At 44.2% G+C, this 72,089-nt stretch overlaps 2 protein-coding genes and 1 pseudogene across 2 annotated transcripts in view; 2 read left to right on the top strand and 1 right to left on the bottom strand.

Annotated features, from left to right (window-relative positions):
- NUFIP2 (nuclear FMR1 interacting protein 2) overlaps positions 1-10,446 on the bottom strand; it is a 25,584-nt gene extending 15,138 nt beyond the window's left edge. The window contains exons 1-2 of the mRNA XM_056127995.1: positions 9,896-10,446; positions 3,116-4,834 (exon numbers count right to left, since the gene is read on the bottom strand). Of these exons, the coding sequence (XP_055983970.1) occupies positions 3,116-4,834; positions 9,896-10,178 (2,002 nt within the window). The 5' untranslated portion in view covers positions 10,179-10,446. The remainder of the gene's footprint in view (positions 1-3,115; positions 4,835-9,895) is intronic.
- Positions 10,447-49,161: 38,715 nt separating this feature from the next.
- On the top strand, positions 49,162-50,542 carry LOC130035021 (ras GTPase-activating protein-binding protein 1-like; annotated as a pseudogene).
- A 7,030-nt stretch (positions 50,543-57,572) lies between these two features.
- LOC130035020 (ras GTPase-activating protein-binding protein 1-like) lies at positions 57,573-58,934 on the top strand. The gene is made up of 2 exons (XM_056126508.1): positions 57,573-58,262; positions 58,296-58,934. The coding sequence occupies exons 1-2, from the start codon at positions 57,573-57,575 to the stop codon at positions 58,932-58,934; spliced, it is 1,329 nt and encodes a 442-aa protein (XP_055982483.1).
- The last annotated feature ends 13,155 nt before the right edge of the window (positions 58,935-72,089 follow it).

Below are 72,089 nucleotides of genomic sequence, written 5' to 3'. Positions count from 1 at the left end.
CATGTGTATAAATAGTATATTATATTGCATGAGGGAATGGATTGTTAGAAGAGTGGCAGGAAAGGTAGAATAACTGGAAACTACTGTTCTCAAAGTTTATGAATATCACCAAACTTCATTATATGCTATCGAGCAAATTTTCTATATAATGCAAACCACGGTCACAGTCCTCCCGTTGTTCATCAATTTGCTCGACCGGGCCCAGTAACGTCTCCATCATGAGACTTGTTGTTACTGTGTTTGGCATATCGAGTATATCACGGGTAGCTTGCCAGGCTCTGCTGTGCGGGCAAGATACTCTCAGTAGCTTGCCGGGCTCTCCGAGAGGGGCGGAGGAATCGAACTCGAGTCGGCCATGTTGGCTGCGTGCAAGGCTAACGCCCTACCGCTGTGCTATCGCTCCTCACAATGCACATTCTAAGAAAATTCAAAGTTTCTGGGACTGAGTGATAGTACTGTGGGTGGAGCATTTGCCTTGCATGTGGCCAATCCAGGTTAAATCCTTGGAATCCTATATGGTCTCTGGTATCACCCAGACTAACCTCTAAGCATCACCAGATGTAGCCAAAAAGTCCGTGCTCCTCGCCCCCCCCACCCCAACAAGAAGGAGGTGAGGGGAAGGGGGGAAGGAGGGAGGCAGGGAGAAAGGTTTCTAATGAAACTTGAAAGCTATTTGGCAGGACTGGTTGTCTTGCACACAGCTGACCCAGGTTTGATCCCTGGCATCCCATATGGTCCCCTGGGCACTAACAAGAATAATTCCGAGTGCAGAGTCAGGAGTAACCACTGAGCACTGCTGGGAGTGATCCAAATAAGCCAGAAAAAGTTATCTGGGGGGCTGGAGCTATAGCACAGCGGGCAGGGCATTTGCCTTGCATGCGGCCAATCTGTGTTCAATTCCCAGCATCCCAGATGGTTTCCTGAGCACCACCAGGAATAATTTCTGAGTGCAGAGCCAGGAGTAGCCCCCGAGCATTGCTGGGTGTGACCCAAAAAGAAAAAAAAAGTTATCTGGGTTTTGAGGTAATTAAAGTACAGACTCTTAAAAACTGGTTCCTACAATGCTAACTGTACTTGCCATTACAGTTTGTATTATTTTCTAGGTATCATTTGGCATCCATTATTCCTTTAGAGAATCAAATACTTTTGACACTTCATCTTAAGAAACTATTCAAAAACACTATGACTCATTTCAAGCAAGTTGGAATTATCAATTGAGTTACTAATACTGATATACAAAAAGCAAAGGGGGCTGGAGAGAAAGAGTGGGTATTGCTCTTGCCTTGCATGCAGCCAAGCCAGGTTCAATCTCTAGCACAACATATAGTTCCCCAATCTGCCACGAGTGATACGGAATGCAAATCAAGAGTAGTAAGCCCTGAGTACAGCTGGGTGTGGCCCAAAAATCAAATAAAATAAAAGCAAAGAGGCAACATGTTCAAATGATTTTTAACTCAGGAGATTATATATTTTAAAAATTTGTCTGGGTCACATGATAGCTCCAAGAGATAACATGCTTAGCATTTTTGAGGCCTTGAATTTTAATATTTAGCACCATTTTCCCGTGGTCCCCAACTCACCCCAAGTACCAATAGCAATAGTCCTGGTGGTCCCAAGCACAGCTGGTGAGACTGCTATTTAAAACACACATAAGCACAAAAAGCACAAGAACCAAACTATGGGAACAACCCAAATGGATAAAGTAGCTATGGTATACACACTGGCTAGTTCAGTGGGCCTGAGTGCATGTTTTGCATGCAGGAAAACCAGCTTCTGGGGCTGGAGCAATAGCACAGCAGGTAGGGCGTTTGCCTTGCACAGGACCGACCCGAGTTTGATTCCCAGCATCCCATATGGTCCCCTGTGCACTGCCAGAAGTAATTCCTGAGTGCATGAGCCAGGAGTAACCCCTGTGCAAAGCTGGGAGTGACCCCCCCCCCCAAAAAAACAAAAACCAGCTTCAGAGTAGCCCTGGAGCACTGTCAGGTGGTCCCAAAGGTTCCCCACCTCACGCCCCCCAAAAGCTGTGGTATATGGGGCTACAGAACTAGGTTAACAGGCTAAGCATACGCTTTGTATACTGGACAGGCTTGGGTTTGATCCCAAGAACTACATTTCCCCCCATTCCTTATAAAAGAGTATTGTGGCACATACTTAATGGATAATTATATGTAACTAAAAGATGAAATTTTGCAGTTTACTGTGACTTGAATACAACTGAAGTTATCATAATCATGAAATAAATTAGAAGAATATCAGATAATCATATTCATCAAGGGAAGAGTATCAAATGATGACAAACCTTTGACCTTTGACTGTAGATCTGAGATTACCAAGCAGAGGGGGAGTTAAGGCACAAGAAAAAGCCAATCAGAAGTGATGAAAGTGGGGGAGGGTCTTAGGCACTTTGGTGGCAATTAAGGTGCAATTAGTATCTGCATCAATAATACATGTTAATGCCATTGTAACCACTTTACCTAAACTATGAAAAATAAGGTAAAGGTAAAGGCCCTCCCGTTGATCGTCGATTTGCTCGAGCGGGCCCAGTAACGTCTCCATTGGAGACTTTGTTGTTACTGTGTCTGGCATATCGAATACTCTCGGTAGCTTGCCGGGCTCTCCGAGAGGGGTGGAGGAATCGAACTTGGGTCGGCCATGTTGGCCACTCGTAAGGCAAACGCCCTACCTGCTGTGCTATCGCTCCAGCCATTTTATTTTATGAAAAATAAAACCTACAATTTCAAAAGAGTGAAAATAAAATGTATTCCTAATATTCTCCTATATATGCTCCACATTTAAGTATGTCATCACTCTAAGCACAGCCCCCCCACCCTTCTGCAGAGCCTTATAAATGCCAACCCGACGGCTACCTACATATCCAACCCCCTTTTTATTCTTTGAACCAAACAGATCAATTTTTCTTGCCTATATAAAAAGAAATGTTAATGAGAAATGTAAACATTCTTTAAAATCTACCACTCCATTTTCAAGATCCTGAATGAAGTAATATCCACAATGTTATTCTCAACTAATAAGACATTTTATAATAATGCCTCAAAATTCAAACCGCTAACAAATATGTATTAAAAATTCATATAGGAAACAAGTAAGTTACCTTTAGTGTGATATACAATAGCAGCCCTCAGGTCAAAAGAACCCCAGCTATCACTTCTTTCTAGGCCTCTCTGGTATCTTTGTTCTTTGGAGGAGCCTAACAAAATGTTCGTAGGAGAGGCCAGAGGATTTTGATTTTCTATCTCGTAGTCCTTTGAGAGAAACACTAAAGCACCTTGACTACTGGTGTCTGCTTTCTGCAGGTCACCTATATGACTGGGTTCCAAGGATAAGGCTCCACTCTCACTAGTAGTCCCAGATTTTAAAATGCTACCCAGAACTTGAGAACTAGTCCGTTTTTCCAACTCATATGCCTTGGGAAACACAGGATGCTCAGTTCCTGAGGGAATTATTTCAGCAGCACCCTGTGAAACCAAAGTGGCAGGATATTCCCCTTGAAATGTCACCTCCATCACTTTATGATCAGATGACTTCCCAATAACAGTCTCAGGGCCAGCACTGGGTTCATTTATAAATGATAAACCCCACTGATTCTGGAAGATATCTCCCAGGTTTTGCTGATCTGTCTGTGAGGGCAGATCCACTTGTGCGCTGCTTAACAGCACAGTTTGCATATTTGAAGGGTAGATAAAAAGGCTAGACTTAATTTGTTCAACAGCTGCTGATGTCAAACTCATGTCCTGGAGAACTGAATCAGTTCCAGAAGAGATGGGTGTTAGAGTATTAGCAGCAGTAGTTAGCAGTGGCTGACCCTCTGGAGAATACACACTTGCATCAGTTCCTGCTAAAACAGGCCCATTAGAAAAGCTGGCCGAAGTAACAGATTTCAGCGCTGACATAGGAACCTGGGACAACCGACTTGAAGATTGGGTCTGAGTTTCCCCAGTAGATGATGAAGAGGATGAAGATGAAGGTGACACAGAAGAGTTCTGTACTGTTTTGTTGAGGTTTTCTTTAACTTTGCTTGCATAACTTATTTTAGGAACTATTTTAGCACTGCTATTGTCCACTGGAAAAACAGGAGGTGGTTTAAACAGAGTCCATGAGTCCTCTTTGGAGGTAACAGAAGCATGCTTTCCTTTGGGACGATCATCAAACTTTTTGCTGCTCACACCAGGTTTAATATCAGAGCTTTTCCGTAGCATATCACCCATAGCAGGTTTTCCTCTATTTGTCCCACCAGGCCCAGTTTCATACTTCCAAATGGGCTTTGAACCATCTACTCGATTTCCCTTTTGCTCACTGCAATCAGGCTTGAAAGTTTCAAGTCCCTGTTTTAAGGTTGGGATGCTGGCCTCTTGCATTATTTTGTCCTGCACTAAATTAAGGTTTTCACAACCCTTGGCACTATTGCGCCTAGCTTTCCTTTTTTTAGGAGTAGTATATCCGCTCTCAGATCCACTACCATCATTATCTGCTCCTTTGCCCATAAAACCATTAGTAATATAGCCAGAATTATTTGTTACAACACCATTTGGAATAGCTACAATATCAGTCTTGTCTACAGACTGGCTCTCTCCAGACTTATTTTCGTAAGATTTTCCATTCTTTTTGTCCATACTGGTTTTCTGAATAAAATTCCGGGTTTTAATTCCTGCTTTCCCAAAAGTGCTGGTCTTTACAGTCTGCTTCAGATTAGTGTCTACAACCTGTTGGTTGCCATTGAGGACCCTGGAAATAGGGTTGGTAGATTCTTCAGAACTCAGGCTCTTTAAAGTTATTTCTTTGTCTCCAGCATTACCATTCAGTTCGCTATAGCCTAGGGAAGAAAAAAAAATTTTTTAAATTACCTTAAACCGCAGTAGTTTAGACCATTTAAGGTAAATTTACTGCAAGACAGTTATGAGTACATTTTCTTTTTCAAAACTATGAAGAGGGAGGGGCTGGACAAAGCATAGAAGGTAGGAAACATGCCTTGCACACAGCTAACCAGGGTTCAATCGCTGGAACCAGGAGTCGCCCTTGCCCTGCCAGGAGTAAGCCCTGAGAACCACAGGGTATGAACTGAACCCTCCACAAAAAAAAACCCCAACTACATAAAGACATTTTTTAGCTCCATTTTACAGATTATGACACTACTAAGCAAAGAGAATGAACTGAGCTAGGATTAAAATTAAAATTAAAAAGTCGGTGGCAGAAAGAACATGACTGGGGCTGGAGCAATAGCACAACGGATAGGGCATTTTGTCTTGCATGCAGCCAACCCAGGTTGATTCCCAGCATCCCGCCAGGAGTAATTCCTGAGTGCATGAACCAGGAGTAACCCCTGTGCATCGTTGGGTGTGACTCAAAAAGAAAAAGAAAAAGAAAAAAAAAAGAACATGACCTTATTCATAAGCAATACCCATACCACTTCTCAAAACCAACCTACCCATCATTTTCACAAGGGAGTTATAAAATTTTATTTACAATTAATAGCAGAGCTACCCTCTGGGCAAAACAAAATTATACTGACATAGCAATTATCACAGGGAAAGTATCACAAAGAAAGTAAATATTCCACTTCTATGGAACCATTAATGACAGTGGACATCACAAGCATTTCAACTGCATTCTGTAAAACCAAATACTAATGCTTAATTAAAAAAATAAAGGCTTAAATTTATTTTCACATTTCTCAAGTCAGTAGATCATAAAACTGATGTATGAAACCAAAATACCTATCTACCAATATCTCTAACCCTTATAGTGTCTTCATTTTACATTTGTGTAACAGTCTGGGAGAAATTCAGTAAGTTTCCCAAGTAATTTCCCAAGTGGAAAAAGCTAGAAATCTGAACTCTCCTGTTTCAAACACTTGGTTTCCTATCCAAAGGATGCAGTAAGGAAATATTCACAAATTTACCAAATAAAACACCTAATTTTTAAAAGAATGTTCACAGTATTCCAATTTAACTTAAGTCCTTTTTATCGCCACAAAAAGCTCATGCTGGGCTGTGATAGCACAGCGGGTAGGGGACTTGCCTTCCACTCAGCCGACCTGGGTTCGATTCCCAGCATCCCATATGGTCCCCTGAGCACTGCCAGGAGTGATTCCTGAGTGCAGAGTCAGGAGCAACCCCTGAGCATTGCTGGGTGTAACCCAGAAAGCTTGGAAGAAAAAAAAAACCCCACAAAAAGCTCATAGGTGATTCAATTGGGCCATGTTTGTAATTCTTTATGTTGTTTCAATTTTCAGTATAGTAAATATCCAGATATACTTGACATCAAAACTTCATACATTTTAAGGTTGAAAAAGATTTACTATTTTAAAGGTTTGAGAACTATTTTTTGAAATATTTAAATATGGAACAGAACATAACCTGGAAAGATTCACAAGGTTTTACTATCACCATCAGAAAAGGAGATACACTGAAAAATGAATATGGGGCTGGAGAGATCAGTGTTGGTAGAGAACTTGCCTTACACAGGGCAGATCTGGGTTCTATCCCCCATATCACTTACTGTCTCCTGAGCACAGAGCAAAGTAGTAGTAAACCATGAGCACTAGTGGGTGTGGTCCAACAACACCTTCCACATCCCCCATCCCCCCAAGAATCTATAATGGCATTTTTCTCTACTGAATTAACTTTTGGAAAAAAAAGGTCAAGATAATCATTCCTAAAATGGGCTGGCAGAAAAATTTATGACTATTGATAAAAGGTTTTAACTTCTGAAGTTGAGTAAAGTTCTATGAAACAGGGAAAGATCACTGTTTTATTTCCTTAAAAGGTTTTTTCTTTTGAAAATGAGAAGATACCTACACTCAACATCATAAAACAGGTATGTTTGCTCCTGTACAATTCTAAACCAAAGAGAACATAAGCTATTTAACATGCTGACAGGCTAAAATAAAGTTTGTACCACTGGGACCAATTAGTCCTAGGATTTTAGATCTAAGGAAACCTGTATTAAACAATCAAAAAATCCAATGTCCAAACTAAACTGGACCAAAACTCCGGACTTTCAACTGAACTAGAATTTTTCCTAGTTTACTAATATTTTGTGGCTTCATTATCAGAAATCAACAAGGTACACAGTTTACAGTCCACTATATTTCTATCCCAAATTTTACCGAAAAAATTCTTAAATATTTAACACTATATGAATTTCCCTCATGGTAACCTTGGCTCACAAAAATTCAAGTTATCTCTTTTCCAAGTTAGTATTAAAGAAAAATATGAGCAACAAAAACTTAAAATTCAAAAGACTCAGTCTTATTATTTAGTATAAGCTAAAGCACCTAACTCTAAACAGTCTTAGCAAAACTTAAGCCCTGATAAATCTACTTTTTGAATTAAAAACTGAAAATACCAAGCAAATTGGGTCCTCTCTCACGCCCTCTTCTGGATAATGAAAAGTTATTTAGGTTTGTGGGCAATATAATAGCCCGCTACAATATTCCAGTTCCATTTCATAAATCCTGTAGTTTTTTTAATTATCAGTTTCTGTTGAAAGAAAGATACGACCAAGAAGGCTATACATAAAAAGTTGCTGATCTTTAGTTTGCTTATTTACATGTTTTTTGAAATAACTCGATCAGTTTCCACTGAGGATGGAAGGATGCCACTCTAGGTGGGTCAGGGGGTTGTTGTAAGTAAGGGAGCCCAGTTGGAGTCTTAATACCTGAATAACAAAATGTATATAATTTTCCTTTTTGTTGCTTTATATTCCAGAGAAGTTAAAATTTTCTCAATTCTAAGTTTAAAACGTCCTCATGTGAAAAAGTTCTAGCTGTTACAAGTGTCTAAACCATACAAAATTCCTAAGTTTAATTAAACACAATACGTTTGTGTTCTTTCCTACTCTACTGCACACCATCAGTCTCCACTATCCCCAAAATGGAAAAGGTGACATTCCAATTTCAGCCTTCAAATTACATGAAGTCTACAACAGAAAAGCAGTTTTTCTACCGCGTTCAATGGCTCTATCAGAAGCGAATCGCTTCATTTCAACGTTCACTTTCTCCCATCTCCTTAGTTTCAGTTTAAGAACACTTCTTCTCAAAAATCTGTGCGGCCATATACTTTTTCGGCCCCTTCTTTTAAAACGTTTTCGAAAACTACTTTTACCCGCAATTTTAACGCTGGTTAAAAAGGGTTTGGGCGCAATCTCAGCGTTAAAAACAGGAATGCCGTCCTTCTAACAGAGCAGTCTCGGCAGAGGAAGAAAGGTTGTGAACTACCTCATGGGCGAGCCACCTCGGATCACCCTAAAGGGCAAGAGAAGAAAAGTAGTCCGCCCGCCCCCCCCCCACACCCCGGCGCCCCCAATCCTCACTCTCCGCCATCCAATCGAACATTAAAAAAAAAAAATCCCCCTCCTCAAAACCCTGACCCGAGTCTAATTAGAAGGTCTGGGGATGGGGAGGGGAGCTAGAACAAGTTTGGGGGTTCGGGGAGGGGAGTGGTGGCTATGAACTAGAAGGGAAGGGCCCAAATTGAAGGCCTGGGAGGCGGAATCGTGAGCGAACCTGGCAGAAGACGAGGTTCCTGTGGCAGAGAAACTCGTGACCGGGGAGCCCGGTTCCCGCTGGGTACCCCACCCGGCCTTCAGGCACCGCCTCTACGGAAAATGTATCCCCCACCCCCAGCCCTCCTGGCCTGAGAGCTCGGCCGCCGCCGCCCGCGGCCTCCTTCCCGCTCCGCTCCGAGGCCGGCCGCCCGCCCGGCCGCCCGCCGCCCGCCGCCCCCGGGAGCGGGAAAGCGGGCCGCAGGCGCGCGGGGCCCGGCGCAGGCCGCTCCCCTCGTGGCCGCGGCCCTCCCCCACCCCAACCGCCCCCGCCCCTCACCCCAGGGACCCGCCCGGGGCCGCGCGGCCGCCACCGGGTTACACAACCCGGCGGGCGACGGGGGGGAGGGGCGGCCGCGGGCCGGAGGGAACCCCCCGTCGGGCGGGCCGGTGGCGAGGAAGCGCTGGCGGGGGAGCCCGAGTCCCCCCCTCCCCCGCCGCCGGCCTCGCAGCACCGAGCGCCCCTCGACACCCTCCCCCCCCTCCGCGCCGCCGTGGGCCGGAGTCGGTGACAGGAATCGGCTTCCAACATGGCGGACAGGAAGCGGCCCCGCGAGGAGGAGAGAACATTCCAGCCGCGCCGGCTCTGGGGGGAGCGGGCCCGGGGCGCCGGCCGCGAGCGGAGCCGCGGGGTGGGGGTGGGGGGCGGCGGCGGCCGGCGCCCACCTGGAGCGCGGGAGGGGGGGACGGGGCTGACCCCGGAGGCGAGGGGTCCCCCGGCCCCCCTAGTCCGGGGAACCCCAAGGCCACAGGTGGGCTTAGGGTGGCGGGTGAGGGAAGACACTTCCTCAACTCTCCCCACCTAGCCTCGCCGCGCCGCCTGCAAAAGGGTCTCGCGACACCACCCTGTGGAGATCCACTGGGCCTTTTCCCGAGTTCGGCCCGCAGGACCGAGGGGCTCGCCTCGCCCCACCTCAGAACCCCCCCGAGAAGGTTCCCTCAGGGCCGCCGCGAGGGAACCGGGGCCGGCCCAAGGCGGCCAAGACTTTCAAGGCCGCCCGGCCCGGGGCGCCCCCGGCCCGGGCGGGGGCCGGGAAGGTCACACTGGCCTGCTCGGGCCTCTCCCATGCTGAGGGGAAGGTTGGGGCGCTGCAAGCCGCGTCCCAGCCCCGGCGGCGAGGGAACGACAAGGGGGCTCCTCCGAGGCGCGGGCCAGGCCTCCTCCCCCACCGCCACACACACACACACACGCGCGCGCGCGCGCGCGCACACACACACACACACACACACACACCCGACCCCGCCGGCGCTTTCCAGCCCCAGCCCCACCCCCGGTCGCCCCTGCCCCCCACCCCCGTTCCCCTTCCCCCACTCGTCCTCCCTCCCAGACCTGTTTTCTTCTTCGGCGTTTCCTGGTGCTGCTGGAGGGCGTGTTTCTGCTCATGTTTCAGCGGCTTTGGCTGGGCCTTGGGGCTGCCCTCGGCTCCATGCTGCAGGTACTGGTGAGGCTGCTGGTGATGGTGGTGATGATGGTGGTTGTGGCTGTGGTTGTAGAAATAATAAGGGTGGTGGTGGTGCGGCTGCGGCTGCGGCGGCTGCTGCTGGGGGTGATGGTGCGGATGGTGGTGGCTGTGATGGTGCTGAGGCTGTGGCTGGCCGGACTTCTCCTCCATTGAAAGCGGCTGGGACTCCCGGGCTGAGGCTGCGGGCTGCTGCACCGTCAGGATCTGAGGCTGCTTCTCCGGGCTCGCTCCGTATATCTGAGCGCGTCTCGCCAGCGCACTGGTTAAGCGAGCGATACCGCGAGATTGGCAGCCGCGCTCCAGCAATCAGGAGCCACGCTACGCCGCAGGCCCCGCCCCTAGCCCAAATCCTCTTTCCTTCCCCCCCTGCGCCGCTGCCTCCTGGCCAACGCCACTTACCCTGTGCAACCTCACAGGGCCGGGCCTCCAACGTCAGCACTATGGCTCTCTCTTCTATCGCTTTCTCTCCTTCACCGCGCAGTCTGCGAACCGCACTTTCTACACTCCTCGCCGGCAAGAAGATCCTGTCGAGTGGAGCAGATTCCACTGGCTCTGGGAGCCATCTGTTGGTGCTGCACCTCCTAGAATCTCCTAGAATCTGTTGGCTTTTTTTTTTTTAATGCTTTTCCGGGTAACCAGAGGGGAAGCTCGATTCTCTTAACCCTGAGACCACTAAATGGGCAATACAAAAAGAGGAAATAAATACATTTTTAAGAATACAAGAGCTTCACAATCCAGTAGATCGTTTTGTATTCTGGATTCATTTTGCTTTGTATTCATATGCTAATCTCTTCCTTTCCACGAAGGGATTATAGGGTTCCACAATGGGGTATCTGTGTAATTTTCTAAAAGGGCACAAAGGGTTTAAATCATTGTTTCTTTGTAGTTGGAGGCAAGAGAGAGCAGGAGGGGAAAAAAATCTAATTTTTACACTGAAGGGATTTGGGGTGCATTTTTTTTTTTAGAACTTCGCAGGTGAGGGCAGCTGTAGAACCTGATAGGCTTAGAACGTGAAGAGTTTCCAGAGCTAAAGAAAGGGGAAAGAACACCTTAAAAGTTACTATGTTTTTAATTTTTGTTTTAATCTATGGAAATATTAGGATTTAAGAAAATACTGGGGGTTTTTTTTGCGTGTTGATTTTATTAAGCCTGCATATTACCCCACAACCTGATATTGTTTAAGCAAATAGAGAGGTACAGGATAGTGGTTACCCAGAAAGTTACGATATGGACGTACACAAGAACTACCCTCTGATACTTATTTCTTGATGTACATGGTGATTATACAGGTATTTGCTTTATAATTATTTCTAAACTGAATATGTATTATGTATTTTTCTCAGTGTCTATTGGACAGAATTTTAATTTTTTAATTTGTTGGAGGGGTCCCCTCAGTGCTGCTACACACATCCAGCAGCAATGCTAAGAAGGCCAAGAGGAACTTTTTTTTTTTTTCAAATTTCAGGTCGATGAAGCCTGAGTATAGCAACAAGGGTACTTGGATTGCATGTGTTCCACCCAGATTTGATCCCTGGCACCACAAGTTCTACCAGGAGTGATCCCTGGCACATGTAAAGCCAGGAGTGAGTTCTGAACACAGCTGGGTGTGGCCCCAATACCATCACCACCACCCCCAAACACAAAAGATAAAAAACAGGTTGAGGAATAATAAGTTGTAAAAAAGTTAAATGCTATTTCAGTGAACAAAAGAAATTAAATTTTGGTACTAAAAATTCTTGAAGGAGGGGGCTGGAGCCATAATACAGTAGGTAGGGTAATTATTTGCCTTGCACACGCATCCTGTATGGTCCCCCAAGCACTGCCAGGAGTAACTCCTGAGCACAGAGCCAAGAGTAAACCAATTTTTTTTTAAAAAAAAGCAATATTTGAGGGCCTCAGACATAGCTTAGCAGTGAAGTATTTCTTTTTTCTTTTTGGGTCACACCTGGCAGTGTTCAGGCGCTCTTCCTAGCTCTGCACCCAGGGATTACTCCTGGTGGTGCTTGGGAACCATATGGGATGTCAAATGCCCTCCTTGTTGTACTATTGCTCTGACCCCCAGCAGTAAAGCATTTGTGTTGCCTATGTGAGGCCTTGAGTTTCACTCTTAACATTACACACACACAACTTTTATCACTTTAACTATTCTTTTGTTTTTGGGGGGCTGGAGTGATAGCACAGCGGGTAGGACGTTTGCCTTGCACGTGGTCGACCCGGGTTCACGTCCTCCGTCCCTCTCAGAGAGCCCTGCAAGCTACCGAAAGTATCCCGCCTGCACCCCGCCTGCACGGCAGAGCCTGGCAAGTTCCCCATGATGTATTTGATATGCCAAAAAACAGTAACAACCAAGGCTCACAATGGAGCAGTCACTGGTGCCTGCTGGAGCAAATCGATGAACAACTAGAGGACAGTGCTACAGTGCTTTGTTTTGGGCCACACCGTGTGGGACTCGCTTACTTATTCCTAGCTCTGTACTCAGGGATCATTCCTGGCAGGCTTTGGATCATATGGAGTCCTGAGTTGGCGATGTTCAAGGCAAGCGCCTTACCTGTCACCCTGCTTTAAGCAGTTGTGGGTTTTTTTTGTTTGTTTTGTTTTAGTTTTTGGGCCACACCAGGTGATGGTACTTTACTCAAGAATCATTTCTGGTGGTGCTCAGGGGACTATAGGGGATGCTAGGCATTGAACTGAGGTTGGCAACGTGCAAAGCAAGTGCCCTACTATCTTTGTGCTTTCTCTCCAGCTCAGCATTAACCATTTTTAAGTATACAGTTTATTTTATTTATTTATTTATTTTTTTGCTTTTTTGGGTCACACCCGGCAATGCGCAGGGGTTACTCCTGGCTCTGCACTCAGGAGTTACTCCTGGCAGTGCTCAGGAGACCATATGGAATGCTGGGAATCGAACCTGGGTTGGCCGCATGCCAGATAAATAGCCTACCTGTTGTACTATCACTCCAGCCCCCCGTTACAATTTTAAAATGTGACTTGAATTCCTATAGCAGAAAGATGAAAAAGGAACAAGAAACCTAAAAGGAAGAGTTTATGCTTGGAAATGAGTGAATGTCAACACAAAAGCATAATTAAAAAGTAAAGTACATTCTATGCTACCCACATCACAAGCTGTGTTCTTTTTTCTCTTTCCTTACATTTTTCTAAATAAAACCATTTTATTTCATTCACATACACACATATATACATACAAAGGTAATGGCCTATTTTCAGACCTTAACTTGTCCTATATAATGAGTATTTTCCTTGCCTTGCTAAATTTTATTTATTTTGGGGGAGGAGGGGATTGAACTACACCCAGCTCTGGGCTCAAGGGTTTCTACTGGCAGTGCTCAAAGGGATCATGTGGTGACAGGGCTCAAATCCAGGCCTCCTGCATGCAAAGCATGCACTCAGCCTATTGAGCTATTTCTCTAGCCTGCTCCACCTTATTTTATATTTTATAGGGCCACACCAGTGGTGGGGGGAATGCAGTACGGGGATCCAACTAAGAGCCTCTCTCACGCTATCTCTCTAGCCCATGTCTTGTTAAATTCTTATTTAAATTTTAAAAGCTTTAAAGGGAGGAGCTGAGAGATAGTAGAGCAGGTAGGGCACTTGCCTTGCACATGGCTGACCATGGTTTGATCCTCAGCATCCCATATGGTTCCCAGAGCACCCCCAGAAGTAATTCCTGAGTACAGAACCAGGAGTAAACTTGAGCATCACTGGGTGTGACCCCCCCCTAAAAAAAAACACCTAAAACACACCAAAAAAAAACTTTGGGTGAGAGGAGCATAGTACATGCTTTGTATAGAGGAGCCGTGGGATTGAGCCCCAGCACATCGTCCCCAAGCACCCTGGAAGTAACCCCTGAGCACCAAGCTGGGAGTGGTCCTTAAGCAACATCAGAAGTGTTCAAAACCAAAACACAGAACAAAACAAAGCATACCATATCATGACAAGGAAGTCTGTTATTGAATAGTACTCTACCACTTTCTCTTTATTAATGAATCAATAAAACTATATTTAGAGTGCATATGATTACATTGATAGGGTTGTAACTTTTGCTTGTTTGTGAATCATGGATGGTGGCAGGCATCAAACCTGGGCTCCTATATACAAAGCATGCTCCCTTCCCTTTGAGCTATCTTTCCAGAGCAGGGCTTTTAACTAACTTTTTTTTTCTGTGTTGGAAGGCAAGAATTCCTAAGAAGCTAGCTACAGATAAACTAGAGCATTGACTTTTTTTTTTTGCTTTTTGGGTCACACCCGGCAATGCACAGGAGTTACTCCTGGTTCATGCACTCAGGAATTACTCCTGGCGGTGCTCAGGGGACCATATGAGATGCTGGGAATCGAACCTTGGTCTGCCACGTGCAAGGCAAATGCCCTACCCGCTTTGCTATCTCTCCAGCCCCCAGAGCATTGACTTTTGAATTTTTGACTTACTATACCTTCACCTGCCTTAATTTCTTCATTTAGATGAAGTTTAGGGAACTAAGCCTGATCTCAGTTCTAGTTACTATAAATGTTGCTTTAGTTATTTGTAGTATGTTGGGAAAAAACTTTATGATATAAGAAAAATGCAGATATTAAATTCTCTGTGTTCTTGATCATGACTATAAAAGCACAAATATTTTTAATAATGGAAATACAATAGTAAAGTGCATATACTTTCTTCCACTTAGTTTCTTTTGTTTGGTTTGTTTTTTGTTTGGAGGCCACACCCAGCAATGCTCAAGGTTTACTTCAGGCTCTGTACTCAGGGGTCACTCCTGGTGAATTCAGGAGACTATCTGAGCACGACTCATCAGCATCCATACTTCTGACCTGTACAGTCAGGAGTAGTCTGACTATATGGCCCAAAAAGCAACAAAAATGTAAGAAAGTTAATATAGCATAAATCTGATGGAATTGTGTTTTCCCCTTTGTTTTTCCTTTATTTTTTTACCATTCTAAATCTAAAGTTACTGGTCATTCTAATCTTATCACTCTTCTAACCTAAACCTAGTAACAATACTAATCCTAAACTTAATGATAACCCTAACTTTAACCCTAACTTTAAGAAGGAAAAAAAAAGGAAAGAGGGGGCTTTATTGAGTGTGTGTGTGTGTGTGTGTGTGTGTGTGTGTGTGTGTGTGTGTGTGATACTCAGGATTCAATTATTGAATTCTGGGTCTCATGTACTCAAGGCAAGATATCCAGAGAGATAGTATAGTATGGCCCCAAAAGAGAGAGAGAGAGAGAGAGACAGAGACAGAGAGAGAGAGAGAGAGGAAAGAAAAAAGAAAAAGAAGGAAAGAAAGAAAAGAAAGAAAGAAGAGGAAAGCAAGGAAGGAAGGAAGGAAGGAAGGAAGGAAGGAAGGAAGGAAGGAAGGAAGGGGGAGTAGGAAAGGAGGGAGGGAAAGGCAAAAGGAACGAGTGATAGCAAGGTGTTTATCTTACACAAGGTCAACATGGGTTCATTCCCTGGGACCCCAAGAACCACCAGGAGTGATTCCTGAGTTCAGAATCAGGAGTACGCACTGAGCACCAAGGGGTGTGGCCCAAACCCTCTTCCCCTCATTTTTTTAAAAAGAAACTAAAGTACTGACATGAAACCCTACCAGTAACAGTACTGAAAGTACTGTTAGTGCCAAAAAATTATTAAAAATTGCCTTCAGGGTCAAAGGTACAGCAGATGTTTGCATATGGCTGACCCGGGTTTGATCCCTGGCATCCTATATGGTTCCCTGAGCACTGCTAGAAGTGATTCCCGAGTACAGAGTCTGGAGTAATCCCTGAGTACTGCTGGATTTGATTTACCACCCCCACAAAAGTAAATAAGAAGCGCCTGTCATAGAGGCTGGGAAACTGGGGACATTGGTGGAGGGAAGTGCACACTGCGGAAGAGACTGATGTTGGAACATTGTATTCCTGAAGCCCAATCATGAATAGCTTTGTCATCCAAGGTGACTAAAAAGAAACCATAGAGAGTGATAAGAATATGAATATGTGAATTGTGTGGTTGGACAAACTGGGTGGAAAATTGTTATTCTGACACTGTTTAGCTTTGTAACCTTGTTTAAACAAATAAACCTCTATAAGCCTTTATTTACTCATCTGGAAAACAGAAACAATGTTAATATCTAACTCATAAGGTCTAGTGTTTTGGAGTGGTTTTTTGGTTTTTGTTTTGTTTTGTTTTGTTTTGTTTTGTTTTGTTTTGAGGGAGGTGGGGATTTTTGGGTCATACCCAGCAGTGCTTAAGAGCTATTCCTGGCTCTGTGCTCAGAAGTGACCCCTGACTGTACTCCAGGAAACATATGTAATGCCAGAGATTTGAACCACGGTCTGTGGGATGCAGGGCAAGTTCCTTAACATCTGTACTGTTCTCCAACCTTAGTGAGTTTTAGTGGTTGTTTTTGTTTTTTCTTTTGGGGGGGAGGGGGAAGGCCATACCTGATGGTTCTCAGGGCTTATTCCTGGTTCTGTACTCAGAAATCACTCCTGGAGAGGGAGGGGAGGCTATATGGGATGCTGGGGATCAAATCCAGGTCAGTCATGTTCAAAGCAAATACCTCAACAGCTATACTACCTCTCCAGTTCTTGGGGGTGGGGTGAGGTAGGGGGAAGCTAAGCCATACCTGGAGGTGCTCAGGAATTAATCCTTGGTTCTGTGCTCAAACGTCAGACCTAGTGAAGCTAGGGTTTTGAACCAGAGATGAACAAGTGCTTTACCCTTTACGATATCTCTGGCTTCAGGAATTTTTTTTTAATGTAAAGGGTAGGCAAATGTTATCAACGGAAATCAATAGTATGTTCAGTTTCATAGCTGTCTTCTCTGAGCAACAGGTTCAAAGTTGACTTTCACTTTCTGCTTTTTCACGTCACTATTTACTTTAAATATTGCACAGTGAACATTCTTTTTATAAAAAGGAACTAATTTTACAAAATAAATTAATTCAACATACAATTATCCTGTGAATTTTAATCCACACTAAAGGGGAAGGGAATTTTTATACCATTTGGATTTCTTTTTTGAGTCTCCAGTAGACAAAATGATTTTATGTATGAATGAATCAGTAGTTTTTAGTTTGCTTACTCATTCGTTGAAATCCATAGTTAGATGTATCCGAAGACCAAAGTTCAGAACCTAAGAATAAAATGTGTAAGAATTACTGGATTACATGAACTGGATAAAAGTAACTGCTGAGGGAATTATGTTGACTAATGTGATTAGAATCTTCATGAAACTATGAACAGTGTAACGGTGCACACTACAGCTATTACTTTTATTTTTATCCTTATTTTCTTTTAGTGTCAGGGGCTAACATTGAAATTCAGAGACTGGAGTGATAATATAGCAGGTAGGGCGTTTGCCTTGTGTGTGACCCACCCGGGTTCGATTCCCAGCATCCCATATGGTCCCCCAAGCACCGCCAGGAGTAATTCCTGAGTGCAAAGCCAGGAGTAACCCCTGTGCATCGCTGGGTGTGACCCAAAAGGGAAAAAAAATGAATTTCAGACCTAGAGAAATAGGACTGGGGTCAAGCCACTTACCTTGCATGTAGCTGAGCCCCATTTGAACTCTGGCACCAAATATGGTTCCTCCAAACACCATCAGGAATGACCCTGACCATAGCTCCTGAGAACCCCCAAAAGACAATAAATAAATAAAAGTGGTTTTCAAAAGTTATATGATTGGTATTGTGTTATTTATTGGGTTATTATAATTTACCTTCAGACTTAGTGCTTTAAAATAATAAACGTTTATGACCTCCCCATTTCTGAGGGTCAGAAATCCAGATGCTGCTTAAGTGGGTTGCTTTGATTCAAGAGGATTTGAGGATATGCTTCCAACTCACTCATGTAGTTATTGGTCGTTTTTTTAGGAGGTATTGGACTGAGGTTCTCAGTTTCTCACTGGCTGGTGGACAGAGGCCTCCCTATAGGACGCCCACAACATTTAGTAGTCTTTAAAGTGAGCAATAGAATGAGAAGAACTCGAGATGAAGTTTTTCCGTAACCTAATCTCATAAGTGACAACCATCACTTCTGCTACATCTGTTGGTTAGAGTGTAGGAATTGGAAAAACTGCTCAATGGATTGAGCACATGCGTTACATGCAGAAAGCCCCAGTTCCATCTCTAGTATCACATGGACTCCAGAGGAGTGTCCCCAACTCCAAGCCAGGATTAGCCCCTGAGCACCATCAGGTGTGACTCAAAAACAAACTAAAAAAGAAGTGAATTATGTCCTGGAGCTGTAGTTCTGGACTGAACTGTGTCAGCTACATGAAAGCCAAGAACCTTACCCTCTGTACTTTATCTCCAGCCCGATAGTCATCTTAAAGGCTGCCTACCGCAAGTATAAAATGCTGCCTACAGCATTCACGATTTGCGTGGCTGAGTCCCTGGATTTGCCCTTGACATTCCAAAACAAAACGAAACAAAAGCAAGCCCCCCAAAAAATTAGTCAAAACTTACCAATTTATTAGACTTGGGACATAGAGATAGCCCAACTGGCTGGAGTGCATGCTTTTTGTGCCAGAGACTTGGGTTCGATCCCAGACACTATACAATCTCTGGAGCATAACTAACTGGCAACAAGCTGGAAGTAGTCCCTGAGCACTGTCAGGTGTAGCCCTAAAACAAACTGGGCCAGGAGTCAAGGCTCTTGCCTTGCACGAGGCCAGCCCCCGTTTTATTCCTGGCACCATAAGAAGTAAGCTCTGAGCACCACAGGGTATGGTCCCAAAAGTCAGAAAAAGTAACAAACTTCTGCTTACTCTGATATATCAATTATCTATATTCTTTTAATTTTTTTTCACTTTTCCCTCCCCCTTCACTTCCTTGTTGTTTATGTTGTGATAACTAAGAGGTCATGTGGGGCAGTGCAGGGGACAATTGGGGGAACAGCTGGGGTTGAGGGTGAGGTCCTGAGACTTGAACCAAGCAGACTAGTGGACTAGTGATAGGCGGTCCCTCCCCTGGCAGAGCCTCCTTGGCTTCCCAGCAGTGATTCCTCCTTCTCTCCTCAAACAGCCAAATGCCATATTTGGTCACTATCCCCAGCACTCCATATGGTCCCCTGATTGCAGAGCAGGAGTAAACTCTGAGCATCACTGGGTGTGGTTCAAACAAATAAAACAAACTGCAGGTAAATATGCAAACAATGCAAGAAGTACAACCCTGTGAGCACCACAGTCAAGCTGGTATGTAACACTGGTCATTGAAACAACAGCAAAAGGAAGGGAAAAATAATTTTGCTGGGAAAAAGGCCACACCCGGCACTGAACTCAGGAATCACTTTTGGCAGTTCTCGGGGACCATATGGGATGCTGGAGATCGAACCCAGGTTGGCCACGTGCAAGGCAAACATCCTACCCACTGTACTACCACTCCAGCCCCAGAAGTGGGAAAATTCCATAAAAAATTAATAAGTAGGGTGGGAGGAGAGTAGGCTGGATTGCTTTGAAGGCAGCAAACCTGGATTCAGTCCCTGTCACCCCATATTATCCCTGAGCCCCACTAGGAGTGGTCTCTGAGGACAGAGTCAGGAGTAAGCCCTGAGCACCGCTGGGGATGGTTCCAAAACAAACAAACAAAAAGTTAATATGTGAGACTGGAGAGATAGTACAGGGGGTAAGGCACATACCTAGTTCAATCCCTGGCATCATACATGGTCCTCTAGCACACTGGGAGTGATCCCTGAGTCCAGAGCCAGAGGCAGGAGTAAGTTCCAAGCACTGTCAGGTGTGGCCCCAAAACCAAATATATATGCATATATATGTATATAAGTTTGTGTGTGTGTGTGTCTTTTTGTGTATCTCGGCTGCCTGCAAGGCAAGCACCCTACCCACTTCAGCGCCAAGCTTAAAATTCTTTCTTTCTTTCTTTCTTTTTTTTTTTTTTGCTTTTTGGGTCACACCTGGCGATGCACAGGGGTTACTCCTGGCTCTGCACTCAGGAATTCTCCCTGGCGGTGCTCAGGGGACCATATGGGATGCTGGGAATCGAACCAGGGTCGGCCGCGTGCAAGGCAGACACCCTACCCGCTGTGCTATTGCTCCAGCCCCAAAATTCTTTTTTTCTTTAATAAAAATTTTTTTAAGCTGAATCATCTTGAGATACAGGGTTACAATGTTGTTCATACTTGAGTTTCAGTTATGCAATGTTCCAACACCCATCCCTTCACTAGTGTACGTTTCCTGCCACCAGTGTCCCCAGTTTCCCTCCCTCCCCCACCACCTGCCCGGTCCTCTCTATGGAAGATACTCACCACCACCACCACACCCACCACATTCTCATTTTCCTTTTAGGCACTGTGGTTTGCAATACTGCTACTGAAAGGTTATCATGTATATTCATCCCTTTACCTCCTTTCATCACTCAGTTCTTATTCAGAGCGATCATTTCTAACTATCATTGTCATAGTGGTCCCTTCTTTGTCCTAACTGCACTCTCATTTCCCCTTTGTGGCAAGTTTCCTTCCATGGACTAGTCCTCCTGGCCCTTGTTTCTACTGCACTTGCATATTATTCTCATACAATGTTTTTTTATATCTCACAAATGAGTTCAGTCATTCTGTTTGTCCCCCTCCCTCTGACTCATTTCACTCAGTGTGATAGTCAGGATAGCCATTTTGCCCCCCAGGCCGAGATTCTCCCCAAGCTTAAAATTCTTAATCATATCTTTTCACTTAAAGTAAAATTTACTCTTTTACCATATAAGGTAATATACACAATTTCCAGGGATTTATACTTGGACATAACTCTTTACCCCACCAGTGCCCAGGGCCTCAAACACATAAAAGATGTACTCTGTCAGTGGACTAAATCCCTACCCCTTGGGAATATCTTCCCTCACTCCATCTTGGCTTCCCTTCCCCTTATTGTTGCAGTGACCAAGCGTTGCACACACTGGAGTTGCAGATTCAGCTGCAGTGCTTAGAGGTAGCTTGGGCAAGAGGTGCCTGCCTCTAGCTTGCCGGGAACTCAGCCAATCCCAGTTTGCTACCCCGTACTGCATGGTCTCCAGGACTGATCCCTGAGCACAGAGTCAGAAGCAATCCCTGAGCATGTCTCCATGTGGGACCCCACGCACACACACAAAGAAAACACAGCACTGACCCCTGCGCTAGCCTGTGTCACATGCTGTTTTAATAGTTTAATATTTGTGCGCAGACTTTTGTTACAGCACAAAGCTGGCTGCACTGTGCTGGAAACCGCAGGCTCATGCAGTGCTCTGGCTTCCAAACTGCAGCACTGCCATGTCTGTGCAAGGGGCATGTGGGTCGAGGCTTCACACTTGCAAGGGAGGCACTTTTTTTTTTTTTTGGCTTTTTGTGTCACACCCGGAGATGCACAAGGGTTACTCCTGGATCATTTACTCAGGAATTACCCCTGGCGGTGCCCGGGGGACCATACGGGATGCTGGGAATCAACCCAGGTCGGCCCGTGCAAGGCAAACGCCCTACCCGCTGTGCTATCACTCTAGCCCCAAGGAAGGCACTTTTGAATCTGAATTTGGACTTTTTTTTCTCCTGGCCTTGGAATTAATTTTTTTGTTGTTGTTAACATATTTTTGTTTGTTTGTTTGTTTTGTTTTGGGACCAGGTCCAGTAGAGCTGGGAGCTAGAGCAGTCATGGGGTCATGAGGCTCTGGGAATTGGATGGGGTCTTCTGCATGTTTGCTTACACACAAGTCCTTTGGATCATCTCCCTTGCCCTGGACTTATGTCCACTTTACATAAAATGCCCCTTTTATGGATCAAAAGGTCACCATTTGGTCCATAAAAGGTGCATTTTATATAAGATTTTAGCTTTATATTTATATTTTAAAATTTTTTCGTGGGGGGAGGTTGGGTTATACTTGGAGTACTCAGGGGCTACCTCTAGCTTTGCACTTAGGAGTAACTCTCCTAAGTGCTGGGGGACAATATGCTGTGCTAGGAATTGAACCAGAGTCAATTTACGTAAGTGAAGAACCTTAGCCCCTTTACTATCTCTCTAACACTCCTTATTTATTATTATTTTTTGCAGTCCCGGGGATTGAACCCAGGGACTCAGACACGTGTGCCCTACTGAGCCATATCCCCAGCTCCAATAACTTTCTGCTTTTAATTTCTTGGTTTTGGAGTCATACTCTGCAGCTGTGAGCAAAAAATGAAGTCATGAAATTTGCATATAAATGGATGGACATGGGGAGTATCATACTGAGTGAAATGAGTCAGAAAGAGAGGGACAGATATAGAATAACTGCATTCATTTGTAGAATATAAAGAATATGTATAGTAGAAGGCTAATATCCAAGGCCAGGGAAAAGAGGGGCTAGGAGGACTGATCAGTGGTTGGAGTCTACCACAAGTGGGTGTGGGGCAGAGGGTAGGTCAGATAGAGAAGGGACCAGTATGATAATAATAGTTGGAAATGATCACACTGGACAAGAACTGAGTGTTCAAAGTAGTAAAGGGAAGTACACGATAACCTTTCAGTATCTGTATTTCAACCACAATGCCCCAAAGGGGAGAGAGAGAGAGAGAGAGAGAGAGAGAGAGAGAGAGAGAGAGAGAGAGAGAGAGAGAAGAAAAGTGCCCACTATAGAGGCAGGCTTGGGATTGGGATTGGGATTTGGGGTCGGGTAGTGGAAGGGAAACTGGGGACACAACTTTGTAAGGATCTATATCACAGTGATTCAATTAAAAAAATCTTTAAAAAGGAAAAGGATTGTCAGCTACATGTAAGGTAAATCCCTTATTCTCTGTACTATCTCTCTGTGCTCCTCCTTCCAAGCTCCAATACTCTTTTATGTTTCCTGTTCAATCTCCCCCCCTGCCCCCAACACATACTTTATTTAAACACTGTGGTTTACAAGGATTTGTTATAGGCATTTAATATTCCAACACCAATCCCACCACCACTGTCACCTTTCTTCCATCATTGTCTTCATTTTCTCATTGGCTTCAATACTTTAAAAATAGTAGTAAAACTAACTAGATGTGAGTCTCTTTAGGGGAGTGGGTTGGAGCCACACCTGACAGTGCTCAGAGATTACTCCTGGCTTAGTGCTGCGAGGTCACTCCTGATGGTACTCAGGAGTCCCTATGAGGTCCAGATCCAGAGTGGGTCACAATCAAGTATTTCTCAGTTCTCCAGAGCTTTTTTTAAATTATCATCATTTGTGCATTTATGGATGATTTTAAAGAATATAATTTGAAAAAAAAAAACCCTCCCCTTGAATTTGAGGAAAATGATAATACAGTGGGTCAGGCCTTGCACACAGCCATCCTGGGTTTGATCCCCAACACCTTATATGGTCTCCCAAACTTTGCCAGAAATGATCCCTGAGCACAGAGCCAGGAGTAAGGTCTGAGCACTGCTGGGTGTGGTTCCCCCTTTCTCCTGTGCCCTGCTCCAAACCCCAAAACTCCCTGGAACCGTCCTTCACGCCCTACCGAGGTCACCAGTAGCCCCCCACGAGCGGCTCTCCGGCATGGCCACGGTCCCAGAAGCACAAGGACTTAATGCAGAAAACCAGCAGTTTGGAGCAGAAAAGCGAACGGACTATGCGTTAATCCAGGTCATCAAGCCTGCCCGGAGGGGAAAGGGTGTTGCCCCCTTCGCCCTCTCCTCTCTGGAAAGAAAGGTGGCGGCCGCACGGGAGCCTTGTGGACAGCAGGTATGAGCCGGGGGTGGGGCGCGACTGAAACCTCATGGGACAGGGGGCGTTCCGGCCCGTCCTTCACGCCCTACCGAGGTCACCAGTTGCCCCCCACGAGCGGCTCTCCGGCACGGCCATGGCCCCAGAAGCACAGAAACCAATCTCTTAACTATCTGACTCAGTAGAAATACTTCCAGGGTTAATAAGTAAAATAGCAGAAATCCAAAACCGCGCGGCCGCAAAAGCCATCATTTAATTCTTGAACCCAGCTGTAGAAAGCAAATCATTTCACAATGCTTTTTCAGCATGGCTGATTTGGGGGGGGGGGTAAAGTCTAAATAATAATGGTGCAACTTTTGTCGAAACAATGAAGCTAGTCAAAGTAGATAGAGTGTTAACTAGAATTCATCTGCCCCACAGGCATTGGGGGGAGGTTGGGGAGTGGGGGTTTATTGGGGTTCTTCGTGGTGAAAAATAAGTATTGGTAAAGGGAAATGTGATTGATATTTGCATGACCGAGACCTAAACCTGAAAACTTTGTAACTTTTCCCACAGCGATTCAATAAATAAATTAATTAATTAAAAAAGAAACTCCTCTGGAAGGTAGACAACTCCCAGTACTTTCCTCATTCTTGGTGTACCACTAGTGAATATTCTAATATGAGCTTTCAGCCTGCTTTAAATTTTCAGAGTTAAATACTAACAACAACAACAAAAAGTTAATTCAGCAATGGCCAGTTATAATCCCTAATGCTGGCACGATTGACTCCTTATCCTTCAAGAATTAACTTAAGTAAGCATCTTAAGGAAGATTTCCTCAAAGAACCACCTCATACCCTTTCCCTACCTCCTGTATTTATTTCATGCCACAATTTACTTGTGGGTTAATTTTTTTTCCCTTCTCCCTTTCTTGTCTGTAAATTTCAAGTCTTTTCTTTCTTCTTCTTCTTTTTTTTTTCCACATCTGGCAGAACTGGGGAGCTATTCTGGGCTCTGTGATTGGAAGTTGTTCCCATGGTGCTCAGGTGGCCATGTGGTGCTGGGGACCAAACTGAGGCCTCCTGCATGCAAAGCATGTGCTCTAGTCTGATATGCTATTTCCAGCATTACAAATTCCAAGTCTTTTTTTGTCTTGTTCTCTGAATTATAGCCGGTGCCTAGCACAGTGCTTTCTAGATTCTCAACATAGGTGTTCTGTCTCTGTATTCACAATTTATGTGATCAGTGAAGTGCACTTGCTCAATATTGGACAGATTCTTCTTTCTTTAACTTATGTCCATAGCTAAAAGGAAACAGCCACTTGTCTAAGATTGGTAACATTGGTAACATCTATCTCTATAATTCTCTATAATTTAGAAACAGCCGCAGTGTCATGGATCTTAGTAGAGTGGTTTTCTCCTATTCCAAACTCTACTTCAGGCATGGTTAGGAATATTTCATTCTGAAAATTCACAGAGACCTCATAAAACGGAATAAAAAATAAATATAAATACGGCATTAACACCAAGAAGGGACATCTATATATTTGTCCAGATATCACAAGAAAAATGACAAAAATCACCCTGACCACCTCCAGGTATGGTCGTCAAATCAAAATGAATAAGTAAATACAAATGACAAAAGATCAGGGTCAGGGAGCAAGCTCAAGGAAGTCTCACATTCTATGTTCTATCCTTGCAACTGTGTGACACCACTAGACCGGAGCACCTCCTAGGGTGGCCACATGACCCTCAGCTCCACTGCATGTAACCCCTATATTAAAAAAATAAATAAAGTAAAAATAATCCAGTCAATACCTTCACATTTATCTGCTCCCAAATATGAGGCCAGAGAAGTAGCTTAAGAAGCTGAGAGCATGCTTTAGCACACGGGCGGGCCAGGTCCAAAATCTGGCACCATGTGATCCCTGATCACTATAAGAGTGACCCCCGGAGCACAGAACTGGGAGTAGCCCCTGAGCACTCCTGGGTGTGGCTCCCAAATAAAAGAACAAGGGAAAGCTAATCTCTTCTCATTTGAGTTTAGGCCACACCCAGGGATGCATGGAGGCTGCTCCAGGCTCTGTGCTGATAGGTTGCTTCTGGCAGTGGTTGGGGACCCACAGGGTCTGGGATGAGCCCAGAAAGACTTGGATCCTAATTACTGCACTGTCTCCTGCCCCCTTTCCTTTCCATTTATTTATTTATTGTTTGTTTGTTTGTTTTGGGGCTGCACCCAGCATGCTCAGGTCTTATTCCTGGCTTGTGCCCTGGAATTACTCCTGGAGGTGTTCAGGGGACCATATGGGATGCTGGGGATCAAAGCTAGATTGGTCGCATGCAAGGCAGACACCTTGGCCTCTGTACTATTGCTCCAGCCACTCCCTTCATCCCTCCACCCTTTCATCCCTCCCTCCCTCCCTCCCTCCCTCCCTCCCTCCCTTCTTCCCTCCCTTCCTCCCTCCCTTTCCTTTCCTTTCCTTTCCTTTCCTTTCCTTTCCTTTCCTTTCCTTTCTTTTCTTTTCTTTTCTCTTTATCACTTTCTCTTTCATTCTTTCTTGTTTGGGGGGCCCACACCTGGAGGTGCTCAGTCCTTACATTGTATGCAGTTTTTTTTTCCTGGCTTCGTTATTGTAGATAAACTTTTCTATTAGAGTTAAATATGATTAATGTGATTTGAAACTGTCTTCTCACAGTGTTTTCTCAATTATTTTGTTTGTTTGTTTTGAAGCGGGAGGGGACCACACCAGCAAGGAGTTACTCCTGACTCTGTGACCAGAAATTACTCCTCAGGAAATCATATGGGATGGCGGAGATCAAACCCAGGTCAGCCGTGTGCAAGGCAAACGCCCTCCCAGCTCCTGGATTCTCAGCTTTTGCTTCTTTCTTCCTTCCTTCCTTCCATCCTTCCTTCCTTCCTTCCTTCCTTCCTTCCTTCCTTCCTTCCTTCCTTTCTTTTTTTCTCTTTTCCTTTTTAAACGGCATCCAGCTATGCTCAGTAATTACTCCTGGCTCTGTGTTCAGGGCTCTCTCCTAGTCGTACTCAGGGAATTATATGGGTGTCAGATAATAGAACCCGGGTCAGTGCTTGCAAAATAAATGCTTTACCTGCTGTATTGTTTCTGACTCCGACTTCTTGAATTTTAATTCTTCACAGAAACCAAGAAACTTAACATACTCTTTCTTTCACTTTGAAATATTCTTCTTGGATTTTTTTCCCTTGGCGGGGGGGGGGGGGGGGGGGGGGAGAGTGTCACACCTGTCAGTGCTCAGTGCTCAGTGCTCAAGGATCTTTCCTGGCAGTACTTAGGGAAACATATGAAGAGCCAGGGATCAAACCTGGGTCAGCAGCATGCAAAGCAAGTGCCTTACTCCTTTACTATCTCTCCAACCCCAACTTTGCAATATTTTTCACCTAACTCTTCCCATAGAAGGTTCCTTCTCATCCTAAAATTTATTGTAATATCACTTCAAAGACTCTTATCCCACTCTTTTTTTTCTTTCTGGGTCACACCAGTGATGCTCAGAGGTTACTCCTGGCCCTGCACTCAGGAATTACTCCTAGCAGTGCCTGGGGTGCCATATGGGATGCCGGAAATCAAATCCTGTTGACCGCCCAAGGCAAATGCCCTACTCTTCTGTACTGTTGCTCCAGCCCCATCTTTCTACTTTTGTTTGCATGTATGTATTATATAGTCCCTTCATTATGCCTTTTACCAATTAATATATTTGCTTAGTCTTCCCCCTCTAGATCTGATCCTTCAAGAGGGCAGGAACTTTTCTTGTTTATAGAGATAGGTCTAGCTCTTAGTGAAGTATCTGGCACAGAGTAGGTAATAGATACTACTAAACAAATAGAGATGCTCTAGTTTGTTTCAGCCTTCATGTTACAAGTGCAATATATGACACAATATTGTGCTAAAGTGAAAGATCCTTATCCCACCACTTTATGTCCATTGGTTGGGAAAAAAAAAGTCCCTTGGCTGAGACTAATGACCTATGAATGTCATTTATCTTCTTAATACAGAAACAGCTGCAGTGTCATGGGTCTTGGTAAGGACAATATTTGTTCTCACGATTAGGGAATTTCCTATCAAACCTCACAGGAATTTTATAAATAAATAGAATCATAGTAAGAAGGACTACAAAGTAGAAAGTTATGCCTGAGGCAACAGATATCTTCCTTAAATTTCTGAAATAATAATACAGATTTTTGTGTGTGGGCACTTTCAAATCATCTCACAAAGATGGACAACATATGTTCATCATGCTGGCCCAAAACATGAAACTCATTTATTAAGGAGTGATTCATCTGTCCAGAAGTCTCAATTTCCATGAATAGGAGAAGCAAACTAATTTTATATAAATCTGGCCTACAAATTTGACCTAACAGTAAAGTGGGCCCACATTTTCCACATCTTTGGATCTGACAGTACATCTTACAATACATTTTACTGGTAGCACCTCAGATCTTTTCTTCTCTTATGTCATAGTGTTATGACAGGAAAAGATCAGAACAAAATAAAGGTAAGGGACCAGAGAGATAGTACAGGGGTAGGGCACTTGCCTTTCACATGGCAGATCTGGGTTCAATCCCTGGCATCCCATAGGTCCCCCAAGCACCGCCAGGAGTAATTCTTGAGTGCAGAGGCAGGAGTAACCCTGAGCATCACAGGGTATAGTTGAGAGAGAAAAAAAGAGGGAGAGAGAGAGAGAGAGAGAGAGAGAGAGAGAGAGAGAGAGAGAGAAGAAAGACTCTGAGATCAGAGAACCTGAAATTCAAAAAAGTTAGTCAAAGCCATGGTAAAGCGGCATATACATAAATCTGACTGTGGTCAGATTCCAATTTCCCAACTTCCACTAGACTATGCAGTGCTCAAAAGGGTTTAAGATCCTTTCAGAAATATTTATTTTGGGATTGTGGAGGGTGGGCCAGCAAAAAAAAAATTATATACATGTATAAATAGCAAGTCCTTTCAGCATTGTATTGTGAAATGTAACATATGTAAATGTAAGATTGAAGAGAAAAGGAAAACGAAAAATAGGGGAATAGGAATTTTGGGGGGTAGTTTTGGTTTCCTCTTTTATTTGAGAGATTTCCCTCAAATAATGGGGTCACCAGGACCATGGTGCTCAGGAGGCTGTTCAGTGCCAGTGATTAGACTGTGCATGCCAGGCAAATGCACTAGCCATTTGAGTTCTCTCCCCAGCCTGGTAAATGGGATTTTACGGTTTTATGGATTCATCTCTTTAGTTGAGATAAAACAGATATAAAACATTATATTAGTTTTGGGTTTACAACTTGTATATAGTGTGAAATGATCATGACAATAAATATGGTTTATGTCCATCACAGTGTATAGTTATAATTCTAATTCTTGTTTTGTTTTGTTTTGTGGCCACACTCAACAGTGCTCAGGGCTTACTCCTGACTCTGCTCTCAGAAATCGCTCCTGGGTTTGGAAAACCATAAAGGATGCTGAGGATAGAACCCATGTTGACCACATAAAAGGCAAGAGCCTTACCCACTGTAGTATCATTTTGGTCCTATAATTCTTTGTTCTTGTGATGACAAAATTTGTAAATTTTATGTGAAGTATAATAACATTAACTCCAAGTAAAGGTAAAGGCCCTCCCGTTGATCGTCGATTTGCTCGAGCGGGCCCAGTAACGTCTCCATTGGAGACTTTGTTGTTACTGTGTCTGGCATATCCAATACTCTCGGTAGCTAGCCGGGCTCTCCGAGAGGGGCGGAGGAATTGAACTTGGGTGGGCCATGTTGGCCGCTTGTAAGGCGAACGCCCTACCCGCTGTGCTATCGCTCCAGCCCTTTTTAAAATCTATGATGATGGGGCTGGAGGCGTAGTTCAGGCATTATGGTGCTTATCTTGAACAACAACAACAAAAACAGATGAGACAAATAACATGATATATTGATAAATGGATGAAACACTTGAGTTAAAATGCATAGAACAATGGATTAAAAGCAGCAGGCGGACCGGATTGCTAGTAGAAGGCTAGTTTGGGCACTTGCCTCGCACTTGGCCAACCCAGATTCAATCCCTAGTAGCACATATGGTCGCCTAACACTGTCAGGAGTGTTCCCTGAGCATAGAGCCAGGAGCAAGCCAGGAGCTCAGCAAGGTAGGGTCGCCCACTCCCAAACAAAAGCAATAACTTAAAGCTGGGAAGTTCCCTACCCAGCTGAGGATATCAGGTTTCTATTCTCCCCTAGTCCCTCAATAAAATGCTTTGCTTTGCCCACTCCCCCAAATTTTTTTTCAAGACCACATATAGTTATGAGTCTTGAACATTTTTCTAAGTCTTCAACATATAAAAATATTATATTGCAGTTTTTAAATAAAATGAGTTTGTGACGACAGACTTCTCTCATTCTAAATTCACATAGAAAAGATCAAAGTAATAAAAATAGAAGGAAAACCTTCCATATGCTAGAAACTTTCTGCTGGTTAGAACATAGAAGGACTCAATTAGAAGAAAAGGTGGTTTAAGATTCTGCTTCTCTAATATATACCACCACCTCAATAGAACTTCACAAGCGTTCCTTTACTCAGAGTTGAAGACTAGATGAGAGCAGGAGTAAAGGTAAGACATACACTCATACCCATTTCAATCTCTGATCTAACCTGCTGCAATTCCTACTTAAATATTAACTGAAGCTGGACAAATATAGAACTCTACATGCTAAGATGAGCAAGTGGAGAAAACCCATAGAACTAAGAAAAGATACTGAAACTAAAAGGATGAGTTCCCTTGAAAATATCAGAATCAAAGTGGATGATATAAAAAGCAGATTAAAAGATGCTGTAAATAAAAATGTGAACATACATATTACCTAATAATGCATCTCCAATACCTAAAATAATACCTAAAATAATAAATAGATACACTATAAATATTTGTTGAATAAATTGGCTGAGTACCTTAAAAATTTTTAGAAGGAGTAGAGCCAGAGAGATAGTACAGCAGGCAGTGTGTTTGCCTTGCATGCAGCTAACCTGGGTTTGATTCCTGGTACCCCATATGGTCCTCCAAGCACCAAATACTGCCAGCAGTGATTCCTGAGTGCAGAGCCAGGAGTAACTCCCAAGCATCACTGGTGTGGCGCAAACACCACCACCACCACCACCACCACCAACAACAACAACAACAACGACAGAAAGGCTCTTAGAATGAGGAAACAGAATAGAAATAGTAAGAATTGCATAATTTATCTAAGTTGTAAGACTGCTGGCAAAATGAATCAAAAGAAACCAACATTTAGACTAATCAGGTGACATTTTCAAATAGTTTAACAATAAAGAAAAAAAAGTATTCAGAAATTCAAACAGGGGAAAAACAAACGAACAAAAACAAAGCAGATTGTCTTCAAAGTTGCTAAACTCTAACTGGTCTCAGAATTGTGTAACTCTGGGGCCAGAGAGATAGTAAAAAGATAGATGCTTCATACACTGACTAGGGTTCTATCCCCAGCACCCTATATGGTCCCCAGAGCCTGTAAGAAGTGATCTCTCAGTACAAAAGCAGGAGTAGCCCTGAGCACTGCTGGGTATGGTCCCAAACCCAAAACCAAACAAATAAACAAAAAGAATTGCATAACTCTTGGGGGCTGGATCCATTTACAGTGGGTAGAGTATTTTCCTTGCATGCAGCCGACTCAGGTTTGATTCCGGCATCCATATTGTCCCCAAGCATCACCAGGAGTAATTCCTGAGGGCAGAGCAGGAGTAACCTCTGAGCATCGCCAGGTGTGACCCAAAGAGAAAAAAAAGAAAAGAAAAAAGAATTGTGTAACTCTGTTAGGTATATCCTATGGAATTAATTCTGAGAATAAACATCTATAATTTTGTTCAGCAGGCTGAAAACATGCTTTGCATACAAGAAGTTTAGGTTTGATCCCTGATGCCTCATGGTCTCCCAACACCACCAAGAGTTACCTGAGCTTAGAACTGGGTGTAGCACTCAGACACTTCTGGGTATGCTCCCCCCCATCACTATTAACAACAAAATAATTCTGTTTTATCAAAGTTATGAAGGCCCCAGAACTAAGAATTTTTATATAAAAAACTAAAAAATGGTAACACCTAGGTTACCTGTTCTGGAAGGAAAAAATTGTTCAAAGCTTTATTATTAAATGAGAACTTGAAGAAAGTTATGGGGGAAAAGCACTAAAGCATGAAGGGCAGAGAGACAGTACAATGAGTTAGGCACTTGCCTTACTTGTAGCAGACCTGGATTCCATCTACAGCACTCTGAGCCCCGCCAGGAGTGATCTTTGAGGACACTGTTCAGTAAGCCCTAAACACAGCTGGGTGTAGTCCAAGCACCAACACAGAACAAATCCAGCTAAAAAGACTTATGCATGAAATATCTTTATCTAAATGCAAAAATGCAGAGATAGTGCAGGAAGTAAGGTATTTGCTTTGCATGCAGCTACTGAAACTATGACTCTGGTTCAAATCCCTGGCACTGCATGCAGTCCCTTGAGAACTAGGAATAACTCCAAAGCAGAGACAGGTTGATTCAGATACAAAGCCAAAAGTGCTTACTTTAGTAGCACATATACCTACAAAAGCAAAACAAAAATAGTTGAAAATAACTCTTTTTTTAACTATTTTTTAAAAACTTTTATTAGTGAAACACCATGAGGTACAGTTGTAGATTTACAAATTTTTGTACTTGGGTTTCAGTTATACAATGATCAAGTACCCATTCCTCCACCTGTGCCCATTTTCCACCACCACAGGTCCCAGTATCCCTCCCACCCGAAAATAACTCTTATAAAAAATACTTAATATAAAGAAATAAGGACCAGAGAAATAGTACAGTGGGTAAGGCAGTTGCAAACACTCAACCTGAGTTTGAAACCCAGCACCAAATATGGTCTGTAAGGTCATGAACAAAAAGCAAGCTAAGATGATTGGTGAGTGGGAGATAAAGAATAAGAAGAAAATAATTAAAAACAAACAAAAAATGAAACAACAAAACAAGGAACTTGAGAGACAGCATAGAGGTTAAGGTGCTTGCCTTGCATATAGCTCACCACAGTTTGATACCCAGCACTGCATATGATAATATGATGTACTGAGCATCTCTAGGAATAACCCTAATCAGAGGAATAGGCCCTGAACTCTTCCAGGTGTAACCCAAAAACAAACCAAAAATAGTAAGATATGAAAAAAAGTTAACAAAATCAGATAGCAGAACACATATACACATATAGCCAGAGAAGTTTGAAATAAACAATATTCCATTAATCCATTTTTATTTCAATAATCTAAATAACTAAAATAAGGTTAGTTAGTAAAGTATGCTATATGTCACATGTTATATAAAATGTTACAGAAAATATAATAAGTCTAAAAGTATCATCAGCTGGGGTTATGGTTCAGCAGTAGAACACTTGCTTTGTATGTGTGAAATCCTGAATTTGATTCCTGTCAGTGCAAAGAGATTAAAAGACAAACAAAACCGAAATAGAGCTGGGGATGTGGTCAAGGATAGGGCATTTGCCTTGCATGTATGAAACCCTGGGTTTGATCCTCTATACCACAAGAAAAAGTTTTTTTAAAAAAATGGTGTGATCAGATCATTTAATTGGTAACTCCACTTTATTTTAGAAATAAAAATGTTTTCTGGAAAATTGGTAACTGTTGAGAGTTGGTGTTTCCTGGGAACATGGTCTGGCCTTCAACAACGGGATTCTGAATTGGCGAATCAGAGGCTTTTGAACCTCCAGGGTGTAGACTTGAATCTCTGCTATTTTTCTTTTTCTTCAGCTACTTTTCAACACGCTCGACTTCATTGAGTTTCATCTTCTTTCTAAAGTAGCCTCAATATATTTCCAATTTTTTTAAATGAAAGCAAGAAATGTACAGTCATATAGTCTAATAGCTGATTTTATAAATTTTAGAATTAGAGTGAGATTTTTATGTTAGATATACCATTTATGAACTGATGGCATAAAGCAAGGTAATAGAGTTTCAGTATAATCATTTGTAAAATGAGAGTATTATTTTCTCATATAATTTTGGAGAGGTTTTCAAGACACAGTATGCATTGAAAGGTATCTTGCATAGATGGTAATTATGCATACATTGTTATTATGCACATACATGTTTGCTTAGAATTTACATCTAGTATATGTCATATATACACATATGTTATATGTGTATTTTATTGTATAAATTAGGTGCATATATAAATATTTATATATCTATCTGTATGTTTACTGTATATTATGTATGTATGTATATGATATAAATGTGTGTGTATTTAAACACATAGAAATAGGGATGCGAGGGACAGGAAGATGGTTCAGAAGGCTGGAGAGGGGCCGGAGACATAGTACAGCATGTAAAGTGTTTGCCTGGCATGCAACTGACCTGGATTTGATCCCCAGCATCTCGTAAGTTTCCCTAACACCCCTAGGAATGATCCCTGAGAGTAGAGCCAGGAATGCACACTGAGTACACCGAGTGTGACCCCAAAAGGAAAATAATCCAAAAAAAAAAAAGCTTGGAGAGCACGCTTTGCATATGGGAGGAACCTCAGTTTCAATATACCCCAACAGATGGTCCCCATAGCAGAGCTGTAGGAGCAACGCCCAAGCTTGGATTTGGAAGTAGACTCTATCTTACCCATCACCAGATATGGCAGATGTGGGCCAAGCTCTCACCTCCTCCCCGGCAATACCCAAAAGAAATAAGGATGAGAGAAACTACGGAAGTGTTAACAATGTTTAACATGGAGTAGAGTGTTATCAGTGATTTTTCTATTTCTTTATTCTTTTTGTTTCTCCTTTATATTTTTTGCAGTTTTTAAAATTTCTACAACAAATATTCTTACTTTTACAGTTTGAAAAAGTTGATAATTAAAATATATAGCAAGAAGTGTATAGGTTATCAACATAAGTATAAAGAAAGTATTATTATAACCATCCAAATGCAATATTCATCTTAGATACCAAAAATGTAAAAAATTATTTATAAATGCATCAGTGTTGTTCATATAGCCTGAGCTCAGTTTTAGCAAAACAAAACAAATGTCTTTTCCTCTGAATGGTGAATGCCTTGGAGTTACTCCAGAATAATATTGAATTATTCACATTGAATGGTGAATGCCTGGAGTCACTCCAAAATAATATGAAATCAAACTTTATTTCAGTAAGAACTTTTAAGCCTAAAATCCTACAAATTAAATTAGTCTCTAGTACATGCATCTGTTGCAAAAACTAGTCTCTAAATTGCAGAGTAAGTCTGGCATTAGGCAATTAAACTCAACAAAGCTACTTGATGGTGAGGATGAAGCTATGGAGTGCAGAGGGCGATGAAATCCAAACCAGTCATTAAAATATTATTAGTAACATCCATTTCAACTCCAGGCTACCTTTTATCAGAACAGTGTGATAAGCATTTACTTTATTCATTAATTTTTTTCAATTAATATTTATTCAAGAGTATTATACATGCAACACTGTGCTAGGTGCCAGATTTATAGGGGGGAATAGAACATAGTTCTTGCTTGCCTAGAGGCTGTGAGCCTGGTTGAGAAAACAGACAATTGCATATAGAGATAGGAATATAATTGCAAACTGTGATGAGTACCGTGCAAACTGAGATGGAGTAAAGGATATATAGAGTATTAGGAAAGAAAATTGGGGGACGGGAAGTGTGAGGGTACAAGAAGAAAGTGATCAGACATGACCTCCCTGAATAAGTAATATATCAGCCAGGACCCAAAAGATGAGTAAGAGTTAGGGGAAGGATGGAGAAAACTATTCCAGGAAGAGTCAATGGCATATGCAAAAGCCTTTAGGTAGAAAAACACTTAGAGCCCTGGAGTGATTGAAAGGAAACCTATGCAATTATGGAAAGGCATATGAAGCCCCACTGCTCCTGAGACCCCTAGGGGCAGAATGCAATGGACATATTGCAAAGCTGGTCTTACTCAAGCCTGTCCTTTAGCTGTTTAACATTTTGAGGTGTTTTTTTTTTCTTTTGGTTTGTGTCTGTTTTTTGTTTGGTGTGTGTGTGTGTGTGTGTGTGTGTGTGTGTGTGTGTGTGTGTGTGTAACAGGTATTCAGGGCTTACTACAGGCTCTGCAGTCAAAGATCACTCCTGGCAGACTTGGGGGACCATATGCAGTCCCAGGGAACAAATCGGGTTGACTATGTGCAAGACAAGCACCTTACATGCTGTTTAACTTTACGGCTAGGCCTGGTTCTGGCATCTTTGAAATGAGGATTATGGCTTCCCTTTTTGAATTTCTTATGAAAATTGATGTTTAATTTCAAACTACTTGGCCCTTTTAATGATGCTACATAAACATATGTGTAATGTCATAATTGGCAGGATATGGATTTTGTTTTGTTTGTGATTTAGGGCCACACTGGCAATGCTCAGAGGCTCATGCAGTGTCAGAGGTCAAACAAACCCAAGGCTTCAGCATGCAAAGCATGCACTTCTGCTCTTTGAGTTATCACCTTGACCCCAGAATGTGGTATTTTTATTATTAAAAATACATATTCAGAGGCTAGAGAGATAGCACAGCGGGTAGGGTGTTTGCCTTGCACGCGGCCGACCAGGGTTTGATTCCCAGCATCCCATATGGTCCCCTGAGCACTGCCAGGAGTAACTCCTGAGTGCAGAGCCAGGAGTAATCCCTGTGCATTGCCAGGTGTGACCCAAAAAGCAAATAAATAAAAAAAAGAACAAAATACATATTCTGAAGAAAAGGAGGTATAAATATGCTTTATTCCCCCCTATACATCTGGCACCTAGTACAGCATTGCATGTATAATACTCAGAATTATTAAATAAATCTTTTTTTTCTTTTTTGGGTCCCACCAGGCGATGCCCAGGGGTTACTCCTCGCTCTGTACTCAGGAATTATTTCAGACAGTGCTTGGGGGACCATATGGGATGCTGGGAATCGAACCCGGCTCAGCCATGTGCAAGGCCTACCCGCTGTGTTATCACTCCAGCCCCAATAACTCTTATTTAATAAGAGCCACCAAATGAGGTCTTAGGCACTTTATAAGGATCATTCTATTCATTTCTCTTACTTGATTTTCACAATCACTCTGTGAGGTAGTTGTTGCCCAAATCTCCATTTCATGGATTTAAAAAATGAGGGCTGGGACTAGAGAGATAGATCAGAGAACTGGAGTGTACATCTTGCTCTTTGGAGGCCCGAGTTCAATCATCAGCATCACCTGGGCGCCAAGCCCCACTAATGTGGTCCTGGTGGCCATCCAGCATAGTTGCCTGAGTAGCACCTCGTCACTGGGGCAGAGCCAAGAACCAATAGACTGCACTTAGGCCAAATATTTCAGAGAGTAGCCCCTGGCTCCCTGAGCATCTCTGGGGAGGCTGGTCCCAAAGAACTGAGGTCAAGAGATGTTATGTAACATGATCAAAATCACACAGCAGAGACCTAGGGCATGATTCAGGGTGCTGCAGGTGCAAGGCCACAAGTGAAATCTCTGGTGCCTCACAGATGCACCCATTGCTGTCCCAGTGGCTATGCTGAAAGGGATGAGATAGGGTGGAGGTGGGCTGGAAAATAAAAGTCTCAGGGCCAGGGAGATAATACAGCAAGTAGGGCATTTGCTTTTCAGACAGCCAACCTATGTTCAATTCTGGCACCACATATATTCCTCCCTCCCCTCTCCCTCCACACAAGCCCTACTAGGAGTGATCCCTGAACACAGAATCAGAAGTAGGTCCTGAGAACTGCTGAGTAGGAAAAAAAGAACGGAAGGGGAAGAGAGGGGAAGGGAGGGGAGGGGAGGGGAGGGGAGGGGAGGGGAGGGGAGGGGAGGGGAAGGGAAGGGAAGGGAAGGGAAGGGAAGGGAAGGGAAGGGAAGGGAAGGGAAGGGAAGGGAAGGGAAGGGAAGGGAAGGGAGAGAAGAAGCTAGAACAGCTTGCCTTGTATGCGGATGACCGAAGTCCCAGACATCCTGCCCAAAAACAAAACAAAAAGAGAGAGGAGGAGGAGGAGGAGGAGGAGGAGGAGGAGGAGGAGGAAAAAGAAAAGTCCAGTTTCAGGCCATAGACACAGGAGTCCCAGTGATAGATTTTTGTAAAATAATCATAAAACTTAAGATTTTCTAGCTCAAAGACAAGACTATATCCCTTGGACATATAAATCCTAAGCTGTCTCAAGAGGAGAAACTGAAGCACCACACAGATGCAGAAGTCCAGCGCTGTGCACCCTTCTTCCCACCCCCTACCCCCCCAGAATAGGATGGATCTCTTTGAAAGGGAGAAACAGCAAAGAATCTATGAAGAGACCCCCACCACAGTGAATGAGATTAAGAGAAATTCATCAAGGGTGTGTGAGGCTTTCCCATAACAAACCAGATTACTGTTTATGTATGCAAGATGCCAGAAAAATCCATTTGGAAGAATTGTATAAAAGTGCTTTCATTTGGAGCACTGCAGATGCAGTGATGAGAGACTCTTGCTGATTTCTCCTTACCCAGGAGCCCTGCTTTTTGCGACCTTGCTCTGACTTGCAACCTGACTTGATCAAACACATGACTGTAGAGAAGCTGAGTTCCTTGCAGATTGGCCGGACACTATTTACAGGGTATTGAAGTGCGCCCCAGAAATACTGTACATATTTTATGGCAAGAATTCCTTGGATGTCCACAGTGAACTGAATTCCCATGGTAAATTTGAGGATGCAGCCTACAGCCAAGCAGAAATCCACAAAAAGGTGATGTTTCACAACCTCACCGACTGTCCCAGTGAAGATCCTCCACGTGGACACCCAAGCCACCCTGAGGGAAGGCATCGTGGTGCAGGTGCTGGGCTAGCTGTCCAACAACCAGGCGCTTCATGCACACCTTCATGCTGGTGCCCCAGGGCTCTGCTGAAAGGTAGTTCTATGTTCACAACATCTTTAGGTACCAGGATGAGGTCTCTGATGGCTTCAAAACAGTCCCAAGTCGTAGGAGAACGAGTGGCTAGTCTCATGGTTCTTGTGGCCTGCAAGAACCTTGGGCTGGTGACCCGCATCCTGCCTTGTCCAGTGTCCAGCCCTGAATCACCGATTCCACCTCAGAGGCAGCACCTCAGAGGTAGGACAGGAGGGAGAAGCAGGTCCAACCAAGTCCCCACGGAGCCAACAGTCAAGGCCCCAGGGAGCCCCGAAGAGCCAAGAGGCACCACAACAGCCACCAGCTCTTCCTACGCAACCTGCCAGATGGCATGGACAAGCCTGAGCTCCAGGCTTTGTTCCAGACTTTTGGCAGCGTGGTGGAGCTACGCATCCACAGCGGCAGCGAGTTGCCCAAGTTTGGGTTTGTTGCGTTGACAACCCTGCGCCGTTTCAGAAGGTTCTTAACAAAAAGCCCATCATGTTGCGTGGGGCCGTGCGCCTGAACGTCCAGGAGAAGAAGCCTGAGCGGCCCGCAAAGAGGACCGATGAGACAACTGCTCCAGGGACTCTGGCGTCCCTCATGAGGGTCTGGAGTTTGGCCAGCAAGAGCCGCCTAGAGGGGGCCTTGTGCAGCACACCGGTATGGACGTGGACAAGGGCCTGCCTCCAGGGCAGTGAGCAGAGGGTTCCACTTTGCAAGTGTCAGCGGGATGGTGACTTGTAGCCCCCATGACTTTGCGTCACCCCAGCCATCGCCCTGGACTCCTTACTTCTACTCTCTGGGACACATTTTGGTTGGGGGGTGGGGAGTGTGGGGCAAGGGTTTTTACCAAAGAAAACAAGACGGACTCTCCTTGCCCAGTTTGCGTGTACAGACGGGATTTCTTTTTAAGGGTCTTTTCCCCAAAGGAGTGTGCATGTCTCTAGGTTCTGACTCCTGCTGGGCTTCACTCATTGGGAAGTTTCTTGTTTTCTACGTTTTCGAAGACAGTGAGAAAGACTGGATTTGATCAACATTTTTCAAGGCAGCAATAACCCAAATGGTATCTTTGCAAGCCATGGCCTTCTTGGAGAATGAGGGAAGTCACCCTGAAAAAAAGTGTCCAGTTCTCCTCTTGGTAGGTGGCTAAGAGCTGAATTAGAGGGTCCATGTTTCTTTGGATTTATGATCACAGAACGACTCTACAGCCTTGTTTTACCTTGAAAATTATTTATTTAATTTTAGAGGGAATTAAGAAGTTATTACAATTTTTTTAGTTTTGAATCACAGTGAGATACACAGTTACAAAGTTGTTCATGATTGAGTTTCAGTCATGTAATGATCCACCATCATTAAAATTTAAATTGTTACATGATTGAAATGTCTAGAATGCAAGTGATGTGCTTTTCTTCAAATATTATCTTCCTGTTAAGTAGTGTTTCATGTTTTCTTTGGAAGAAGAATAAGGAGGAGGGAGAGGAGGAGGAGGAGGAGGAGGGGCAGGGGAGGAGGAGGAGGAGGAGGAGGAGACACCGCCAAATAACGGAAAACCAGAGCAAAAACTATTGTGCCTATTTACTTGATTTGTAAATTTTGTTCAATAAAAACTAACTTGCTTCACTATTTTACCTCTTCCTGAAGTTCTTTTCTGCGAGGGAAAGGTGCCAGACCCAGAAAGCTTGTGCTGAGGCTAGGTGAGGCTAGGACTGGCTATTCTTTCCTGCAAGCACAATTTCTCATTCTAGCCTGAGTCCATAGCTCCTGGAGAATTGGGGGTCAGGGATCATCTCCCACAACTTGCAGAATAAATGGGCTTTTGGCATCTCTTGGGGCTGGAAGGACATGAGTGTCTGTGCCCTGTTTTGTTTGTACCTGCCTTTGCCAGTCATGACCAAACCTATGCATTTCTCTGAGTACTAATGGCTGAGGTGGGTCTAGCAGAGAGGTGGGAGCACTCTCCCTCTCCCCCGCCCCAACCACCCCCAACCCTGCCCTCCCCTGAGCACTGCCAGGTATGTGTCTCTACCAAAACCAGACAAAAGTAAAACACTAAAAAATTCCACCTGTCTTGTGAAAGACAAGGTTTTGTCTTTTTAAATGGCAGACCTGTATTTCATATAGTATAGATACCACAGTTTCATTATTAATTATCTGGGGAGAGTCAATAGTATAGCAGGTAGGCCACTCACCTTGCACATGGCAAAACAGCTTTGTTCCCTGGCACCCCATTTGGTCTCTGAAACCCCTCCACGAGTGATTCCTGACCACAAAGTCAGAAGACCTGAGCACAGCAGTTGTGACTCAAAAAACCAAATTTCAATGATCTATCAATGGGCAATTAGATTATTGATTTCTATGATGCTGCTATGAACATGGTATATAATAATCTTTTGAATGAGCATTTTCATATCCTATCAAATCAGAGAACCAATACTTTACACTACCATGGGGTTTTTGAGATATTTCCTAATGATTACATTCTGGAAATGCACTTTTTGTTCCTGGTGGAGAGGGGGGTTTGGGAGGCTAGGATACCCAGTAATGTTTACCCCTGGCTCTGTGTTCAAAAATTATTCTGGGCCATGCTCAGGGGACCATATGGTGACAGGGACCAGAACTAGGTTTGAACCTGCTTTGGCTACATGGAAGGACAGCTCTTTACCCACTTATCTATATCTCTGGCCCAGGCAATGCACTTTGGACACGTTTATTACAGAAGTGACTCTGTCTTTGACCTATTGCATTTTATCAAGTGACACACAATTTCAATTTGTCCCTTTCCTTGGGATGTTGACTTTGCTCATTTGATCAATATGGCATTTTCCAGGTTTATCCACTTTATTTATTTATTTTTTGGGGGGGATTTTGGCCCACACTCAGCAGTACTGAGGACATGTGCCTGTCCTTGTGCTCAGGGATCAGTCCTGGCAGGCTCAGTGTCCATATGAGGTGCTGGGGATCAAACCAGGGTTGTCTGAGTGCAAGTAAATGTCCTACCTATTATACTAGGTTCAGATTTTTGACTCTTCTGGGATTAGGAATGATTAATCTGGCCTGAGCACTGTAATCTGAGTCTGTAGCGAGATGTCCCCAGGAGAGTCACCCTATAAGCCTTAAAGCGTCTATTTATTATGTTCATACAGAATGGTAAATATTAGGAAGTAGAATTAAAGATGCTAATTAAGTTGCTGGTCTAAGGAGAGGAGAAACACACCTTAAGGGCTGTTTTGCCCTTGTGGGTTACAGGTGGTCAGGAAGACTGGAAAAATGGAAAAACATTTTTGATCACACTTCCCATGGGGAGGCGTGGTTGGGGAGGAGTGGTGAGAGGATAAAAAAGCGGCTGCAGGGAGAAAGGGGGGGATTGAAGGAGAGAGGGGATTGAAGGAGAGACGGTTATGGAGACAGCAGAGAGAGAGAGAGAGAGAGAGAGAGAGAGAGAGAGGAGATGGATACAGCGGGAAGAAAGAATTGCATGGTTAGAGAGAGACAGGGACACAGAGAAAAAGGTTTGGAGATAGCTGGGAGAGATGAGAGATTGAATAAATGGCAACTAATCAGCAAACAGCTTGACTCTCATTCTTCCTTCATCCATCCAAGCCATCCAGGGTGGAGAAGCGACTCAAGAGCACCAAACATGGGTGGCGAGAGAGAGAACCGCCTGAAGAGCCCACAAACATCTGTTAATGTGTAATTCCCACATGTGAAGAGCTTACACAGCCAATGAGAGAGGGGAATTTACACACTATTCCTAACCAAGTTTTCATCAACTTATTTTAAAATTAACTTATTAGTTGCAACAATATAGAATTTTGAGTGTAGTGCCTATATAAATCAAGATAAAGCACATTCTTAGCATGTGCAATACCTTTTTTTTTTGGTCACAACTGGCGATGCACAGGGGTTGCTCCTGGCTCATGCACTCAGGAATTACTCCTGGCAGTGCTTGGGGGACCTTATGGGATGCTGGGAATTGAACCCAGGTCGGCCATGTGCAAGGCAAACACCCTACCCACTGTGCTATCACTCCAGCCCCATACTTTGAGTATTTTAGTTTAGTTTCTGTTGTGGAAACACAATTGATGGTGTTCAGGGCTTACTCCTGGTTTTGTGCTCAGGGATCATTCCTGGTGGTGCTCAGGGGACCATATGGGATGTCGGGGATGGAACCTGAATCAGTCACATTCAAGGCAAGCACCCTACCCACTATACTATTGCTCTGGCCCAGACTTTAATAGACTTTAAAATAGACTTTAGTTTAGAATATGGACCAGAGAGTTGGTACAGTGGGTATGATGCCTTGCATGTGACTGACCCTATTTGGTCCTGGCATTGCATATGATCTCCCTGAGACCACCAGGGTCAATTCCTGAGCATAGAGCAGGAGAAAAGGAGGCCAGAGAGAAATCTTTGCAATGACAAATAAGGGTTCAATTTACAGCATCCCTTATGGTCTCCTGAGTACTGACAGGAGTGATTCGTGCGTCCAGGACCAGGAGTAACCTCTGAGCATCACCAAATGTGGCCAAAATGTACAACACACACACACACACACACACACACGCACACAAAGCTGGTAGTAAGCTCTGAGCATAGCCAGATGTACCCCCTCCAAATAAGAATAAAATTGAAAAATAAAAAATGTCATAATTGGGCCAGAGCGAGGGCACAATGGGTAGCACATTGGCCTTGCAATTGAGGGCCACACAGGTTCGATTTCAAGCACCCCGTATACTCTCCAGATACCACCAAGAGTGATCCTAAGCACAAAGCCAGGAGTATAAAGGCTAGAGAAGTACATTATACAATGATTAAAGGATCTATATGTACAGAAGACTTGGGGCCAGAGAGCTAGTACAACTGGTAGCGTACTTGCCTTGCCTGAGGCTGACCTGGATTGGATCCGCATCCAGTAAGGTCCACAGAGCACCACTAGCAGTGACTCTGAGTGTAGAGCCAGGAGTAATCAGTGAGCAATGATAGGTGGCTCCCAAACAAGCCAAAATAAAAGACTTACAACCTATTAACATATGCATCAATGAATCATCAAACACATTAAACAATTACTGATAATCTGAGGGAACTATCCACAATGACAAAATAGTACTAGGAGATTTTAACACCACATTGTTACTACAGATATTTAAACCAGACAAAGAATGAATAAAGGGGGCTGGAGAGATAGTTCGGATAGGGCATTTGCCTTGCATGTGACCCACCCAGCTTTGATCCTCTGCATCCCATTTGGTCCCCTGAGCACTGCCGAGACTAATTCCTGCGTGCAGAGCCAGGAATAACCTCTGAACATTTACCAGGTGTGGACCAAAGAGAGAGACAGAGGAAGAGAGAGAGAAAGAGGTGGAGAGAGAGAGAGAGAGAGAGAGAGAGAGAGAGAGAGAGAATAAGGAATGAAATAAATAAGGAATGAAAAACATTAAAGGAGGAAAGAAGAGAGATGGATTAAACAGACTATTTAGGGCAATCTATGGCCCAAAACTTGAGTACACATTCTTCTCTAGTGCTCATGATCATTGCAGAAATGGGCCACATTCTGGAACACAAAAAGAATATTCAAAAATTCAAGAAAATAGAAATCATATCAAATACCTTCTTTTGTCATAATACTCTGAATTTGGTCATAAACCATATATGGAAATCAGGGAAATGCTCAAACACTAGGAAGCTGAACACATCACTGAACAATCACTGACATAGAAGAAACAGAAAAAATAAAATAAAAGAATTCCATGAAATAAACATGAATGAAGACAGGAGCCATCAGAACTTATGAGACACAGTAAAGCCCTACTAAGAAGAAAAGTCAAAACATGACAGGCTTTCATCAGGAAAGAATAGGCACAAATAAACAACCTAACCTCACACCTCAAGAAACTAGATGAGGTGGCAGAGAGATGGCACAGAGGGCAGGGTGCTTGCCTTGCATGTGACCAACCTGCATTCAATCCCTGACACTACATATGGTTCCCTGACTACCACCAATATTAGCGATCCATGAGTGCCAAGCAAGTAGTAAGCTTTGAGCATTTCCAGTTACAGAACTGAACGAAGGGGGTGGAGAGGAGATGAGAGAACAAGACAAGACAGGACTGGACAGGAGAGAACAGGAGATGATAGGAGAGGACAGGAGAAGGCAGAGAAGGGGACAGGAACAGAGGGAAGGGGAAAGGGAGGGGAGGATAATAAAATGAAGCCCAGTTCCAGGGCAGAGACATAGTTGCTAAGGCATTGTGACTGCAATGGACACAACTCTTGTTTGAGTGCCCAGCTCCACGTATGGTCCCATGAGCTCCACCAAGGGTCACTCCTGAGCACAGAACCAGGAATAGTCCCTGGGCACCTTTAGGTATGTTCCCATATTCCAAAATATGAAAGAAATAAAATCTAATTTCAAGCTTTTAACTTTTTTTTCTTGTGTTTTTGGGCCACAGCTGGTGCTGCTTGGGGCTTACCCCTAGAAGGCCTCAGAGATATTATACTGGGGCGGGGATAGAACCCAGGTAGTTGTGTGCAAGCAAAGGCTCTACCTGCTGTACTATCTTTCCATCCTCAAACTTTTATCAAATTAGTTAGAACGTTATTATTCTCGATTCAAGAATTGGCATGTGACCAAAAGAAGAAAAAAGATACTGAACGCTGAGGGGAAATCTGATTAAAACAAGTGAAGATTATTAAAAATAAGGCAAATGGTAATTTTGATTTATCTTTTAATTATTATTTTTGGGCACTCAGGGCTTACTTCTGGCTCCAGGTTCAGAGATCATTCTTGGTGGAGCTCAAGGAACCATATTCAGAACTGGGAATTGAAACCAGTTTGACAGCACACAAGGCAAATGCCTGACCTATTGCAATATCATTCCAACTCAACATGCTATTTCTTTTTTTGACTTTTGGGTCACACCCAGCAATGCTCAGGGGTCACTCCTAGCTATAACACTCAGGAATTACTCCTGGCAATGCTTGGGGGACCATATGATATGCCGAGGATCGAACCTGGGTTGGCCGCGTGCAAGGCAAATGCCCTACCCACTGTGCTATTGCTCCGGGCCTCCTCAACATGCTATTTTAACTGGGCAAAAGACTATCTCTATTATGGAAACTTTATCTAGTATAGAAAGTCTGTGGACCAAAAATTTCTCTGTATTTTCTTCCTCAGTATTACTTGCTTTTGACCTCAAGTAACAAAAACTGTAGTCCAAATTTAGTGAAATAAGGAAAATATATTGTTTTATTTAAAGGCAGAACAATAGGCAATTATGAGAGAGTTGATTTAGCAAGAACTGATATTATTGAGAGATTTAATGAGGGGACTTCACTGAGGCCCCACCTGGTGATTCCCTGCCAATCAGGCTGACAGTTCAATGCAAGTTCCTGAGGAGGTGGTGCTGCTCAGGCCCTGTGGTGCCAGGGATGACCTGGATCAGCCCAGGAGCACTCAGGGGCCTCCAGAGCCAGACTTGATGGTGTTCAGTGACCTCTAAGGCTTCACTCAGCATTGTTTAGGAAACCATGTGGTATCAGGGATCAAATTGTGTGTGGACCATTACATAAAAGCCATGTGCTTTATCCCTGTGCTATCTCATTGGCTTTATCAAAGAATTTTTTCATCTGCTAGGAGACTACCAGGATATATTTCCTGTGGTTCTGGAGGAGGGAAGAGCTTTCAATGCTAGGGGTCAAACTCAAGGACTGACTCAGGGACTAGGCATGTGTTCTATCACATGAGTTATTTCCCCAAATTCAATGATATAGAGAAATTTTCCCTCTTTCTTTTCTCTCATCTTCAATATGTTGGGGTTTTTTGTTTTGTTTTTTGCTTTGTTCCATAGCTAGTGATGCAAGGGGGCTACTCTTAGTCCTGTATTACAGGGGACCATTCAGTGCTGGGAGTCAAACCCAGGCCTCTTGCATGCAAAGCATCACTTAGCATATTGAACTATTTCTCCAGCTGATTTGTGTTAAGACTTGTCATCAGATTTATCTGTCATGGCTGCAAAGAATCTGTTGCAGATCTAGGTATCATGAATAGACTTGATCATATTTTATATTGTGCACATCATATTATTAGCAAGGAAATGCCTTTCCCCAAAAAGCCCAGTCCAATGGAACTGCATCTATAAATCATCAGCTAGAATGAACCAAAAATGAATAATTCCTCTCCCATTCTGAACCATTTGGATAAAAATTGCCATATGGCACTCTATTATCTACTAATTCTTTGAAGTATAATTCCTATGTAAGTGGGGATTTTCCTATAGAACCACAATAGAACCATCAAAATAAGGAAGTTAACAGGGATTTACTTATTTATTTATTTGTCTTTTTGGGTCACACTAGGTGATGCTCAGGGGTTACTCCTGGCTCTGCGCTCAGGAATTACTCCTGGCAGTGCTTGGGCTATTGTATAGGTGCTGGGAATCGAACACAGGTCAGCCGGGTACAAACAAGGCAAATGCCCTGCCCACTGTACTATCACTCCGATTCCCTAAAAGGGATTTATAACTATCTACTCATCAATTTATTTATACTCTATTCCTTATCTTAATCATGTTCTTCAGACTTAAAGGATCACATTTTTTTCTTTTGTTTTTTGGGGGCACCTGGCAGTGCTCAAAGGTTACTCTTGGCTCTCTGCTCAGAAATCACCCTGGCAGTGTTCAAGGGAACATACAGGATGCTGGGGATCAAACCAGGGTCAGCTATTGCAAGGCAAGTGCCTGATCTACTGTACTATCCCTCCACCCTCTCACATATTATTTTTAATAAATCCTGGGAAAGGAAGTGGTTTCTCATTTGTTCCCATAATATATGGAAAAGCAAGTGGTTCCTCAGTTGTTTCTTTCTTTCTTTTTCTTTTGGATTTTGAGGCACACCCAAAATGCTCAGGGGTCACCCATGGCTCTGCAGTCAGGAATGACTCCCTAGGGTGCTCATCATATGGGATGGCTGGTTTCGAACCTGGGTCCCCTGCATACATGGCTAGTGTTCTTCCTGTTGCACTATCTCTTTAACCTCTCAAATATTTCTTGTTGTTGTTTTTTTTTTGGGGGGGGCAGCACACCGGGTTACGCTCAAGGGTAACTCCTGGCTTTGTGCTCAGGAATCATTTCTAGTAATGCATGTGGGACCATCTAGGATACTGAAGATTAGCTGTGTACAAGCTACTGTACTAATACTACTGCATGCAAGTTGTCCGCTATACTACCTCTCCCGTCTCTCAATGATTTCTTAACTTTCACGGTCTTACACTATTTTGGTGGGATGTGGATATTATACCTGGCAGTGCACAGGGACTACTCCCAAATCAGTACTCTGGGGTCACCCTTGGTAGTGCTCAATGGACCATGCAGGTCTGGGGACTGAACCATGCCTTCCACATACATAAAAACCATACACTCCAGTCTTTGGAGCTGTCACCATAGCTTACCACCTCTATAGATAATAAAGTCCAAAGCACCAAAATCCTAGTGCCTTTCCACCACCAAATACTTCTTTATACATTTCTCCTATCCACATCTCTTTACACTCTGCTTACCACTTTTTTTTGTTTTTTTTGGGGTCACACCTGGAGATGCACAGGGGTTGCTCCTGGCTCATGCACTCAGGAATTACTCCTGGAGGTGCTCAGGGAACGATATGGGATGCTGGGAATTGAACTCGGGTCTGCCGCATGCAAGGCAAACGCCCTACCTGCTGTGCTATCACTCCAGCCCCAACCACCATACTTTTAACTGAAATAGTTTGTTAGTTTTGCAGTTGTTTTCTTTCTTTCCTTGGGAGCTTGTTTGGCTTTGCTCAGGGGTCACTCCAGGCATTACTGCGGTGTGAGAGGGGGTGGGAAGCCATATGTGGTACTGGGAATAGAACCAGGGTCAGCTGCCTGCTAGTCAAGCCCTGGTACCATCTCTCCAGCTCTGCTCATTGTTTTTGATACTAAATTTTATTCACAATGGAAACCATCCAGAAATTTGTTTCTTCCTTCTGTACTTAGTTCTACTATCATGGTCACCTTAAATTTCATCTATCAGGATTGGGGAGATAGCTCTATGGGCTTAAGCACATGCCTTGTGCCTTGCATGCAGGAGACCAGGCTTGGAATCTCAGTTTGCAAGTAAAGAAGTCTCAGATAGACTTTTGGGAAATAATCATAAAACTGAAAAAGAGATTTCCTACCCCTGAAGTATCCCAAAGACATGAAGACCATATCTCCTTGACATATAAATCTGCAGCTCTCTGAAGAGCAGAAACTGAGACCGAATGCAGATGCAGAACACCAAGCATTAAGCAGATGCACCCCACCCAGATAGGGTGGATCTCTTTGAAAAGGAAAAACAACTAAAAAAACAAAATATGAGATTATGAAGTTACCATCCATGGTGCAAGAGAGATTAGAAAAAGCCCATCAAGGGTGTGCAAGCCTTTCCTGTGACAACACCCAGATTACTGTTTATGTATGCAAAACCCTAGAGAAAAAAATTTTTTGAAGAATTATATAAAAGCACTTCTTCCCTTTGAAGCGGTCCAGATGCAGTTTCGAGAGGCTCTTTCATAGCAGGTAGCACTGCTCTCTGCTACCCGGCTCAGCCTCGCAGGTTGCCTTGATCAAAGCCATGACTGCGGAGAAGCCCACCCTGCAGATTGGCAGGGAGTTTGCCAGACGCTATTACACGGTACTGAAGTGCACCCCAGAAACACTGCACATATTTTCATTTCATTTCATTTCATCATCCTGTTAATCGTCGATTGCCTCGAGCAGGCCCCAGTAACGTCTCTTTCATCCTAGCCCTGAGATTATATTCACGGCTCTTTAGGAGAATGAGACCCATCATTGTTACTGGTATTTGGCATATTTGGTACGCCATGGGGAGTTTGCCAGACTCTGCCCTGTGGGCAGGCTACATTCGATAGCCTGCAAGTTTGTCCAAAGTAGGAATGAGACAATAAGATGTCATAAAAAAAGTTCTGATAAGATGTCGCGCGCCGGATCAGGATTTTATAGTCTCTGAGTCTTGGCCACTGATCGGATTACACGGCGCCAGGGGGCCAGGTGGTGGGTGTGACCCCCGCCTGCTGGAATTTGGAGGATCTGGATGGATTTTATATTTTATATATTTTATGGCAAGAATTCCTCGTACATCCATGTGGAACTGGATTCCCATGGCAAACCTGTGGCTGCGGTCTGTGGTCGAGCAGAAATCCACAGAAAGGTGATGTCTCACTTCACCGACTGCCACATGGAGATCCTCCACATGGACGCCCAGGCTTCATGCAGACCTTCGTGCTAGCGCCCCAGGGCTCCGCTGAAAGGAAGTTCTACGTGCACAACGACATCTTTAGGTACCAGGATGAGGTCTATGAAGGCTTCCACACAGACCGTCAAGAGAAATCTGAGGAAGAAGTAGAGGGTGAGCCAGAAGCGAAGCAGGAGATTGTGCAGGAGTCACATGAAGATTGAGGCTGTCCTCGAGGAAGCTGTCCCACATAAGAGCCCCTCCCCTGCCCCCGCGGACCCACCTACACAGGAGAGCCCCTTGCCGGCCCCCGCAGATGAGTCCCTCAAATCGGAGGAGGACGTGCAGCCAGTCTCATGGGCGTCTGTGGTCTGCAAGAACTTTAGCCCGTGACCCGGATCCTGCCTTGACCAGTGTCCAGCCCTGAATCGCCAATTCGGCTTCAGAGGTGGCAGCAGGACAGGAAGCAGGTCCAGCCAACAGGCAAGGCCCCAGGGAACCCCGAAGAGTCAAGAGGCACCCCGACAGCCACCAGCTCTTCCTAGGCAACCTGCTGCACGACGTGGACAAGCCCGAGCTCCAGGCTTTGTTCCAGACTTTTGGCAGCGTGGTGGAGCTGCGCATCCATAGTGGCGGGGAGTTGCCCAATTTTGGGTTTGTTTCGTTTGACGGCCCTGCGCCGGTTCAGAAGGTGTTTAGCAAAAGGCGCATCATGTTGCGTGGGGCCGTGTGCCTGAACGTCCAGGAGAAGAAGCCCTGAGAAGCCCGTGACTGGCATCGGCGCGACAAACCTCCCCCCATCCCCAGTGGCCCTACCGTCCCTCATGAGGGTCTGGGGTTCGGCCGCGAGGGCATCGAGGGGACCTGGTGCAGCAGCCCGGTATGGACGTGGACAAGGGCCTGTCTCCAGGGCAGTGAGCAGAGAAGAGTTCCACTTTGCATGTGTCAGTGGGATGGTGGTTTGTGGCCCCCATGACTCCATGTGGTTTACTTGGAGCTCTGTGCCCATGGATTTGTCAGGCTTGGGCCCTATGGGCTGCAGGGTATTGAACCTGGGTCAGCCATGTATAAGGCAAGCACCTAACCTGCTATATTATTACTCTGGCCCCATGATTCTTAATTTGATCCCCAGTACCACATATTCCCTACTCAGGACCACCAGCTGTGACCCCAGATTATTTTAAATTAATTTCAGGGGGTTAATTAGCAACTCTGTATGTGTTTAGGATTAATGATACCCACATGGTAAGTTTCAAAGTCATTCCATCACCAGAAAGCCCCCTATTGGGCCAGAGAGATAGCTCAAAGGACAGAGCATATGCTTTGCAAACAGGAGGCCTAGGTTTGATTAAGAGCGCCATATTGTCTTACTAGCACAACTAAGAATGACCTCTGAGCACAAAGCTTTGAGTAAGCCCCAAACACTGCTGGGTATGGCTAAAAAGAAAAAGAAGGAAAAAAAGACTCCTTTTACTATTCCTGCCATATCTCTCCTTTCCCTCTATTAACAACCATGTTTTCACTCAGTCTAGGAATTAGTTTTGTTTTCTTGGTTTTTGGCCACGCCTGGTAATATTTGGGCTTACTCCTAATTCACTAGGAGTCACTAGGAATCACTCCTGGCGGTGCTTGGGTCAAACTCAGGTTAGCTGTGTGCAAGGCAAATCCCCTACCTGCTTTACTATCACTCTGGCTCCTCTAATTCCAGTGTTCTTTTCACATTTACTTGCATTCAAGTATAAGAAAAATCATGTCATTCTATTCGATTATTAATTTTTAAATCAGAGCTGGAGCAATAGTACAACAGGGAGGGCACTTGCCTTGCACGCAGCTGACCTGCGTTTGATCCACAGCATTCCATATGGTCCCCCAAGCACTGCCAGGAGTAATTCCTGAGTGCAGAGCCAGCAGTAACCCCTGAGCATCACTGGGTATGGCCCCAAAACAAAACAAAATTTAAACCAATATGAACTTATAGCGCTGTAGCACTCGTCTTCCTGTTGCTCATCGATTTGCTCGAGCAGACCCAGTAATGTCTCCATGTGAGACTTCTGTTACTGTGTTTGGCATATCGAATATGTCACGGGGAGCTTGCCAGGTTTTGCCGTGCGGGCGAGATACTCTCGGTAGCTTGCCAGGCTCTCCGAGAGGGCTGGAGGAATCAAACCTGGGTGGGTCAGGTTGGCCTCATGAAAGGCAAATGCCTTACCTGCTGTGCTATCGCTCCAGCCCACCCCAAAACTAAAAATAAATAATTTAATAAGAAATATGTGAACCAAAAATTTCTTTCTCTCAATGTTACTTGCTTTAGGTTGCAAGTAACAAAAACTCCAATCCAAATTTAAATAAATAAAATGTCTTATTTCGTATTACAGGCAGGATATAGGGCAATTAATGATGAGGAAGTTTATTTAGCAAGAAAGGATGTTATCGAGGAATTTGGCCAGGGGGTACTTCTAAGCAGGTGGCCCTCAAGTCCCTCTTAATGTTTCTCAGCCAATCAGGCTGACAGTTCGATACTAGTTCCTGAGGAGGTGGTGCTCCTCAGGCCTATGGTGCCACGGATGACCTGGGCCAGAACAGAAATACTCAGGGTCCCCGGGGGCCACACCTGAAAATGCTCAATTACCTCTGGGACTGCCCCTAGCAATGTTTAGGTGACAATATAATGTTAGGGATCAAAGTATGGTTGGTTGCATCAAGGCACACACCTTATCTCTGTGCTTATCTCTGACCCTATGAAGGGATTTTTCATTTTTTGAAAATATGAGCCACAGGCTGGAGTGATTATAGCAGGTAAGGTGCTTCCCTTGAACATGGCTGATCCAGGTTCATTCCCCAATATTCCATATGGTGCCCTGAGTATTACCAGGAGTGATTTTGAGTGCAGAGCCAGGTGTGACTCAAAAACTATAAAATTAATTATCATGATCACGATCACGACCATCCTGTTGTTTGTCGATTGCCTCAAGCAGGCCCCAGTAACGTCGCCTTCGTCCTAGCCCTGAGATTTTTAAAAAGTGCCATATTCAAGGCTCTTTCAGATTTAGGAGAATGAGACCCATCTTTGTTACTGGTATTTGGCATATTAGGTATGCCACGGGGAGTTTGCCAGATTCTGCCATGTGGGCAGGTTACATTCAGTAGCCTGCCGGTTTGTCCAAAGTAAGAATGAGATAATAAGATTAATGGTCACGGTCACGTCCTCCCGTTGTTCCTCGATTTGCTCGAGCGGGCCCAGTAACATTGTGAGACTTGTTACTGTGTTTGGCATATCGAATACATCACGGGTAGCTTGCCAGGTTTTGCCATGCGGGTGAGATACTCTCGGTAGCTTGCTGGGCTCTCCGAGAGGGGCGGAGGAATCGAACTCAGATTGGCCATGTTGGCTGTGTGCAAGGCAAACGCCCTACCTGCTGTGCTATCGCTCCAGCCCAATAAGATTAATAATAAAAATAAATATATGACCCACATGCTGTGGTGCTAGGGGACCACCAGGGTTATATACTCTATTACACTGAGGGGGAGAGGAAAGCATTCAGTGCCAGGGATCAAACTCAGGGCCTGACACATGCTAGGCATCTGTTCTACCACTTAAGATATTTCCTAAAACCCAAGGATTTAGAATTTTTTTTAATTTAAAAATAAAATTGTTTAGGAGCTAGACTGATAGTATAGCAAGCAGGGAATTTGCTTGCACGTGTCTGACTTGTGTTCAACCCGTGATCAATCTCCAGCATTCTATATGGTTCCCCAAGCACTGCCAGGTGTAATTCCAGAGTGCAGTGCCAGGAGTAATCCCTGAGCATCACTGCATGTGATGTAAAAAGAAAAAAAAATGTAAAAAAATTTTTTTAACAAATTGTTTAATTGAATCACCATGAGAGACGGTTATAACGTTGTTAATAATTGGGTTTATGACATAAAACGTTCCAACACCAGTCCCTTCACCAGTGTACATTTTTCATCACCAATGTCCCCAGTTTCTCCCCTGCCAACGGCCCCTACCCTTTCCCACCCCCCCCACCATGGCAGGTACTTTTCTTCTCTCTCTCTCTCTCTCTCTCTCTCACACACACACACACATACACACACACAACACACACACACAAACTCTCTCACTCTCTCACAAACTCTCTCTCACAAACTCTCTCTCCTTCTCTGGGGATTTAGAATTATTTTTCCTACTTTCTGTCTCTTGTATTTTGTTTTGTTTTGTTCTGAAGCCATATTGGTGGTGCTTGGGGACCACTCTGTACTATGGGTTCACATGTGGCCAGCTCTGTACTATGAGTTCACATGTTACAGTGCTCAGGGAACTATGTGGTGCTGGGAATCAAACCCAGGCCTCCCACATGCAAAGAATGCACGCAGCACATTGAACTCTCTCTAGTCCAGTGTCTTGGCATTCATCCTCAGATTTATCTCTCATGGTTGCAAGGAAGCTGATGCAAATCTAGATATCATCTGTATACATGATCACATTTGATACTGTGGGCATTTTATTATTAGCAAGGAAATGCCTTTCCCAAAAAAGTTTAGTCCAACAAACCTGCTTTCATAAATCATCAGCTAAAATTATACTACATGATCATGCCTATATCACGACAGGTCTAGGGACCAGTGTTTACCAAAGTGGGTCATACTGACCTGTAGAAGGCACTGGAATGATCCAGGTGGGCAGTTACCAAGCACAATTTGAGATGAGATGAATGTTTAGTGATGTTTTTTCTCATAAAAAAAAAAGGCAGTAGCCCAAAGAGTTTGGTGAACTTAGGCTTAGATCAATAAAAATTTTCCTCTTGGAGATTGGTAAGTTCTAGATAACTATATCTATATAAAATCTGCTTTTTTGTTAGCAAGAAAGATTAATAAAGAGGACAAAAAGTGAGTGGACAACAAGTAGGGTCTTACCACACTGCTGAATCATGATAGTTTGAGGTGCCAGGAGATGACATCTGGGTTAAAACACCTCCCTGGCAAGGATAAGGCACAATTTTGAGGTGCTGAACACTCTCTAAGCAGCTCTGCTGTCTCTGATCCCAGCCCCACAAGCTATTTCAGGCCCATTGCAGCCAGTTGTATGCAAGCGAGAGAACAGAGAGGTGAGTCCTGGCAAGAACCCCCAGATTTAAAAAGAAAAAAAGAAGTTGTGCACATAATATACCCAGAATGTGTGCAAGCACCACAGCTAAATGAGGTAACTCCTGGCAAGCATTGTGACCCTGTGTGTGAGCACCACAACCAGCCGTGGGAACCCAGTCAGAAGTCCAACTGATACAAGAAATTGCATGTACCACCTGTGCTTGCAACACAGCATCAATGAAGAGAAAGCAAATAGTGATTCTCTGAGGTCCTCAATGCCAATAGGCTGAAGCCAGAAAATGTACTGCGTGAACAAAATCACCTGTACATATATTAAAAGCTTCTGATTGATAATGATGCTCATTAGTGAGTTTTCTCTTGAACTGCATAGGGTTAGCTTTTAGGGGAAGAAGAAGAGTAATTTCAGAGGGCCAGATTGATAGCACAGCAGGTAGGGTGCATGCCTTGCATGTAGCTGACCCAGGTTTGATCCCCAGTACTCCATATGGTTGCCAACCCTGCAAGGAGTGACCCCTGAGCACAGAGCCAAGAGTAAGCTCTGAGAAAAGACAGGTGTGGCTCAAATAACAAACAAACAAAAAAAATGAGTAATTCCTCTCCCACTCTGACCCTTTGGAAGAAAATTTCAACCAAGATGCCCTATTATCTACAAATACTTTGGAGTGTGATTCCTACAAATGTGGTAATTTTCCTACAGAACCACAATAGAATCAGCACTGCCTGCACTGCCCTCCCATTGTTCATCGATTGGCTTGAGTGGGCCCAGTAACACATCTCCATTTTGAGACTTGTTGTTACTGTGTTTGGCATATCGAATATGTCACAGGTAGCTTGCCAGGCTTTGCCCTGCGGGCGAGATACTTTGGGTAGCTTGGCGGGCTCTCTGAGAAGGGCGGACAAATTGAACCCGGCTCGGCCCGGCCGGCTGTGCATAAGGCAAACGCCCTACCGCTGTGCTATCACTCCAGCCTCAATAGAATCATCAAAATAAGTAAGTTAATGCCTATTTCTAATTGCCATCTACTCCTCAATATCCTTATATTTTATTCAATATTCTAATAGTGTTTTTCATAGTTATAGGATTCAATATAAGATCATGTATTACATTTACTATATCCTTCAATATGAAATAATAAGTATCTCAATTTTTTTCTTTTATTTTTTTAAATTTTGGACTTTCAGGGTTTTGTTTTAAATTTTGGGTTACCCCAGCAATAGTCAATTGCTGGTCACCACTGGTTCTACAAACAGGAATTCCTCCTGGCTAGTAGGGGACCATATGTGATGGCAGGGCTCAAACACAGATCCATAATAAGCAAGACTTGTGACCTACTTGGTGTACTCCTGCCACTCAACTTTTTCTTAACTGTCAACACGTTACATTATTTTGGTGGGGTAAGGAGATCACACCTGGTAGTGTTCAGGGTCTACTCCCAACTCAGTGATCTGTGTAACTCTTGGTAGTGCTCAATGGCCAATGAAGGGCGAGGCACTGAACCCAGGCCTATCACACACATGTAAAGCATGTACTTCAGTCTTTGGAGCTATCTTCTTACTTCCACTTCTATAGATTTAAGTATCAACAGATCCAGCACCAAAGTTTTAACGCCTTTCTGCCACAAAAACTTCCTCTACAAATTTCTCCTTCTTACCGCCCCTTACACTCTGGTAGCCATCATATTTTTTAATAAACTAGTAGCCTGGGTTTGCTGAGTGTTTTCTTTCTTTCATTTGGGGGTATTTTTGTGCCACATACGTAGTTCTGGGAATAGAACCAGGGTCAGCCACAAGTCACAAGCCCTCTGTACCATCTCTCCAGCCCCACTCTTTGTTTCTTTACTTATTTATAATGACAATGGAAACCATTTAGCAATTGTTTTTCAGGTTTTTTACTTCTTAGTTCACCTAACACAATCACATCAGTTTTCATCTTTCAGGGATAGAGAGATAGCTCAATGGGTTCAAACACATGCCTTGCATTCTGGGGCCTGGATTTGATCCCAGTGTTTCGGGTACAGGTAGGGTAGTCCTTGTGCTATGCTTTTGGCAAATAAAAATAAAAGTTTAGACTTTGTAGTTTTGACATAGCCCAAAGGCATGAAGACCATGCCCCCCCCTTTTTTTAAAATGGGGGGGCTCAGGGGGGAGGTCACACCAGCAATGCTCAGGGGTTACTCCTGGCTCTGCACTCCAGAATTACTCCTGGAGGTGCTTGGGGGACCATTTGGGATGCGGGGGATTGAACCCAGGTTGGCCGAGTGCAAGGCAAACACCTACCCACCCTGGTCACTCCAGCTCCCAAAACCATGTCCCTTTGATTTATAAATCCTGAGCTCTCTGATGAGCAGAGGCTGAGACACACCCAGATGCAGAAATCGAAGCCCCACCCAGAATATGGTGGACCCCCTAGAAAAGGAGAAACTCCAAAAGTATCAGATTACGAATTGCAAGGGACAAGATTAGGAGAAGCCTTTCCAGGGCTTTTCAGTGACAACGCCCAGATTACTGTATGCAAAACTCCGGGGGGGATGGGGGAATCCATTTGAAAGAACTGTATAAATAAAAGCTCCTCCCTTCTGAGTGGTGGCTTCCCACTTGTGAGCGTCTCCTTCTCGCTTCACTTCACCCAGGAACCCTGCTCCTTGCTACCCAGTTCAGCTGCGCAGGTTGACCTGGTCAACAGGATGGTGTCGGAGAAGCTGAGTGCCCTGCAGTTCGGGCAGGAGTTCGTGAGCCAGTATTACACGATACTGAAGCGCGCTCCAGAAACACTGCAAAAATTTTACGGCGAGAATTCCTCGTACGTCCATGGAGGATTGGATTCCCATGGAAAACCTGCGGCGGCGGTCTACGGCCAAGCGGAAATCCACAGAAAGGTGATGTCTCAGAGCTTCATGGACTGTCACGTGGAGATCCTCCACGTGGACGCCCAGGCCACCCTGAGCGAAGGCGTCCTGGTGCAGGTGCTGGGCTTGCTGTCCAACAACAACCAGGAGCTGAGGCGCTTCATGCAGACCTTTGTGCTGGCGCCCCAGGGCTCCGCTGAAGGGAAGTTCTACTTGCACAACGACATCTTTAGGTATCTGGATGAGGTCTTTGATGGCTTAGACACTCAGGAACAATCTAAGAAAGAAGTAGAGGAGGAGCCCCGTGAAGAGAAGCCTGAGGCCATCGTAGAGGAAGCTGTTCCCGAGGCCACACAGAGAAGCCCATCGCAAGCTCCCACAGACCTGGCCCCAGCGGACCTGGTCCCCGCGGACCCGACTCCCACGGACCTGGCCCCAACAGACCTGGCCCCCGCGGCTCCAGCCCCCGCGGACCTGGCCCCAGCAGAGCCGGACCCAGTGGATCCAGCCCCCGCGGACCCGAATCCGGTAGATCCAGTCCCCGCGGACCTGGCCTCCGAGGCGCAGGAGGACGTGCGGCCAGTGTCATGGGCGTCGGTGATCTGCAAGAAACTTGGGCCGGTGACCGGGACCCCGCCCCACGTGGTGAAAGAGCCGGCCGCCCAGCCCCGACCCAAGACCAAGCCTGAGTCGCCGATTCCACCTCAGAGGCGGCAGCAGGACAGGAGGGAGAAGCAGGTCCAGCCAAGTCCCCGCGGGGCCAACTGGCAAGGTCCCAAGGAACCCGGAAGAGCCAAGAGGCACCCCGACAGGCACCCCGACAGCCACCAGCTCTTCCTAGGCAACCTGCCGCACGACGTGGACAAGCCCGAGCTCCAGGCTTTGTTCCAGACTTTTGGCAGTGTGGTGGAGCTGCGCATCCACAGCCGCGGGGAGTTGCCCAATTTTGGGTTTGTTGCGTTCGACAGCCCTGCGCCGGTTCAGAAGGTTCTTAGCAAAAGGCCCATCATGTTGCGTGGGGCCGTGCGCCTGAACGTCCAGGAGAAGAAGCCCCGGGCGGCCCGCGAAGGGGACTGGCGCCCCAGGGGCCCTGGCGTCCCTCCTGAGGGTCTGGGGTTCGGCCAGCGAGGGTCTCCCCAAAGGGCCCTGTTGCAGCAGCGTGAGTTGGAGGTGGAGGGGGACCTAGCCCCTGGGCAGTGAGTGGGGAATCCTGCCTTGCAGATGGCAGCAGGCCTGACGCTAGCATTTGCCCTGTCACAGCCTAGCACCCCTCACTCCCGATATTATAGGACGTTTTCTTAAAAACTGACTTATTTCTTTTCGGGTCACACCCTGCGGTGCTCAGGGTTACTCCTGGAGTTGCTTGGGGAACCATGTGGGATGTCAGGGATTGAAAAAGGGTGGCCATGTGTGAGGCAAACACCCTACCTTCTGTGCTATTGCGCCGGCCCCAAAACGGATTTTTACAGAAGAAATCAAGATGGAATCTTGTTGCTGATTTTGCGTTTGCAGACTGGGTTTCATTTTTCAAATCCTTTCCCTTGTTAATCTGTGATGACTCCTGGAGTGCTTCATTCATTGGAGTATTCCTTATTTTCTGTGTTTTCAAGGCCTGTGAGAAAGGCAGGATTTGATCAACGGTTTGAAGGTAGGAATAGCCCAAATTGTGTCTTTAAACAGGGATCCTGGAGGAAAAAAAAAAAAAGATCCTGTTCTCTTGCCAGAGCGGTCGTGAGCTGAATAAAAGAGTCCTTGGAATTTCTCTTGTTTGTTTGTTTTTGTTTGGGGGCCACACCAGGCAGTCCTCAAGGCTTACTCCTGGCTCTGCATTCTTTGCCGGTTTGGAGTTGGGGGTGGGGAGGACCATAGGGTTGCCAGGGATTAAGCCTATGCCCTACCTGCTGTGGCCTTAGAGTTTATTTTGATATGTAATATCTACAGCCCTATCTCTATCATTGAAGTTTGAATTGTCACATGGTTGTGTAGAACACAAGTGATGTGCTTTCCTTGAACTGATAGGTTCCTGTTAAGTAGTTTTTCATGTTTAGTTTGTATTTGTTAAAAAACACAGACATTTCAATAAACACAAAAACAGAGCAAAAAAAAACTTGTGCCTTCTATTCATCTGATTCCTATGCTGGCGATTGTTTTTTGTTTGTTTGTTTTTTGCTTTTTGGGTTACACCCAGTGATGCACAGGGGTTACTCCTGGCTCTCCACTAAGGAATCACTCTTGGCAGTGCTCGGGGGACCATATGGGATGCTGGGAATCGAACCCGGGTCGGCCACGTGCAAGGCAAACGTCCTACCCGCTGTGCTGTCGCTCCAGCCCCGCAATTGTAAGTTTTGCTCAATAAAAGTTATCTTGCTTCATTATTTCATTTCCTGGCATTCTTTTCTGGGAGGGAAAGCACAGAACCAGACATTGTGCTGAAGTTAGGGCTCACTTTTTTTTTTTTTATCTTTCAGTTTCAGTTTATACCCGGTGATGCTCTGGGGTTACTTCTGCTTCTGCACTCAGGAATTACTCCTGGTGGTGCTCCAGGGACAACGTGGTAAGCCGGGAATAGAACCTAAGTCAGCTCCGTGTAAAACAAATGTCCTACCAAGTCCAGGACTCCCTCTGATTTAGGATGGTAGGGACCATTTCTCAATCTTCAGAACAAGTGGACTTCTTATCTTGATGCTTACTCCTAGGGCCGGCTGACTTCACAATCCTGATCCAAGCCAGGTATTTATCTAAACACTGGTGGGTAAGGTGTGTAGCACTGTACCTTCCTCTTCCCTTGAGCCCAGGTGTGGCTCCCATAAACAAAAACAAAAAATCCCATCTATCTGTGAAAGTCAACTTTATATCTTAAATGGCAGGCATATAGTATCAAATTTTCTGTCAATGGGCACTTAGCGATAGCACAGCGGGTAGGGTGTTTGCCTTGCACTGACCGGGTAGACCAGAGTTCGATTCCTCCACCCCTCTTGGAGAGTCTGGCAAGCTACTGAGAGTATCTCTCCTGCAGGGCAAAGCCTGGCAAGCTACCCGTGACGTATTCGATATGCCAAACACAGTAACAACAAGTCTCACAATGTTACTGGGCCCGCTCGAGCAAATCGATGAGCAACAGGACAGTGACAGTGGGCACTTAGATTATTAATTTCATATATTGGCTATTGTGAATAATGCTGCTATGGACATAGGGGTGCAAATAACCTTCTGAATGAGAGTCTTTATATCCTTTCAGATCAGGGTACTAATACACTATCCCTCAGTTTGGGTTTGTGAAATATTTCCTAATGATTACATTCTGGCAATGCACATTTTGTGGGCAGGAGTGAGGAGGAAGGCAGAGCACTGAACACCCAGCAGTGGTCAAGGTTTACTGAGTGTCAAACCAAAGCAAGAGTCAGAAAACAGATGATAGGAGTCATTCAATCCCAGACATCAGGCTTTACTACAAATGTATAGTAATAAAAACTTGATGGTATTGGAATAAAGATAGACCATAAGATCAGTAGAATAGGATTGAGATCCCAAAGACAAGCTTTTAGATCTGTGGGAAATTAATGTACAACAGAGTCCAGGAGCATGAAGTGGAGCAAGGAGAGCTTCTTAACAAATGCTGTTGGGGAACTAGACAGACACATGACAAAACAGTTAGATGCTTACCTCACACCTCTCACAAAGGTTAATTATAAATTAAATATTTGAATATCAAATCTTACTATAAAATATATTGAAGAAAACATAGGCAAGACTATAGGATCTTAACCTCAGTGGATTTAAATGATATGACCCCACTGGTAAAACAGAAAACAAAACTAGAAATAAACAAATGGGAACTGAAGCCATAGTACAGGGGATAGGGCATTTGTCTTGCAAGAGACCGACCCAGGTTTAATCCCCAGCATCCCATATGGTCCCCCGAGAACTGGCAGGAATGATTCCTCTGTGCAAAGTCAGGAGTAACCCCTGAGCATTGCCAAATGTGCCCCCTCCCAAAAAATAAAAAATCGAACTGCATCAAACTAAAATACTCTGTACTGTAACCTAAGTAGACCTACCCCAGGAGTGGGAGAATATATCCTCACATTATACAACAGTAGGTTAATATCCAAGATGTATGAACATTTTTATACATATTTGGGTTATACCCAGCTGTGCTCAGGACTGGTTCTGCTCAGGGATCACTTTTGGCAGGGCTTGAGGAACCATATGTGGTATTTGGGATAGCTGTGTCCAAGTTAAGCACCCTACCTGCCATACTATTGCTCAACACAAAAAATTTTATTTTAAGTGAGCAGAGAAGATGAAAAGACAATTTCTCAAAGATGACTTAAAAATGACTAACAAGCAAATGGAAAAAAAAATCACAGAGTATTAGGAAACTGCAAATCAAAACAACAATGAGTGAGATAACTCAGTGTGAATGGCCTGTTTCTTTTTCACTTTTATTATTTTTTAAAAATTTTGTTTTATTTCGGTGGCCACACCTGACAGTGCTCAGGGATTATTCCTTGTCTGCACTCAAGGATTACTCCAGACAGGCTGGGAGGATTATATGGAGTTTCAGGGGTTGAACCGTGGCGGACCATGTGCAAGGCAAGAGCCTTACCTACTGTATTATCTCTTCAGCTTCAAGAATAGACTGTTTTAACCTTCAAAAAAAAAAAAAAAACCCAAAATGTCCTGTTTTAAACATTTATAAATAGGGCTGGAGGGATAGAATAGCAGGCAAGGAACTTGCCTTACACGCGGCTGTTCAGGGTTAGATGTCCGACCCACATTCAGTTCCCCCAACCAGATTTGATCCCATGCATCCCATATGTTCCCCTGAGCAACACCAGATGTAATTCCTGAGTGTAGACCTAGCAGTAACTGAAAGTCCAAAAAAAAAAAAAATACTGGCGGGATTTAACACAAAAGGAATTCTTACTGTTCTTGGGGCTTTGTTTTTGGTTTTTGGGCCACACCTGGCCATGCTGAAGGATTACTCCTGGTGATACTTGGTGGAACACATGGGATGCCAAAGATTAAACACGAATTGGCCATTGTACCCAAGTTGGCCGCAGACAAGGCAAGCCCCCTACCTGCTATACTATCGCTCCAGCCCCTGTTGCTGTTACTTTTGCTTAGTTCAGCCTCTCTGGAAAATGGTTTCAAGACTCCTCAAAGATTAAGGACCAGAGCGATAGTACAACAGGTAGGATGCAACCAACCTAGGTTCAAGTATTGGCATCCCATATGATCCCTGTAGCCTGCCAATAGTGATCCCTGAGCAAAGAGTGAGGAGTTAAGGGACTGGAGCGATAGTACAGCTGGTAGGGCATTTGCCTTGCATGTGGCTGACCCATGTTCTATCCCTGGCATCCCATATGGTCCCCCAGCACCACCGGGAGTAATTCCTGAGTGCAGAATCAGGAGTAACATCTGAGCATCGCTGTGTGTGACCCAAAAAGGGAAAAAAAAAAGGGGGTGAGGAGCTAAGTCCTGAGTACTGCTGGTGTAGCCCCCAAACAAAAACTTACGAATAGAATATTTTTGGGACCAGAGTCATAGTACACGGGGTAGGATGCTTGCCTTGCACACATCCAGCCCAGGTTCTGTCCTTAGTCTCTCCCTTATAGTCCCCTAGCCTGCCAGGACTGACCCCTGAGTGCAGAGCCAGGAGTGAGCACCCCGGTGTAAGATATAAAATACAAATACAAAAAAATAAATAAAAGGATAGAGTTTTCTTTGACTCTGTAATTCCTCTCTTGGGCATCTACCTCCCAAACACAAAAGCATTCACCTAAAATTAAGGTTGCATGCCTGTGTTCATTGCAGCATTATTTTGAATAGCCAAGATCAGAAATTAATTCAAGTACCCAACAACAGATGAGTGGCTAAAGAAAGAGTAGTATATATATACCGTGGAATACTACTCAGTTATCAGCAAAGATGAAATCATGCAGCTTGCTACAATTTGAATGGAATTAGGAGTCATGATAAATTAAGTGAATCAAAAAAGAAAAAGATAAAAACCATATGATCTCATTTATGGACTGTAAAGGATTAAAAATTCCTAGTGGAAAAAGCCCAGAGATATAGTTAATAGAACTGTGAGGTGAGGGCAGGGAGTTTTGCAATGAAAGTGGAGCAAGCCACGCACTCTGATGATAAGGCAGCACTGCATGTATAAAACAATAATTCTGGTTCTATTCTTAAGACAAAAATAAATAATTTTAAAAGATTATCTTTGAGTTCCCTATCCCACAACATAGACAAAAATTTTTCTCCCAAACATCCCTGAAATCTCTTAACAGAGATTAGTTTCAAAATCAAGATACGGACACTTGGGGCTAGAGCAATAGCACAGCGGGTAGGGTGTTTGCCTTGCACATGACTGACCCGGGTTTGATCCCCGGCATCCCATATGGTCCCCTGAGCACCGCCAGGAGTATTTCCTGAGTGCAAAGCAAGGAGTAACCCCTGAACATTGCTGGGTATGACCCAGAAAGGGAAAAAAAAAAGATATTGGCACTTATTATATTCATTACTAATCCCAGATCTTTTAGGAGCTCTACATAAATGCATGTATGTACAAGATATGATTTTGTATTCATATTTGTATGTGTATATTTGTGTATATACATAAACTAATACATATATAACATATACACACATACATATGTACATACACTTCTGTATCTGTTTTTATGTCTACCTATTCCTATATTTATTTATTTTGTTTTGGAGCCAAACCCAGCTAGGCTCATGGCTTACTCCTAATTCTGCACTTGATCACTCTTGAGATGACTTGGAGGAAACTTATGTGGTGCTGGAGATTCAGCCCAGGTTGGCTGTGTACAAGGCAAGAGCTTTACCTGCTGTACTATCTCTCTGGCCTCTATTCTACATATTTCATTTAATATTTATTCAGTTATTTTATTATTTTTTTTGTTTTGGGGGCACACCCTGCGATGGTCAGGTTACTCTGGCTCTGTACTCAAGAATTGTTCCTGACTGTGCTAGATGGACCATATGGGATGCTGAGGATCATGTAGGCATATGTAAGGCAAGGTGCCCTGCCCACTGTACTATCTCTCCAGCCCTATTAACTTATTTTATAGGAACAGACCAAGCAGAGTTTGAGCTAGCTTTTCTTAGGAGTTCAGTGCCATACCCAGTTCTGTTCAGGGGATATCTGTATATTTTAAATGAATTCACTGTGATCATTGTAATTGTAACATAATATTAGAGGGCCACTCTAGTTTATTCCCTATCCATATCTGCAACCCCCATAATGGCATAGCTTTGCATTTTTTAATGAATCAATTCCTTTCATATTCCCCAAAGTGATGAATCCCCCATTATCCATGATGTTTCTTCTCTAAATAAATATTCTCCTCCCTACCCTGCACCTAGTTAACCTGCTCCTCATGCTCCTCCTATGTGGATATGTACCTTGTTTGGCTCCACCTAATGACTTTTGCACTGTATTATTCCAGAAGAGAAAGGTCAGGAGGGCAAGAAGGCAGTCAAGAATGCAGGAAAGAAGGCCGTTGGAATAAAACTTCTGCAGTTATTGTTGTTTTGGGGCCAAGCCCAGTGGTGCTCAGAGCTACTCCTGGCTTGGAGTAGTTCCCAAGGTGCCAGGGCACAAATCTGGGCCCCGTGCTTGTAAATCTTTCTCTCCAGCCCTTGGAATAAAACTTTTTAGGAGAAAATACCTGAACCCAAAGGAGAATTTAAGAAGGGAAATGTTGGGCTGGAGAGATAATACAGTGAATAGGACATTTGCCTTGCATGCAGCCAACCCAGATTCTATTCCTGCCTCCCCACCACATCCCAAATGGTTCCCTAATTCTTACCAGGAGTGATCCCTGAGCACAGAGCCTGGAGTAAGCCCTGAGCAGCACCCAAAAATCAAAAGAAGGGAAAATGTTGAGTGCTGTGACAGATCAGTGGAGATAAAATATACATGTAATTTTTTTTAATTTGAAGGTTATTTTGCTTATTTATGTTGGGTCACACTTGCAGTACCCATCTCTGTGCTCAGTGGGCCATATCATGCCAGGGATCAAACCAGGGTCAGCCACATGCAAGGCAAGCACCTTAACTCCTATACTATCTCTACAGTCCCTACAGGATATATTTTGCAGCATGTAGATCCTTATGACAATCTTAAAATAATAGTAAGATAAATATACTTAGTTTGTGTGAATTAGAGTGTGAATTAGATCTTTCTTCTAAATATTAAAGTTGATAATTTAATATTAAACCACAGGGTCCAGTGTGATAGTACAGTACAGCAGGTAGAGCATTTGCCTTGCATATGGCCAACCCAGGTTCAATCTCTTGCATCCCATATTGTCCTGGAGACAGCCAGGAGTAATTCCTGAGAGCAGAGCAGGAATAACTCCAGAGCTTTACAGGGTGTGATCCAAAAACAAACAAAAAATTATTAAGTAGTGTAAAATAAATCACACCACTTAAACTAGAGCACTGATATTCAAAGTGTGTTGCACAACCAGCAGAACCAGTACCTGGGATTCTATTAGAAGTAAAGCATCTCTGTTCCTACCTTAGAAGTACTGAATCAGAACCTGCATTTAACAGGATTCCCCAGTTGATTCGTCTGCACATTGAAGGATTCTTTCTTTCTTTCTTTCTTTCTTTCTTTCTCTTTCCTTTCTTTCCCTCCCTCCCTCCCTCCCTTCCTTCCTTCCTTCCTTCCTTCCTTCCTTCCTTCCTTCCTTCTTTCTTTCTTTCTTTCTTTCTTTCTTTCTTTCTGTGGTGATGGCGGATTGGGACATTGAAGTTTTAAAAAGCATCGAATTTGAACTTTGACCAGTAGTAGCAAAATCCATTCTCCTTCATTCCCCCGGCCTTGGGGCCTCACCTAGTGGTGTTGGTGGCTATTCCTGTCTCTGTGTCCAAGTAAGTCCAGTAATGCTCTGGCACCATGCTCAAACATGCTGTCCAATCTGCTGAGCCATTGCTCTAGCCTCCATCCTGGTTTTACCTACAAGTTGTCACTGTCACCCCGTTGTTCATCGATTTTGTCGAGCAGGCTCAGTAATGTCTCCATTGTGAGACTTGTTACTGTGTTTGGCATATCGAATATGTCACAGGGAACTTGCAGGGGCTGAGGTGATAGCACCAGCGGGTAGGGTGTTTTCCTGGCACGTGGCCAACCCGGGTTCGATTCCTCCACCCCTCTCATTGAGCCTGGCAATCTACCGAGAGTATCATGCCGAAGGCAAACCTGACAAGCTCCCTGTGAGGTATTCAATATGCCCAAACACAGTAGCCTACAAGTTGTAGGTGGTAAAATTTCATCCCCTCCCGGAGCGATAGTAGCCCGGGTAGGACGTTTGCCTTGCATGCAGGTTCGATCCCCGGCATCTCATATGGTCCCCTGAGTACTCCCAGGAGTGATTCCTGAGTGCAGAGCCAGGAGTAAGCCCTGGGCGTCACCGGGTGTGACCCAAAAAGCCAAAAAAGAAAAAAAGAAATTCATTCCTTTTAGGACCAGGGAGATAGTAGAGGGGTTAAGGCACTTCCTTGAATGGCAGACCCAGGTTCATTTCATAAAGTGCTTTGCACTAGAATTACAAAGCTGGGAGCAAAATCCCAGAGGATATGACCTAAGATCCCCTCCTTCTCCCCACCAGACTCTTGGAACCAGAGAAGAGTACAGAGAGTGAGGTGCTTGCCTCACACCCAACCCACCTGGATTCAATCACCAGGTGGGTGCAGTATCACATACAATCCCCCAGAACTGCCAGGAATGATCCCTGAGCACAGAGCTAGGGAGTAAGTCCTGAGCACCATCAGATATGACCCCCAAACAAACAGAAGTCCAGTTCTTTTAGCCCCAGAAGTTGAAAATAAAAGTGAATACTCAAAAAAAAAAACAACCCTCAAAAAAGGTGAATATTCCTGGGGGTCTGGCTCAAGTGGTAAAGCAGCACACTTTTAATTTTGATTTCTGGTGTGATTGTCCCCTCCACCCAGCACTGCTAGGTGTGGTCCTGGTGGACTTCAAGAGCCACTTGCTGGAAAGTATCATGTTAAGCGAAATGAGTCAGAAAGAGAGGGATAGACATAGAAAGATTGCATTCATCTGGGGAACATAAAGTAACAAAATAGGAGACTAACACCCAAGAGTGGCCGAGATTAGTACCAGGAGTTTTGCTCCATGGCTTGGAGGCCAGCCACACACTGTAGGAGAAAAAGGAGCTCAGACAGAGAAAGGAGCACCAAATAAAGGGTGTTGGGAGGATCCTCCCAGGATGGGAGAAGCATGCTGAAAGTAGACTATAGACCAAACATGATTGTCACCCATTGCCTCTTTTGCAAACCACAACACCCAATAAGAGAGAGAGAACAAAAGGGAATACCCTGCCACAGAGGCGGGGGTGGGGGGGGGAGGGGAGATGGAGGGTGGAAGGGATACTGGGATCCGTGGTGGTGGAAATGGGCACTGGTGGAGGGATGGGTACTGGATCATTGCATAACTGAAACCCAAGCACAAAAATTTGTAAGTCTACAACTGTACCTCATGGTGTTTCACTAATAAAAATTAAAAAAAAAAAAAAAAGAGCCACTTGGATTGTGTTTCCCGTGGCCCTGAGCACCGCAGATCCTTTTCACACAAACAAGAAGCCCAAATAACCAGGTAGTGGCCTCCATACTACCCAACTCCCTCTCTAGTGGTGTGCATATATATTTAAGAATATAGGCGCTGGAGCAATAGCACAGCGGGTAGGTTGTTTGCCTTGCATGCGGTCGACCCAGGTTCAATTCCCAGAATCCCATATGGTCCTCTGACCACTTCCAGGAATAATTCTTGTGTGAAGAGCCAGGAGTAACCCCTGAGTGTCACTGGGTGTGACTTTTTTTGGGGACCCAAAAAAAGAAGAAAAAAAAAGAAAATATATATACATATATTCTTAAATCTCTTTATATAATATTATTTATTATTCTCTCACGTTCTTATTTGCTTTGTGTGTGTGTGTGTGTGTGTGTGTGTGTGTGTGGAGACAGATTACACCTCATGGTGCTCAGGACTTACTCCTGGCTCTGCATTCAGGAATCACTCCTGGCAGGGCTCAGGGGACCGTACATGGTGCTGGGAATTGAACTCAGGAGGGCTGTGTGTGCAAGGTAGGTGTTCTATTATAATTCACCCTGCTCCTTCTCTCCTTTTCAAATGTTTAGTTTCCCTAAGTAACTGGTCAACACCTTTAGAATAGGAACCACTTGCCCCATATGTTTCATAGTTTAGTAGACAGATCCTAAAACGGCTGACTGGTGATTGTCTAACTTCTGAAGGAACTATATTTAAAGTATACAATGAAACATAGTCCAGTTATATTGCTCTTCCTTTAGGCAGACGTAAATGAGAGAATAAAATGATTTCCATTATTTTTTTTTAACTGCATCAGCATTTCAATTCAGGAATCAGACAAACCTGGATCCAACTTGCTGGTTTTGTAAATTTGGGCAAGTCTCTTTAAAACTCTCTGAATTTTCATTCCTATTTTTGGAGTAGTTAAGCCCATGAATTTTGGAATAAGAAAGCCTAACTTGTCTGTTTGTTTGTAGGCTCACACCTGGTGGTACTTAGGGCTCACTCCTGGCTCTGGGCTCAGGGATCACTCCTGGCAGGCTGGTGCCTGGGATCAAACTTAGATCCGTGACTGCATGCAAGTCAAACACCTTATCTGCTGTACTCTTGCTCTAGCCCCAAGCCTAGTTTTTCAATCTCACTTATCCAACTCCTTTTAGCTATGTAGACTTCAGCAAGTTGTTAAATGTCTTTGATCTTCTGTCAAAAACAGATCCACGTCAGAAGCATGTCAAATGATTAGCACAATGCCTCAGCACATATTTTATCTTCAATAATTGGTAACTCTGTCCTTCACTCACTTTTGAAATAAGGATTATTATTCATGGCAAAGGGTGTTACAAGTACATAGATTAGATAACACTGGAGTATTGCAGGGAGAGCTCAAAGGACTGAGCACTGCTTTGCATGTGGGAGGGCTTGGTTTGATACCCCATTACCACATGGTCTTCCACCACCACTACCAGTGTCACTACTAGGAGTGACCTACAGAACTGGGAATAACCCCTGACATTGCTAGGTGTTGCCCCTGCTATCAGTGGGGAGGAATGGCAGAAGGAAGGAAGGGCAGAAGGAAGGAAGGAAGGAAAGAAGGAAGGAAGGAAGGAAGGGAGGGAGGGAGGGAGGGAGGGATGGAGGGAGGACATAGGTTCAAAGAGTATCTGGCACAAAATAAGCATTCGATAAATATTTGCTGTGATTGACTCATGGGGTAGTTTGTGAGGATCTAGTAGGATTAAATAGTGTATACTCATAATCATTATTACTCTCTTCCAATAGGGGTCATCCTCATTGCATATTTTAGAAAATTCTGATTGTACCTCATAAACTAGTTTTTTTAAAAATAAAAATCACTTTACATCTTGCTTAATATCTCAGTTGCCACTTATTTATATCCTGAGATATCACAGAAGATAACAGCTAGACATTTCCACCTGGATCTCACTTGCCTGTGCTCCAAAGTTCCTGTACTGAAAGGATCAGCCCCATCCGTTCTTCCCAGATCAGTGGCTGAATCTGAACTAAAAAAAAAAAAAAATAGGGAAAGAAAATGTTTCTTAAAAAAAAAAAGTTATATTTTGGTTTGGGGGCCACACCAAGCTGTGCTCAGGGCTTACTCCCATCTCTGTATCAGGGAGCACTACTGAAAGGGCTCAGGGGACAATATATCAATATATGTTGACAGGAACAAAGCCTTTTGTAAAAAAAAAAATTTTAAGATAAACAGAATAAACTGCAGTGCTGGAGCAATAACACAGTGGGTAGGGCATTTGCTTTATAGGCAGCCAACCCGGGTTCAATTCCCAGCATCCCATATGGTCCCCTGAGCACCATCAGGAGTAATTCCTGGATGCAAATTCAGGAGTAACCCCTGTGCATCGTCGGGTGTGACCCAAAATGAAAAAAAAAAAACCAGAAAACAGAATAAACTACATCTGCTGAGGGTATTACTTTTTTAAAGGCCAAGTAGGGGGGTGGAAGGATAGCAAAGTGAGTAGGGCATTTACCTTGCACGGGGCCAACCTGGGTTCGATCCCCAGCATCCCATATTGTCCCTCGAGCACAACCAGGAGTAATTCCTGAGTGCATGAGCCAGAAATAACCCTTGTGCATTGCCGGGTGTGACCCAAAAAGCAAAAAAAAAAAAAAAAAAAAGGCCATGTAGGGGCCAGAATGATAATATAGTGGGTAGGGTCCTTGCCTTACCCACATCTAGCCTGGGATCAAATCCTGGCACTGCATATGGTCTCTCAAGCCCAGCAGGAGTAATTCCTGAGCACAGAGGCAGGAGTAAGACCTGAGTACTGCTGGGTGTGGCCTGCAAGCCAAAATAATAATAATAATAATAATAATAATAATAATGAAGGCCATCTAGGAGGCTGGAGAGATAGCACAATGGGTTGAGTCCATGCTTTGCTTTGCATGCAGAAGGACCAGGTTCCATCTCTGGCATTGCCTGGTCCCCTGAACACTGAGATAGGAGTAGCCCCTGAGCACTGTCAGGTGTGACCAAAAAAAAAACAAATATAAAGAAAGAAATAAAAAAAAGTTAAAGGCTGTGCAAAGGATAAAAGGAAAGAGGGAAGAGCAGTTACTATAGCAACTGGAATTTTGCAAATAAATACTTCACCATAGCCTGTTTCTCAAACAAACTGACTTATTCTTTCCATTATTTGGTCCCCCTCCTTTTTCCTCATACTCCTCATTAGTCTACACCCATCCCAGCCATACCCTGGAATAACTGAAAAATACTTTGTTTTGTTTTGTTAGTCTTTTTATTCCTCCTCCCCAAATAAAACCTGACCATGCATTGTTTGTTTGTCCACCAAGACAGGAAGTGTTCCTATTATCAGAAGCTCTGTCCCTTCATAGGTGTCATCATGCCAAACTCCAGGGAGATATGGTAAGCCAGGAACCTCCCCAAAATCTTGACAGTCAAAACAAAACAGATTTACTAATGACTGTGAGTCACTAGATTTCGCTAAGCTTTCCTTTCCCAGTGTGCTTGAGGGAAACGCTGCTCTAAATGACAGGAAATATAAGCAAGATTTGGGTCATTGGTATTCATATTCAACTGACCCAGTTTGGATCCAGTTTCCCTTTCCAGCTTCAGCTCCCACTGGTCTCCTGTGCTTTCGCCAAACATGTCTCCTTTCCCTGGCATTCACACTTCCGTGCCTTGGCTCTGGCCATACTCTGTCTGTAATGCCCTCTTCCCTTCTACTTACTCCTTTTATTTTATC

The sequence above is a fragment of the Sorex fumeus genome, unplaced genomic scaffold, assembly GCF_029834395.1.
Source record: "Sorex fumeus unplaced genomic scaffold, SorFum_2.1 ptg000063l, whole genome shotgun sequence".
NCBI lineage: Eukaryota > Metazoa > Chordata > Mammalia > Eulipotyphla > Soricidae > Sorex > Sorex fumeus.
This window is presented reverse-complemented; position numbering and strand designations above follow the sequence as displayed.

Bases quoted from the DNA above. Each gene is read 5' to 3' on its own strand.
- LOC130035020 (XM_056126508.1), top strand. From the start codon at position 57,573: ATGGTGTCGGAGAAGCTGAGTGCCCTGCAGTTCGGGCAGGAGTTCGTG. The intron at 58,263-58,295 runs GTAGATCCAGTC...CTGGCCTCCGAG, and splicing joins CCCCCGCGGACCCGAATCCG to GCGCAGGAGGACGTGCGGCC.